The sequence below is a fragment of the Capsicum annuum genome, chromosome 2 (genome assembly GCF_002878395.1).
Source record: "Capsicum annuum cultivar UCD-10X-F1 chromosome 2, UCD10Xv1.1, whole genome shotgun sequence".
NCBI lineage: Eukaryota > Viridiplantae > Streptophyta > Magnoliopsida > Solanales > Solanaceae > Capsicum > Capsicum annuum.
In genome coordinates this window covers 21,864,858-21,936,946 of record NC_061112.1, presented here as the reverse complement: position 1 = coordinate 21,936,946, position 72,089 = coordinate 21,864,858, and the positions used below count along the sequence as shown (strand labels likewise).

Here is a 72,089-nt window from a genome sequence, read left to right as displayed (position 1 = left end):
TTATTAGTGATAAAGAAAGATGGGACATAGCGCATGTGCATTGTTTGTCGAGCCATCAATGAAATAACGATAAATTATCACCACCCAATTCCCCATTTAGATAATATGCTATATGATTTAAATGGTTGTGGTGTGTTTTCTAAGATAGATCTTAGGAGCGAGTACCACCAAATTTGAATGAAACTAGTTGATGAGTGGAAACCGCCTTCAAGGCTAAACTTGGTCTACATGAATGGATAGCCATGCCTTTCGGCCTCACCAATGCTCCTAGTACCTTTATGTGGATGATAAAATATTTAATGAAAATGTTCATTAGGAAATTTGTTGTGGTATATTTTGATGATGTTTTAGTTTATAGCAAATCCCTTAAAGAACATGTTTTACATTTGCAAAATGTGTTTGAAGTACTTAGGAAAGAAAAATTGTATGCTAATCTTGAAAAGTGCTCTGCTGGTGCGAATGAAGTAGTGTTTTTGGGATTTGTTGTAAGCTCAAGAGAAGTCAAGGTAGATGAATCTAAGATAGATTCCATCGAGAATTAGACAACTCCGAAATCCATTAGTTAAGCACAAAGCTTCCATAGGTTGGCTATTTTTATAGGCGGTTTGTCAAAGGATTTAGTACCATTGCCACTCCCTTGAATGAGGTAATACATAAGGACAAACCTTTAAAATAGGGTGATGAGCAAGCCAATGCATTTAAAGTTTTGAAAACTATGCTTAGCTCCGTTCTCTTATTACAATTACCCAACTTTGATAAATGTTTGAGATTGAATACAGTGCTAGTCAGGTAGGCATAGGTGTCATATTATTGCAAGAGCATAAACCTAGTGCCTATTTTAGCAAAAATCTCAAATTCATAAATTTAAAATATTGTACTTATGACCTTGATTTGTATGCCTTGATTAGAGCATTGGGTAATTGGCAACATTTTTTATGGCCCAAGGAGTTCGTGATCCGAATCGATCATTAATCATTGAAGCACCTCCAGGCCCAAGATAAATTGAATAAAGAGCATTCTAAATGGATTGTTTTTCTAGAGACTTTCCCTTATGTAATTCAATACAAAAAAGGAAAAATATGATAACCGATGCATTATGTAGAAAACATGTGTTAATCTCTACGTTGTCTTCTAAATTGATGGTTTTTAAGTGTCTAAACATGATGTATCTCGAGGACCCCACATTTTCTCAAATCTTCAAAGCTTATGAGGAATGGTGTAGAGAGATGGACTAGGTGATAGGATTTTAATTCCCTACTCCAAGTTTAATGGTTTCTTGTTTAAAGAAAAGAGTTTGTGTGTACCTTCTTTCTCATGAAGAGAGTTGTTTGTGAGAAAGACACATGATGGTGGTATAATGGGTTACTTTGAAATTAAAAAGACCCTTGGAATCCTATAGGAACAATTTTATTGTCCTAAGATGCGTAACGATATTTCTAGAATTTATGCCCAACGTATGGATTGTAGAAGTGCCAAATCGTGCCTTCTCTCTCAAGTATTGTATAACCCACTATCCACTCCCATATTCCTATGGCTTGACATTTTTATGGATTTTATTTTAGGATTGCCTAGGACGAGGAGGGTTAGAGATAGTATCTTTGTAGTGATTGATCGGTTCTCAAAAATGGCCCACTTCATTCTGTGTCATAATATAAGGATGCTCCTAATATTTCCTCATTACTTGTTGGGCATATTGTTAAATTGCATGAAATTCCTCAAACCATTGTTAGTGATAGGGATTCAGAGTTTCTTAGTCACCTTTAGAGGTCATTGTGGGGTAGGCTTGACACCAAAGTACTTTTCTCAACGTCTTTCGACCCACAAACCGATAGCCAAATAGAATTGGTAAATAGGACCTTAGGTTCTATGTGACACACCATGGTTAAAGGAAAAATAGCTTTTTTGGAGGATCACCTACCATTAGTCGAGTTTGGTTATAATCGTGTTATCCATTCAACTATTGGTATGACTCTCTTTGAATGTCTTTATGGTTTTAACCCTTTACCCTTTAGATATCACTCCTTTGTCTAGTGATGTTGTGATAAGCTTAGATGGCAACCAAAGGGCAGAAGCAATAAAGAGGACACCTGAAAAGGTGAGGCTTCACCTTGAAAAAAAGAATCAAGAAGTGGCAAGAAAGGTGAACAAAGGGCTAAGAAGGCATGTACTTGAATCAGATGATTGGGTATAGGTACATCTTTGAAAAGACCAATTTTTAACCCAAAGGAAGGTTAAATTAATGCCTAAAGGAAATGGCACATTTTAAGTGCTTAAGAGGATAAATGATAACACCTATAAGATTAATCTTCCACCGTACTACCAAGTGCACAACACCTTCAACGTATTTGATCTATCGCCCCTTGATGTACTAGAAGATAATAAATTCATGGATTTAGGGTCAGGTCCTTCTCAATATGGAGAGAATGATATGATTTCAAGTCCCTCAAAACCTTTTACTAGAAGTCAAGCTTGGGAGTTGCAAAGTTTACAAGCTATGTTCACAAAGAGAGAGATGTTGGAGCTTGTCTTGATGCCACCAAGGGATGCCATGTTCTAAAGGTTGAGTTGGGTTTCCAATATGAGGAAGGCCATCACCACCCATGGGTGACGATAGGGGTGATGGTCTACCACCATGGTGACCGACCATTCCTTGAGTCGTCAAGTAAAGCTCAAGGGAAGGGCATACTGGTTAAGAACGACGGGAGGAGGGATGGTCAGTTGTATCCTTTACTAACTGTCAAGTGATCCATCAACCCCAAGCAGAACACTAGTTGGTTAGGCTTCATTCTATTCTTTTGAAGGTCACTTTTGGGCCTTTGTATAGGCTATAAATAGTAACTCCTAGGGTTTTATTTTCATTAGCTTATCTTTGATACTGAATAAACTTAGAACTTGACGGTGTGATTAGTAAACTCGTGTTGAGTTCTTGTTTAGAAACAATTGAGAAGAGATTTGGTGGGGTCCTATTACCCCCTGGACTACTTAAAATCATATTTTTGGCAATCTTAAGGCCTACGTGGAACATAGATGGCACACTGCGTGAATCAACTTACTGAAGGTCCACGTAGGCACACATATGTGCCACGTAGGGACTTAAGATTGCCAAAAATATAATTTTAATTAGTCTAGGGGGTAATAGGACCCCTTTTAACCTAGGGTGTGTCTCAGCAATTTCATTTATAGTTTAGGGTGGAAACAGTGCGTTTACTCTTTTTAATATTCAGTTACGGATACATATTTCAGAAATTTAATAGAAAAGAATAGTCAAAATTAAATAAATTTACTTTTGATTTGCTCCATCAACCTTGTTTATTTTCTTTGAATGTAATTGCATGCTCTACTCTGTGTTTTGTTGTGTTTTTATGTTAACTTTTCTGAGTTACCAAAAAAAAATTATTTTCCTATTTATATTTCCAATTTTTAGAGAACCGTGTTAGGTCATGATTGTACAAATAAAAAAATGAAAAGAAGAGGAGTGAGCGGAAGAGGGGGTGGGGTACTGGGTGGGGGTCGTGACTAGTGAGTGGAACGTAAAGTATACAACTAGATCCACTTATCCAAGTGTCAAAAATTGAATGGATCCTCGCAAAATTATTGTTGATTGTGCCTCCACCGTTTTAAAATATTTCCTAATATCATGACAAACAATAGTCCACTACCTACTAACCTTCTAACTTAAACTGTGACCTCCACACCTCCTATTTAAGGTCATGTTCTCAATATAATTTGAAGTTGTATCATATCCTGTCTAATTATCTATCTTCAATACTTTTTTTTGACTTAACTCTACTTCTTTAATTGGATGATATATCAAAATAATCTTTAAATTTATTAATAAAGTAAGATGTGTAAATTATAAGAAAAAAAATCTAACAAAAATTGTCTCCATAATAGATGATTTTGAGTTTTGCCTGTGTTTAACAACTGTTTTGAAAATAGTCTTTGCTTCAGAAAATTCTAATTTTTTCTGTAAGGTAGGCGCTTAGGATATTTTAAGACCGTAAACTTGTTCAATTAACTAAAATTTCTAATTTATTAACAAAAGTTAGAACTTAAGTATGTATCAAACATAAGTTCTAACTTTATCCATAAGACATATGTTCGGGATATTTCAGAGTGAACCTATTCACTTCACCATAGGTTTTATCTTATTGATAAACGTTAGAACTTAGACATAACAAGCTATATAAATTCTTTCCAAATGAATTTTTCCAAATATAAGGTCATTTTATTAAAAAAATTATTAAGTGAGACAAAATTTCAAGACTAATAATTCAAGACATAATTTCTGTTAGTTCCGGGTACAAAATCTGTATATTTCAATACGAACTTTAACACTAAGTTCAAAAACTATTTCAAAGAATATAATGAAGTTCCAACAAGTTCAAATAAATAATCAAATGAACTATCAAAATGAAGTGTTTATCAACTTTAATAAATAAAGATGAAGCAGAAAAGTTTAGAATCAAGTCCACCGAATTCACGATGTGTTCGTAAGGAATTTATTCCCCTCAAGTACACAAGGTTAATAGAACCTTTCTTCTCAGGATAAAATAATTTACTTTCTGAAAATAGTGATACCTCAAATTTTCAAAAGCTTCGAACTCACTCAACGATTTGATGATCACACAAGAGTTAGAAAAAGAATATTATTTTTCAACTCAAAACCACCTCTTTACCTGAGAACAATTTAGGTATTTATAGCCATCAAGGTGTTGTTACATGAAGAGAAGAAATGGTTCAAAAAGGTGTATTCCTTCACAAAGATGCAACTCTTCGGTAAGTCACAACCCATTGAAAAAGGTCATAACCATCCAAATCAAAAAGGTATCTATTCAAATTATATCCTTTCTCTTGGCATCTTTTAAAAAAAAACACCTATTCATTTTTCATTCACACTTCTTAAAAGCCTAACAATCCCCCATGTGAATGAGGAATGGCTATTTTATCAAAAATTTATCGACAAGTGTGTGATCAACAAGCAAAGACGAATTGCACCTAGATAAGTAGGTTCCCCTTTGAACTTTTCATAGTGAACATGCATCGGATGTACTCGATCAATCAGTAGATGTAATATCTTTAAGCCATCGAGATTTAATGTACACCTAGATGACATTTGTCACACAACCAGCCTTTTACCATATATGGTTCTCACAATTTTATTTATTTTAGCCATGAACATGTCCTGATTTCATGAGAGCTTAGAGAATAAGCCTTTACTAACATTCTTCTTGAAGCGGCTTCCACTTTACCCTCACATAGGTGATTCCTAAATGTTTAATACTATAGATCAAACTATTTGGTCAAATCTGCCTAACTTGAAACCACAAAAAGCTTCAAACCATAAGCCTTATCCTTGTTTCCTGAATATTGTCTTCATCATGAGAATAGGTTGAGTATATTGACAATGTTGAACCGTTAATCACAACTTTGTTTGATCTCCTTGAATCTAGCTCCTGGGATCTCTAGTATGCTAGGTAGAGTTGTCGTCATGTTACTTGTCATAATCCGTAAACTCATTTCCTTTGATAAACTTTCAACTCACTCTCTAGATAGGCCTTTTGTAAGTAAATCTGACACATTATTCTTTGACTTTACATAGTCAACAGTGATAATTCCACTAGAGAGTAGTTCTTTAATGGTATTATGCCTCCATCTTATATGATGAGATTTATCGTTGTACATCATGCTCCCAGTCATGCCTATTGCCACTTAAATATCACAATGTACATACTAGTGCGAAAGGTGTGGGCCAATAAGGAATATCTTTCAAGAAATTTTAGATCCATACAGCTTCTTCAATGGCTTTATCTAACATGATAAACTCATATTTCATCATAGAGCAGGCAATACATGTCTGTTTGGATAATTTTTAAGAGACTGCTCCTCTACATAAAGTAAATACATATTCACTCAAGGATTTTACTTCATTTGATCCGGTGATTCATTTGCATCACTATATCCTTCAGTTACTATATGATATTTGTTATAATGCAAAGCATAGTCTTGAGTATGTTAGATACCCCAAAACTCTTTTTATTGTCATCCAATGAGTTTGATTGGGATTACTTATATACCAACTAAATTTACTAATAGCACATGTTATTTCTGGTCGCGTACAATTCATGATATATATCAAACTTTCCAACACTCTTATGTAGTCCAACTGTGAGTTACTTTCACCTCCATTCTTTTAAAGTGCAAAGCTCACATCTAATGGAGCCTTGGTAATACAGAAAACCAAATCGTTGAACTTATTAAGTACCTTTTCAATGTAATGAGACTGTGAAAATGGTAATCCTTATGGAGTTTTATGAATTATTATCCCTAAGATCGCATCCTCAAATTCAAGGTCTTTCATATCGAACTTGCTTTCAAGCATTTGTTTCATAGAATTTAGGTCAAAAATGTCTTTACTAATGATCAACATATCATCCACATACAAACAATTAATGACTTTGTGATTTGAAGTGTCTTTAATGTAAACACATTTATCACATTCATTTATCTTGAAGTCGTTTTCCAACATAGTTTGGCAAACTTTGCATAACACTATTTGGGTGCTTGTTTTAGTCCATAAAGTGACTTAACAAGTTTACACACTTTCTTTACTTTACCAGGAACCATAAAATCCTTAAGTTGTTCCCTGTAAATTTCTTCCTCAGTTATTCATGTAAGAATGTTGTTTTCATATCCATTTGATGGGTTTTAAGACCATATACCGTCGCTAAGGTAACCAACATCTGAATAGACGTTGTCCTTGTTACAGGAGAGTATGTATCAAAATAGTAAAGACCTTCTTTTTGTTTAAATCGTTTCACAACAAGTCTCGCCTAGTATTTGTCAATAGTATCATCAGTTTTTTTTTTCTTTTGAAGACCTATTTGAAACCTAAAGGTTTATTTCCTAGAAGAAGTGCAACCAACTCCCAAGTATGGTTGCTCAATATTAAATAAAACTAATTATTGACTGTCGTTTTTCAAAAGAAAGCGTACAAAGACAACATCACTTCTTTAAATATTTGAGGATCATTTTCAAGAAGAAATGATATAAAATCTGATCCAACGAAAGTTGATGTTCTTTGACATGTACTATGCCTTGGATTCTTATCATTAAGTACATTCTCATTTGATTTATCTCAAAGTTATTTAGACCCTCCACTAGTCTGTTCATGTCAAGTTTTATACAAATAAATGTGTTCAAAGAACGCAGCATTATCCGATTCAATTATTGTATTTTAATTGATATACGGATGTTCAAATTTATGAATCAAAAATCGACATACTTTACTACTTTTAGCATATCTAATGAACACACAGTCCACAGTCTTAGATCCTATTTTTATCCTTGTAAGCACAGGAACTTGGACTTTCGCTAGACATCCTCACACTTTGAAATATTTCAAGTTGGGTTTTCTTTCTTTTCATTTTTCATATGGAATTGAATGTGTCTTACTATGGGACACTCTATTGAGTATTTGGGTAGCTGTAATGATAGCTTCCCCCTATAAATTTACGGTAAATCCAAACTTATGAGTAAGACATTCATTATTTCCTTTAATGTTTGACTTTTTCTTTCTTCAATTCTATTTGATTGAGGTGAATACGAACCAGTAGTTTGATGGATAATTTCATTTCTACACATATCTCTCTAAAAGGGGATTTATATTTTTCACCCGTATCACTTCTTATCGTTCTGATCTTTTTATCCAACCAATTTTCAACTGTTGTTTTATATTACCTAAACGCATCTATTGTTTCATCCTTACCATTTGGACAATAAACATAATAGTATCTTGTGCTATCGTCGACAAAAGTTATAAAATACTTTTTTTCACCATAATATTGTTCACTCTTATCACTTCTTATCATTTTGATCTTTTTATTCAACTAATTTTCAACTTCTATTTTCTATTACCTAAATGTGTTTATTGCTTCATCCTTACCATTTAGCAAAAAAACACAACAGTATCTTGTGCAATCGTCAATAAAAGTTATAAAATAATTTTTCCACCACGAGACGGTGTTGACTTCATATCACAAATGTTTGAATGGATTAAGTCTAAGGGATTGAAATTCCTTTCAACAGACTTATGCGGATGCTTAGCATACTTCGATTTGATACACATTTGACACTTTGATTTATTACACTTAAAATTAGGCAAAACTTCTAAGTTAATCAGTTTCGCAAGGTTTTATAATTGATTTGTCCTAAAAGTTCATACCACAATTCATTTGACTCAAGCAAGTAAGAAGAAATAGAAATTTTATTGATCTTAATAGTCATTACATTGATCTTAAAAAGTCCCTCTGTGAGGTAATCTTTTCCTACATACACTTCTCCTTTGCTAACTACAACCTTATCAGAAACAAAAATATATTTGAATCCATCTTTGGTTAGAAGTGATATAGACACCAAGTTCTTTATCAACTTCAGTACATAAAGGACGCTTCTGAGTGTCAACACCTTGCCTGATGTCATCTTCATGTAAATTAATTTTTCTCATTCCTTCAACCTTTTTATTGCGTAGCTTGCCATATAAATTTTTTCCTCATCTTGAGCCTAAACATACAAAGCAAACAACTCTTTGTTGGCACATACATGGCGGGTGACACCCGAATCAATCCACCACTCACTAGGATTACCCATCAAGTTGCATTCCAAAAGCATTACTTATAGATCATTCACTTCATTTTTGAATTCAGACATGTTGGCTTAATCCTTATTCTTGTATTGCTTTGGTGACCGACAATCTGCGAACTTATGGTCAGCCTTGCCCTAATTAAAGCAATTTCCTTTGAACTTTTTCTTTGGAGGATTGCTTTGTTGTCAAGATGCTTTTTATTATTTTTTTTGAGTTATCAGGGTTATCCTCATAATATTTTCTCCACTAATTGTGGAATTTCCTTTTGACCTCCTTTTAGTTGCGGTCTTATCTTCTTCAATACATAACCTCACAATAAGGTCTTCAACTGACATCTTATTTTTTTATGCTTTAAGTAATTTTTGAAGTTCTTCCACAAAGGTGACAACTTCTCTATTATAGCTGCTACTCGAAAAGCCTCATTCATAATCAAACCTATAAAAAAGGTTATGTAATTATCAAGAACAACTTTAATATGTTCAAGCAAGATATTCACTATGTTTATATCTTTTGTCACTTGCAGTTCTTGTACTTAAGAGACCACAGTCCTACTGTCTATCACCTTAAATTCAAAAAATTTTACAATAATAAACTTTTTAGTTTCAGCATCCTCAGTTTGATATTTCCGTTCCAAAGCATCCCACAATTATTTTGAGGTTTTTATACCACTGTACACATTGTACAAGTCATCTTGGAGAACTCAGTATATAATTCTTACATAAGAAGTTCGAGTGTTTTCATGCCTCTATTACCATAAAACGCTCCTTGTCATGTGTCTCTTCTGACAGTTCCGAAATATTTTCAGAGATGAACCTTTGAAGACTTAAGAGTCACCAAATAAAAAAATATTTTTTGCTGCCAACGTTTAAAATCCACACTCAAAAATTTTTTGGATTTTTTCATTGGTGTCATAGCGGGTGCAACACTCATACGACTTATCATAGCAACAGTTGTTGCTGCTACACTTGTCATTCCATCATTTGCATCACTTTCAACAGACATTTTTGTTGTCACAAAAAGACAACCAATTTAGTATGTCAGAATACTAACTATAAAGTTTTAAAAACTCTAAACACCCACTTGTTTCTAGTTTAACGATGAAGTTTTTATGTTCTTCTAATCGTCAACCGAATTAACTTTCACTCGTGATGAAGTTTTTCAATCTTTGAATCACTATTAATTTCAAACAAAGTAGAAAGTCAAAAGCTTTAAACTCCAGAAACACAAAATCAATCTCAATACAGATTACAAATGTACTTTCTTTATAAATGGTGAAAAAAATTCCTTTCCACCAAACAAGCACAAAAATTAAAAAAAAAATCAATAAATTACGAACTTCAACTTTAAATTTAAGAATTGTTTCAAGAACTATAATGAATTTCCATCAACTTCAAACACAAGTTCAAATGAATAATCAAATGAACTAGCAAAATTAAGTCTTTATCAACTTTAAGAAATAAAGATGAAGCAGAAAAGTTTAGAATCAAGTCCACCGACTTCATGGTGTGTCCTTAAGGAATTTATTCCCCTCAAGTACCCGAGGTTAATGGAATCATTCCTCCCGGGATAAAATGATTCACTTTCTGAAAATAGCGGTACCTTAAATTTTCAGAAATTTTGAACTCATTCAAAAGAAGAAGAAGAAGAAGAAGAAAAAGAAGAAGAAGAAGAAGAAGAAGAAGAAGAAGAAGAGATTGTTTTTCAACTCAAAATCACGTCTTTACCTGAGAAAAAATTCAGGTATTTATAGTCATCAAGGTGTTGCTTCATGAAGAGAAGCAATGTTTCATAAAGGTGCACCCCTTCATAAAGGTGCAACTATTTGGAAAAGGTACAACTCTCCAGATAAGTGACAACCCATTGAAAAGGTCATAACCATTCAAATCGAAAAGGTTTCTACTCAAAGTGCATTCTTTCTCTTGTGTGTTTCCAAAAAAAAAAAACACTTATTCAATTCATTCACACCTCTTACAAACCTAACAATTTTCACATGGAAAAGAATCCTATTATTGTAGACTTTAATATTAGGATAAAGCATTTGCTTGGCAGTACCTTTTTCACCAAACAAAGAGGACCCAAGAGCACCCTCTATCCTTTCATCTCTCCTCGAGACTGTACTGTCCTTACTAACTCTCTCTAACTTGCATAAATTTCATCATTATAGGAGTTAGTTACTCTTTTTTCTCATTTGTCGCTATAGGATTTAATTACACTCTTTCTTATTTCTCATAACTTTATAATATTACATGAAATTCTTTAAAAAAAAAATCAAATACATTACCTTGTGTAATACATCTGAGAACAATGGAGAGAAAGATCTGAGAAGATAAAAATAAAAATGTGATGTATGATATAATGGAGAGAGAAATATTAAAATATAAAATGAGATGTAATTAAATAAAAGATATGAAATATTATGTCGGTGTGGAAAGATTATTAATGTTGTGATATAAGTTTTCCTTCTTTTTAATTTTTTTTAATCATTTCCATGCACTCGGGTAAATGAAATTAATTGAAGCTATAATTAAAAGTTTACCCGAGTGCATGGAAATTTTTTTTAATCATTTCCATGCACTTGGGTAAATGACTAATTGTATGTTAATATATCTTCATGATACATTACTAATTGTATCTGCTATCATTTTACAACGTTATGCGATGCCATTTAAAAGTATCAATAGCTTAATTAAGTAATGATACATAAGTTAATTTCACCCATCATGTGGCACGAACCAGATTTATTCATAATATATGTCAATCTCACACACAATATATCTGTGAACCAGGTACATTACATCAATAACAGAACATTGTAGTAATGATACACAATATCTATGATACATAAGTTAATCTCACCTCACAATGTATCACGAGCTAAATACATAAATATCTATATATTAGGACCTTAATCTTAGTCAGATACGTCACTATTGTACCTTGTTTATGGGGTGGCCATCTGTGTCGTCATTTTTTTGATAGACTCAACTTAAAACTATGAACACAAACTAACCTCTGTAAAAACTGAAATGGAGATTGTAAATTGTTGTAACTTTAGATACATAACTGTAGAGTCAAAAGAAACTGATAAGACCCTATCTTTCTTCTACAACACCACCACTCCGCCATTAATGGCAAATACCTCATAAACACTGTGACACTCTTCTTCATCTCCATTGTTTTTTTCTTAGTAACAATTTCATTTCGTGAAAAACCGTTGTCGTTTTCAATTTTGTTTAGAAAAATAAGGAATGTAATGTAAAGTAAAAAATTATCAATAAACCAAACTTTAGAGTTAAAACAACTCGAACAAAATTTCAAATTTTTGGAGTTTCAACTCGACAAAAATTCAATTAGACGACGAAAAAAACACAATTTCTCCTTTAATAGAACAAATTAAGATGAAGTGGAAAGGGAAGGGGGTAACCGACAAAGAATCAAATATATCTACTAACTAGCAGATATTTGGGCGAGAAATTAGGAGCAACCGAAAAAGGGGTAGGTATCCAATCCTTTTAGAGAAAGTAGGGTTTTAAACAATTATTTAAAAGATTTGAAATTTTAAGTAATTATGATAAATTAAGATATGGTATTAAAGGGCTGAAATTTGAAGTAATTATGATAAGTTAAGGTGTGGCATTGTGTAATTTATCCAAAAAGAAACTCCCTCTTTGACAACTAACTGCCCGAAACAAACATATTTACATCATGATGTTCTTTCTTCAATAGTCTATCGTAAATAGTTTCCAAATTTTATAGTGTTGGGAGTTGAATCCTAGATGTAGAAATAGACCCTTTCCATCAAAAGAAGATAGATTATCGGATACACACGTTAATTAACCAAATTAGTAGCTCTCTTCTCTCCTGCCCGACTTTTTGCGATGAAAAATAAGATAATTCACATACATAATACAGCGCATATCACATACAAGAACCGGTTTCTATGACGATAGGAAGTGTGATGCCTGCTTTCATAAGACAACAAAATTGGTAAGGATGAGCAGTAGAAATAAATATCTTACCATCGATCTCACTATGTTGAGCCATAATAACAAGCAATTCTAATGACTTGAGTTGCATCCAAAATATCTTCCAGGTGTTAATCTATTCCTCCTACATATGAACATTCTGCTAACTGGCCATAACATGCCAAATAGATATAAGAGCCCTGTATTAGAGATTAAACAGATATCTAAGATCTTCTACAGTTAGTCGACTAGCTGTCCCTCCACTTTGATCTTCACCAAAAGCAGATGCAACCATATTCCTCTTGTCCTCCTGAAATTATAAGTCTAAAAGATTTAAAACGATGAATACCACACAAGATAAGTGAGTGCATGTAAACTGCATAAGAGGGGCTTTAGAGACGATAGTCTTCCAAATAATCTAAATCATCAGTCACCATTCGGTCTTTCAACAGTGTCTGGAAGTGTTGGTTTCTAAAATGGGAAGAAAAATCAAATTACATAAGAAAACAAGAGACAATGGTTGGTGGTAAATACAAGGACAATAATAACACAGGAAAAAAAAGACGGGATTTGGGAAGGTAGAACAGAATCAGACAAACTTAATGCAATTCCTTTCTTTTTTTTTTTTTTTGAGAACAAGCTTTATGCAATTCTTGAATGACGCGGTTCAACTAAAACCAAAAAAAAAAATGTGGGCTTCAACATATACACCGACAGGGTATGAAGTGAGAGGTAAACCTGCAGAGCTATAATTCGATCTTCAACAGTGTCTTTGACAGTTAAACGAGACACGGTGACTGCACGAGTTTGTCCTATTCTGTGAGCTCGGTCAATAGCCTGATCTTCAGTGGTTGGATTCCACCAAAGGTCCAGAAGAATTACATGAGAAGCTGCCACCATATTTAGGCCAAGATTTCCAGCTTTTAGTGACATCAGCATGACAGTCACCTACAAAAGAACATATTCTTGAATTCCAAAACACAATAAGGTCCAAGAAAAAGAAACAGTTAGATGGGAAGATCCAGAGTATGCAATTAAAAACTTCACGCACTACCCTACGTCAGTGGTACCAATATAGTGCTAAAGGAATGATGAAATAAAGTTTTTAGTCCACCACACTCGGTTAGGTGTTTCATGAAGCCAGAGAGTAATACTAACCTAAATTTAGTGAGCATGGTGCTAGAAAAAGGTTCTCCTTGTCAGTATAAAGAGTGCTTATCGGAAAAGTTCATTTGAACTCTTAAGAGTGAATTTGCATTTTGAACTCTTAAGAATGAATTTGCATGCATAACAAGCTATTGCAGGGAAAAAAATATAAACGTAATTTCCTGAAGAAGGAACATATGTACGGACAATTTAGAGGTGGGCATATAACCAAAAAATTATTGAACCAAAAAAATTATTTTTGGTTTTTCAGTTTACTCAGTCCATTCACTATTTAACTTTTTTTCTAACTTTGGTTGTCAGTTTCAATGATTCGGTATTTGAGATTTTGGTAAACTGAAAACCGAAGTTCTAATATTCAGTTCTGAGCCCCTTTAGGTGGTTATGTTATTGCCCCAATATTTGAAGCCCAAACCTCTCCACCAAAAAAGGTACAACACCCAAGGCCAGTAGGACTTCTTCAGTTCACCAATTCCAGCTTTCCGCCATTGCTGACTTGCTCACAGTTGTGTTGCCTTGCATCACCGGTCACTGCTGCTGGCTGCCACATCCATCACCCTCGTCGTCACCGATTACCTTCATCCTCTGCTCGTTCAAGCCTCCACTTTTGTGCTGCTGTGGACTGTGATTCACTTGCAAGCTGCTGTCCTCCACTCTGAGCCTACTCTTTCACCTCAGTGAAGATGTATGCTAGTCTTACGCCTTGTATATTTGAAAAATGATGTATGCTAGTCTTACGCCTTGTAGATTTGAATTTGAAAAATGTACGAAGAAGGCAGCATCAGTATCCAGTGCGCTTGACGAGATCTCCTTCTTTAATAGCAGTATTACTACCAAAGAAAACTGAACTATTCTGATTCTCCACACTTTTGTCTGTTAATGTTTGTTAAACTGAATTTTTACATAAAAAAGTCAGAAATGGGAGTCAAACCAAAAACTGAACTAATAACTTGTAACAATCCAAATCCTACGATTCGTATATTTGAAAAATGTACGAAGAAGGCAGCATCAGTATTCAGTGCACTTGACAAGATCTCTTCTTTAATAGCAGTATCGCTACCAAAGACAACTGATCTTTTCTGATTCTCCACACTTTTTGTCTGTTAATGTTGTTGAACTGAATTTTTAGATATAGAAGTCAGAAATGGAGTCAAAACCGAAAAACTGAACCGATAACTCGTAACAATCCAATTCCTTTGTTAGAATAGGTGAAGGAACAAGAATAGCATATAGAATTCTACTTGGAAAAGAATTGTAATGTAGTATCCAACTAGAAAAAGGATTGGAATGTATTGTCTATAAATAAGGTCCCAGCGTAATGATGTAGATACACAATTAAATAACATTTTTCTCTTATGTTTCTCACATGGTATCAGAGCCCCGACGATCTTGGTAGAGAATACAAAAGAACATGCTTCCGCAGCCAGCGGGCGATTATAACTCATATAGCTACTAGCCGCCCGTGTCCACTGATTATTTTAGCAAAAGTTGGGTTAATAATAATATACGCATGAAAAACAATCATGCTGAGGACTAATTTGAGAAACATTCGGGACAAAGCAAGTAGTAATCCTGCTTCTTTCTGGTGGCTTCTCATATCTGATTTGCATAGCACCGTGCATCTTTCCTGTGACTACTTTCTCCTATCTAATTTGTGTAGTACCGTGCATCTTTCCGGTGACTACGTTTTCATATCTGATTTGCATAGCACCATGCTCTTTCCGTTGACTAATTTCTCATACTTGATTTTCGTAGCACCGTGCATCTTTTTGATGACTACTTTTTCATATCTGATTAATGTATCAACGTCCATCTTTCCAAACTACTCTCTCATATCTAAGTTGCATAGCATCAGACGTCTTTTCGGTGACTCCTCACATATGATTTGCATAGTGCTGTGCATCTCTTCGATGACTCCTCAAATCTGATTTACGTAGTGCCATGCGTCTCTCCGGTGACCCTTGAATATGATTTACAGAGTTTCACTTTTCGTCAGTGTGCGAAACCCACCACCACTAAGAGGTCTAGTGTCTACCTACGTCCAAACCCCAACCAACGACATTGTGAATCGACTTCCCATGCACCTCCACGAGTCGCCCGGTAGATCGTCACCTCCAGCGAGATCCGGTTACACACCGATGCGTGAGCCTATTTCGGTTAGTTTTTTGACAACTTTCTTGTTCAAGATTTACTCTAATGATTCCAAGGCAACCCATATATTTTGTACTAGTTTCCAGCAATTTTCCAGAAATAAATCAACTTTCCATGGAAGTTTACTAATTTTCCAACCACTTCTTCAGTTTGTTCCTTTTCAACTGAGGTCGCCCAGACGTCCCAAGCAGTCCTCACCAGTTTTGTTGCATATATCTTCACCAAGTTCCTTACTGGTCCTTGTATTAATTACATCTATAACTCGGTACATATGACTTGAAAGCACCAGCTTGAGGGGGAGTGTTAGAATAGTAGTAGGAAAAAGAACATCCTACTTGGAAAAGAATTGTAATACAGTGTCCTACTAGAAAAAGGATTGAAATATATTGTCTATAAATAGGTCTCAGTGTAACAATATAGATACACAATTCAATACTCCCTCCGTTTAAAAAAGAATTGACCTATTTTGACTTGGCACGGAGTTTAAAAAAATAAAAAAGATTTTTGAATCTTGTGGTCCTAAATTAAAGTTATGTCAAATGTACCAAAATGCCCTTTAATCTTGTGGTTTTAAATATATCACATGGAAAGTTGAAACTAAAGTGTTGCCAAAAAGGAAAGAGGTCAATTCTTTTTGAAACAGACTATAAAGGAAAGTAGGTCATTCTTTTTGAAACAGAGTAATATTTTTCTCCAATATTTCTCACTGCTTTTGCGTAATTGTGTGTCATTGCATGATTTAAAGCTTCACTTAGGCATATATCATGTGTTTGGACTTGTTGACATGCTCACGTTAGGACTAGAGAGACTCGAGGATGTTACGACACTATTGGAACCATGTTTGAAATAGTAGTTTTTCTGGTACCGTTACCTTCTCCACGATCGCAAGGGCAACCATCACGAACGTGAAGCACTGTTGGTACAAGGTCAATTTCCGTTTTGTTTGACACAGCACAAAAATCACATACAATGACTCAACCTTCTCTTTTACCTCACTTTTTGGCTACACTTGAAAAATTTCAGCGTATACGAAACACTCAAACAAGGAACTTTACAAGAATCTCTTCCCAACTTTTTACTAACACGTGCACAAAGAACTCAATAATTCAACCTACAAAAGAGAGGCCAAGTCGGTCGGATCTGCCTTGTGTAAAGCCTGTCAGCCTGACGGCGCCTATAAGTAGTGTTGTTGGCATTTGACCCAAGTCATTCACACATGCCACCTACCACTAATTGCAGCTGACATCCCCAATCGCTAAGAACATTTAAAATACAAGACAAAAAACACTGGCACATGGCTACAAACAGGTAGAGGCAAGAAAATTGCATAACTGATCCCATGTATGGCACATTGATAGGCTGTGTGTATGTTATTCACAGATGATATTATTCCCTTACCTGATCCATCATTTTGACATTCGATGGATTCACAGCACATAGTTTACTTGTATCAATAGAATTTGATTTAATTTTAGTAAGCAAATAAACAGCAGTAAATTCCCCTTTTTGACTTAAAGCATCCACCACTTGTTTTTATCTTTTTAGCTTATGTACCCACACAGTCATATTCGGCCAAGAACTTTTGCCACTGGCTTGTTTCGAACTCAACTTCTACTAAGTCTTGAAGTATGTATTGACCATGTTGTCTGTCCAGACTACAAACTTTGTTCCGGGTAGATAACGTCTCCAAACTTGAAGATAATGAATCACTGCAACCATTTCCTTTGCATGAGCAGAATAATGTTGCTCTGCACCATTCAATTTTCTGCTTTCAAAAGCAACTGAATTATCCTCCTGGACCAGCACACGACCAGCATCATAATTTGAATCATCTGGTACTTCAATTCGAAAGGCAAATCAGAGTTATGAAGCATTCGATACTTCAATTCAAAAGGCAAATCAGAGTTATGAAGCATTCAGAAGCAATGACATTCTTCAATGCATTGAACACCTTTTCACCTGAATCTCATCAAGTCCCCTTCACGCTCTTCCTCAACAAATCTATTGGAGAGGCTTGTTTTGAATATCAGACAATGAATTTCCGACCGTAATTTGCCAAACCAAAAAAATGATATTAATTCCTTTACCCTGCTTAGAGCCAACCATTCCATTATAGCATGCGCCTTTTTTGGGATCATGCGCACTTATTTTTCACTAACCAACTGCCTGAGGAACTTTTCATCTCAGCTCGCAAATTCACATTTATCCATCTTGACATCGAGTTGCAACTCTCTAAATTTGTCCAGCATCTTCCTCATCAAATGGAACAAATGTTCGTCAATAACTCCAATCATTTTCATTAACAGAAGCAGAATCAAAAAGCTCTGAGGCATGAAAACCGAGATACTTTCTCTCCTACTTCCTAGGAGAGTAGAGTTCCTTCCTTTTCACACAACTCCATCATCACCTTACGTGATAATTAATCCATAACCTTTTATTTCTTATTAACTTCCGAATCATGGAAAGCAACATAATTTTCTTTGCATTGGGCTTCAAATCTTTTGACATCTCGAGGAATGTTTCACGGGCAGGAACATGGTATGATTGGACGGAGCATGGGAGAAATGTGATGAGCAGATCGGCATTCAGTCAGGAAACCATGGAATGGATCTGTAATATTCTCAAGGAAGCCTCAAAAGACAAAGGAAACACTGTGTGTAGATGGAAACACCAAGAACTTTCTTCTCAGTTTTTTTGCGCAAAGAATTTCAACAGCAAGGGGAGATATATAAGTATCATAAATGCTAAAGGGAGGAATAGAGCTGTACTGATCATTCCTGAAGTAGCATTCGATGCTGGTTGGTGGGATGTGGCCATTAAGATTGAGAGATTCATTTTCTGTAAAGCTGCAAGGAGAATTAGTGAGTGTAGGCCCATGTCGGTAGATGAGGAGATCCCCTATGCTGCATCGGTAAGAAAAAGCAAATGGATATCTAGAGAAATAGACGCAGCAATCACAGAGGAAAAGGGAGACACCATTCTTATCAAAGGGGGAAATAATTTATCACAGTCGGAACCACATGGAGGAGCATCTTTGGCTTCTTCACTGATAATGGTACTGATATTCCGACCCTGTTGGAGATTCGCAGATGGGCAAGCTTGAATTGGAAGCAAGGCCATAGTGTAAACATCTATGAAATGGGTAACCGGAACTTCCTCTTTGAGTTCGCAACCATAGAGGCTGCTGAACACGTTCTCAAGGGCAGCTGGATCTGGAAGAATCAAAGTTTGCAATTACAATGGTGGACGCCAACAGCAGGGGCTGTTCAATCTAGAACAACCATCAAACAGAAGTGGATCAGGTTGGTCGGACTGCCACTACATTTATGGTCTCATAAGGTGTTTAAGGCAGTGGGGGACCATTGCGGAGGTTGGATAAGAATCGAAGAGGAGACAGAATTGCGGAACCACCTAAAGTGGGCGAGAATCCTCGTGAAAAGTGGGAGACATCTCATCCCGAAGGAAGTAAAAATTGAATTTGAAGGAGTCAGATTTATAATTCAAATTTGGGATGAAACTTCGACAAGATTTCACGTCAGAGAAGACATGGGAACTGTCGCTTCTGATGTGAGAGGGAACTCCTCGACCCAGAGGATAACAGAAAACCATGATGGGTATTATGAGCAACCTACAACTGTCAACTCAGAAGGGCACGTGGGTCGATCAGTGGATTTTGAATTTCCTGCCCTCACACGTGGCCAGACACGTGAGCTTTCATTCATTAAGAGAAAAGGGAAAGACAGAGATTTGGGCCTTGACCCATTAGCCCAAACATGCAGTCCCTTTAATAGAGATTTGGGTCTTGACCCATTAGCCCAAACATGCAGTCCCTTTAATGAACTATTATTTCCCTCTCTGATAAATCCCTTGGACCCCTTCATAGCTGAGATAGAGGCAATAAGCACTGCAAAGTTGAAAGGCGACTTTGACCATGCTTCATTGGAAGCTCATGCTCTGGTAGAAACTCTAGTTCTTGAAAAGAAAGGACATCAACATACAACACCGACACAGGAAGACGTAAGGGAGGAGAGGGTGATAAATCTGGCAATGGGAAAGAAGGAAAACAACAACAAATAGTTACTTTGGGGGATCCGACTCCCATCAATTGTGATGTTTCGGAATGCAATATAGAAGCAGTAGGGAAAGCAAATCAATGGGTGCAAGAGAATATTTTAAGACTTAGACAACAATTTGGTTTAGCTTTTGAAGGGTGTGAAGAGAAAGCTCTAGCTTTTCTATTAAAGATTGATCAAAAGAGGGAAATAGAGGGTTTTACATGCTCAGCAGTTACAGCAAGTGCAGACAAACAGCTAGTCCCAAAGGAGATCAGAAATTTGTTTTTTGATGTCAAGTTTAAGGATGGAGAGCCTAGGAGTGATTCTAGGAGCAAGGGGAGAAATTCAACCACTCAATTACAATGAATTTAAAAATTATCTCGTGGAATGTTAGGGGTTTAAACAGGGAGAATAAAAGAAAGCCAGTGAAAAGTAGAATCCCGCAAGAGGGGGCAGACATTATTGTTTTAGTGGAGACTAAGCTAGATGGGGCAATGGGGGAGTATGTACAACAACTGGAAGGAAATAGGTGGATGGGATGAATTTGGTTGGAAGCAATGGGTAATAAGGGGAGAATTCTAGTGATGTGAGACAAAAGATCTTGGAAGGGGAGTTAGTGGATTTATGGGAACCAAACAATCACTTGCAAACTGTGCGGAATCAACCAAGATGTAAATTGGTTTATCACAGCAGTTTATGCAGCAGGTGATAGACATGAAAGGAGGGAGCTGTGGGAAGAATTGGGAGCAATGAGAAGCTTATGTGAAGGGCCTTGGGTACATTGTGGAGATTTCAACACTACTAGGTTCCCTTCCGAGAAAACAAACTGTTTTAGACTGTCCGGGGCCATGATAGACTTTTCGAGTTGTATCAGTGACCTTGAACAGATTGACCCCCCATTATTTGGAGAAAATACACTTGGAGAGGAGGTGCTAATCTCAGGAATGCCTCCAGAATCGATAGATTTTTGTACTCTTTCCCATGGGATGAAATGTTCAATCAAATTAGGCAATGCACCCTGCCTAGTTTAGGTTCTGATCACAATCCCATTATATTGACATGTGGGGATGAGGCCTTCAGGAGATCTTATTTCAATTTTGGAAAGTGGTGGCTCAATGTGGAAGGTTTTACAGACAAAGTGCAGGATTGGTGCCTGATTATAAATTAGCTACTAAGCTAAGTTTGTTAAAACTAAAACTTGAGGAGTGGAGCAAAGAAAATAGGGTTAATTGGAAGGAAAGAAAGGAGCAAATTATGAATCAGATAGGGAACATGGAAGCTGCTCAAGAAACCAGGCCACTTACTGATGATGAACAACTGTTCAAGGCACACCTGGCCAAGGAGTATGAGGATGTGACAAGGAATGAAGAAATCTTTTGGAGGCAAAGGTCCAGAATACAGTGGATCCAGAATGTTGACAAAAATACGAAGTACTTTCATAGAATGGCAACTGCTCACAAGAGAATAAATACCATACTCTAGAAATATCTTCCGAGACGGTGGAAATCAGGAACACCTTTGTGGGTTTTTACTAGCAGCTTTACAAAGAGTCAGAAAAATGGAGACCCTCTCTAACTTTACTTTGACTTTACTTGATGTACAGGGCATCAATGAGGAAGAGAAAACTTGGTTATCTAGAGAATTCAGTGAAGAAGAGGTATTGGAGGGGATAAGAAGGTGTGCCAACGATAAAGCACCCGAGCCTGATGGATACACAATGGTTTTCTTCCAAGCCTTTTGGGAAACTACAAACAAAGATGTGATGCAGATCTTGCACCACTTTCACTCCCATCAGAAGTTTGAAAAGAGTTTCAATGCCACTTTTGTGGCATTAATACCAAAGAAAGTGGGGGAAAATGACCTCAGGGATTTTAGATCACTCAGCCTCATCACATGAGTTTATAAAATCATTGCCAAAGTGCTAGCAGAAAGATTGAAGAGAGTGATAGATAGACTAATCAACAAACACCAAATGGCCTTCATCAAAGGGAGATAGATAATGGATGCGGCATTAATTGCTAGTGAATGCATTGATACTAGAATTAAAGGAGATGTGCCAGGGGTAATATGCAAGCTAGATATTAAAAAAGCCTATGACCACCTAAATTGGAATGGAATTTTCTGATCAACACTTAAAGACAAATGGGCTTTGACACTAGGTGGCTTAAGTGGATTGAATTTTGCATTAAAACCACCAGGTTCTCCATTCTTGTAAATGGAGAACCTGCAGGTTTTTTTCCTGTGGAGAGAGGACTGAGGCAAAGGGATCCTTTGTCCCCTTTCGTGTTTATCATTGCTATGGAAGGTTCGGATAGCTTAATGAGGAGAGCTTCTCTGAATAGATGGATCAGGGGTTTTAGCATCTGAAATAAGGCCAATGAGGTACTGGAGATGACTCATATATTGTATGCAGATGACACGATAATTTTTTGTGAAGTAGAGCAAAAATAAATATCCTATATCAGAGTAAATCTGGTAAGTTTTGAAGCATGCTCAGGGCTAAAAGTGAACGGGAGAAAGAGCAACATTTTCCCTATCAAAGAAGTTCAACAAATTCAGAAATGTAAGATTGAGAAACTGCTTACAATTTATCTAGCAATGCCATTGGGTGCCAAACACAAAGCAGTTAACATTTGGGATGGTATTCTAGAAAAAACGAAGAAAAAAATGGCAATCTGGAAATCTCAATATCTTTCTTTGGGTGGAAGGGTAACACTAATAAATGTTGTCCTAGATTCACTGCCAACTTATGTGATGTCACTTTTCCCTATTCCCAGCAAAGTAGTCAAAGCTCTAGATACTTTGAGGAGGAATTTCCTTTGGCAAGGCAACAAGATTGAGAAGAGCTTTAACTTAGTCGAATGGGTGGCGGGCAGAGTAAAAAATATGGGGGGTTGGGAGTAAGAAACCTAAAGCTTCACAACAATATCTTACTAACCAAGTGGTTATGGAGATACAACCAAGAAGAGCAGACACTGTGGAAGGAGGTTATTCAACACAAGTATGGTCAAGCTGGACAATGGTGCTCAGAAGAAGCACCAGGTACTAAAGGTGTTGGTGTATGGAGGACCATAAGAAATTTGTGGTTGGCTTTCAAAGACAATGTAAGGATAAAAGTTGGCAGGGGAGATAAGACTTTGTTTTGGAAAGAATATTGGTGTGGTCAAGGGTCACTGAACAATTTGTTCCCTGGACTATTTTCCATCTGAATCCTAACAGCAAAATTCAAGATGTTTGGAATCCTCAGGGATGGAATTTGCTCTTTAGGAGGCTACTTAATGATTGGGAGACAGAGTGGGTGGCAAAGATGCTAGCCTTGATTGTAGACTTCCCTGGCACCAACCAGGAAACAGATGCTCTACTGTGGAGACACCATTCTGATGGCCAGTGTTTAGTAAATAGATTATATAGAAAGGAGCTAATCACAGTTGCAGGCAGAAAATCAGGGCCATGGAATGCAATCTGGAAAAGTGTTGCCCCCACCAAGGTGAAGTGTTTCACTTGGTTGCCAAAACATACAGCAGATCTGTTAAGTTGTTGGATAAGAAGAGGAGGTAGCAAGAGTCAGAAAAGATGGTGGAGGACAGTACCAGTTTGCATATGGTGGGTTATCTGGAAGGAAAGAAATCAAAGAATCTATGAAGGAAAGGAATGCTCAATAGGGAAGATTAAGTGGAAAGTAATAACTACTCTAGGTTTTTAGTGTAAAGAAAAAAACATAGATGAGGAGATCCAATTAGTGGACTTCATAGGAGCTCTGTAATTGTCGTTGCTTTCAATTTTCTGTAAATAAAACTTTTGGAGGTGGCCAGCATAGCCCTTAATGCTAAGGAATACAAAGTTACTAGTTTCAAAAAAATGTGCGTCAAGTGACCGGCTATAGATAACTATATCGTTTAAATAAACAATAAAGTCAACCAGGTACTCATAAAGAACATTATTTATTAAGTCGTAGAAAGCAGTGAGGGCATTATTAGCCCAAACGGCATGAAGGGCTATGAGGAGGGGAAAAGGACGTGGGACATTTGCTTTGATTTCTACTATTGCTTAGGGCTTGAAGAGGGTTGAGGAAAATAACCTAGCTGCACTCATGGAAGTCAAGCATGTGTGGTTGATGTCCCAGATTGTGTTGCAATATTGCTAAAGGATGTAATGCTGCAAGGCAATGTCAGTATGTTGCGCACATGAAAGCGATAATGCGGTTTCCTTGTCTTCTAGTTGTTTGTATCCATGTGGCATCTTGTACTTTTAATAGGCATAACACATAAACATACACTAGAACTTATCCTTAGCTAGCAAGTAAGCATTCCCACTTTGAGACTGCACGTCTATACATCTCAACTTGGTCTCCATTGGCAACTTAACATTCTAACTCATCCCTGTTGTGTTTCATCGACACACTGATGTGACACAAAAATCTTAGAGGTGTCTAGATGATCATTTTGTAAGTTGGGAGTATAATCACCCACAGGTTGAGGTCTGTAGATGTGGACTCTCAAAGTTGGAGTTCATACTTGCTGCCTGAGGCTAAGTATGAGTGTGTTTACGTATTATGCCTTTTTAATACATTTGAATATTCCCAACGATTGGGGATGCCAACTACAATGAGGGATAGGTGGCACATGTGGCTGACTTAGGTCAAGGGTCAATGACACTATTTATATAAGCATTAACATGTTTTTCACAAGGCAGATTTAGTAGACCTGGCTTATATTTTTGTATGTTGAATTGTTGTGTTCTTTGTGCACGAGTAAATACAAATGGTAAGAGATTCCATTGAAGTGTTGTGTGTGTTTCCTACGCTTAAATATGCAAAGTTTGAGCTAAAACCTGAGGTAAAAGAAAAGGTTGAGTCAAATGAAAGAATACAATATGACTGTTGTGTAGTGTCAAATGAAACGAAAATTGACCCTATAGGTGCATAGCTTAACGCGAGGCAAGCCTGGTCAAGTAAAACCTTATTCGTGATCGCGATTGACACTGGCACAATCACATAAGGTAACATTAGCTTCACAAATGCTATAGGGGCCTCAAACGCAACGAAGGCGTTATATCCTATAAAAGAAGAATTCAAAATCTCAACATTTTAACTCTTGAACTTGGGATTTTGGGAGATAAGCTCTCGGATTTAGATCAAGAAAAGGAGTTTCAACCCCCGACTCTAATGATTCATTATACCAACCTACTGTTTGTGTTGATTTTATTAAATTTCAACCATGGAATCATGATAATCAAGAGGCTAAAATTATGGATTTTAGACGTAACCTAGAAATAGAAAACCATTGATTTAACCTAGAAATTTTGATTATTAAAATGGCTAATAGCTTATGGGTAGTAAGCAATGCTTTGGATGGCGAAAGGCGACAAGGCTCTGCCTTGCCGCACGGTCACCTTTTGGAAGTGCGGCGACAATTATAGTAGAAACTAAGATGAAGAAGAGAATGAATTGAAGATTTACTGGTTAAATAAAGTGCAAGGATCTTAAACACTGCATTAACCAATAAGTATGTACGTATGGAGCGGACAAATCTTCAGATACAAATTAATAATATTGCTTCTCTGTTAATGAATTCTGCAGATACATATATTTATACTAAACATAAAGATAACACCAGGACAGATGGTTACTGCTGTAGTTAACTGCTAATAACTTCTATAGATAACTACTTATATATTTTATCCGATCCAAAACTAACTAAGATTATCTCCACTTGCTTGTCTGGATTTTCTTCTAGAGTAGGTCCCGTAAAGGAGCAGTCGTATCAAATTACTTCCAAAAAATTAAAATATTTTGGAATCACTCACAAGCACCTCTCAATAGTAGCAGTCAAAGCAAAATGGAAATAAAAGCCCTAAAATTACTTGTTATCCTTAAAATCCTATTTTTTTCCTATTTTTTTTTTTTAAAAAGGCGTTGCCTTTAACGCGTTGCCTCATCACCATTATCGCCTTGGCATCGCCTTTCGCAGGTCGCATCGCCATGGAGGCATATGGCGACACTACCTCACCTCGCCTCATTATTCGCCATTGGCAACATGGTGCTCGCCATTGATAACACTGGTAGTACATCAATCAATTTGGAAAGTTGACCCGAGGTGTAGGTTTGAGTTGACCAGGAGTTGATTTTGACCCTGAGGCATCCTAAATTTGTGAGATCGATTTCTCTACACAAACTCGGTCCCCTTATTGATGATTTTGAATATATTGAGGAAGTCAAAGTTCGTTTTAGGGGATTTCAGCATTTCAAGTAAGGTTTGGCTACTGGATTCCAAACAAGTGAAGCTTTAACTTCTAGTTTTCTTGCTTTTCCTCAAAAACATGTGTGTGTCGCATGTGTGCATTTAAATCATCTAGGTTGTGTGAGTGAGCAACCATGAGCTGAGACGACTAGTTTCAAGTATCTATAATCGGTTGAGGGGTCCCATGGCATGTTATCACATGATTTCATACTTTTTTTACTAAGTGCGCGTGATTTGATACTTCCGACAGATTCAATGAGTTATGGTGACATTGCTTAGTTGTTTAGCGTGTGTTGTTACTCCAATAGAGTAATGTGATAATTGAGCCTCAACCTCTTGAGATACCTATTAGCTATTAGCTATTTAGCATACGCCATACGTTGTCACTATGACAAGGGGTTGAGCTTGAGTGAGTAATCATTGCACCGTAGGGGATTGAGCTTGAGTGAGCACATTCATGGCAACGTAGTCGGGCTGAGCTGGGTTAGTATACCCTTGTCCCCGTAGATGGGCCTGGGTATTGATGAATTTCACACCATCATAGCCAAGTAGATTTTTTCAAAGTTTACTTTCTTTATATATACTCAGCATATAAGTTCAGTTGCTATACTCGCATGTTATTTCAATACCTCTATTGCATTTATTACGTTGTATGCTACTGTCCTCTACTATCAATTTTTAAAGGCTTACCCTAGGGGTAGACTGGAAAGGCAAGTCAATGATCTTGTTGGGTCTTTTAGACTCACAATTGTTGAGTGTGTGTAGGTCAACACGAGGGTGATACGATTGAAGAGTAGTGGCTCCAGTTATACTCCAGTTTTCAGTCGGTAGAGATGAGCCACCATAAGTCCATGGAGACAACTTTTATTATAACAAACTTTAGTACATTTCTATTTCGAGTTGTCTCATATTCTGGATTCAAATTTAGTAGCTCCATGACTTAAGTTTATTTTGGGTTGTATGGGCAGATTCTGTTGTCATGTATTTATGCTTCTGCACTTATTATTTATAGTTCTATAATTCTATTAGTAGTTATTTCTTCTTTATTCTTCAATATCCGCATGTCTTAGCTTAGAGGGTTCACTGCCGGCTCGTCAGGTGTTCTCTCATTTCCTAGGTGCTCGTGACATAACCGACCGAGTCAAACATTGAAAACCAAGGAAAACTAGAACCTGAACTAAATTTTAGGAAAACCAAACCAATGCTCACCCCTAAGTGAAAACCTGAATGGTATATGGTAGTATTATTATCTAGTGATGAACATATTCAAGGTTAAATTATATCTTATCATCAAATAGTAATCCTATAGCCCTATACCAATTTTGGTAAACTATCTTTGTTGAGCTATGAAGAAGGTACTCCTTGGTAAGTATAAAGAGAATTTATGACTGAACTAAATTAAAAGTTTACAAGATATGCAAGCATGACAATGGCATACCTATGCACAATTTTGGTGAAACAACTACAGGTAATATCCTGCTTAATGAGGTATATCGTAATACAATTACCAAGTAGTATCGCAAAGATTCATAACATGAACTATAGCTGTATCCGTATTTGGAAACACCACCTCTTGTGCTTCCACTTAACCCCCAAAGGACAACCAAATATGGAATGGCAAAAAGTGGAGCAGAAACTTTCAACATACAACAGTGGAGGAGAGCTTCAGCACTGAGCAAAATGTAACGGTAAGTTCTCCATACCAAACACACTAAAGTTGTAAAACAGCCCATGCTTAATGAATTTATGGTTTTGAATGCAAGTACGAAAAATCTCAATACCTTATAGTTCGCTAAAACAATATATGTAGTGTAATTCCACAAGTGAGGTTTGGGGACGGTAGGGTGTACGCAGACCTTGCTGTGAGGTAGAGAAGCTGTTTCCATAGTTAACTAGGAAAAAAGACATTTGCATTGGTGGCTGATCATTTTGGGAAGGTGTGAACGGGGGATCACAAGGGATATTAGTTATAGGAGGGTTTGGGAAATAAGAACCATGTAGGATATTACTTTCAGGACAGCCACAAATTAATATAAATGGGAAGAGGTCGAGGATCAACTTTTTGGACAAACAGATGAGATTCCTCATAGAAAAACATATCAACACGTAGGAGGGAGAGATGAAGATAATGATATAGAGGAATAAAGGGTGAAATCTTTCAAGGTTAGCTCCCTTTTGATGGCGTTACTAGTAGGGGAGTTGAGAGAAGCATATTTGAAATACCAAGGCATCAGAGAAAGTGCCTTTAAGAAAATATGAAAAAAATAAGAAAAGAAGAACCTAATGTGAAGTGTAGATGTAATCTGATAGGCAGATGATCTCAGAAAGCGAAAATATTTTGTGAGTTAATGTTGGTTCTGCGTGTGCTAGGAGTTTGGAAATAGATCACCTTCTATTGCTTTGCTGCTTTCAAAGCTAAGTATGGACCATGAACACAGAACAAAGTTTGTCCGAGTTAGAGGGTTCAGATAATTGACAGGCGAAGTAAAGCAACTTGGACTCTTGGAGGACCAGACCACTTTGACTTTTAACATGTTTGGATGGAAATAAAGAGGAGCGTGTTTAATAATAGTTACACGATGTTAGGAGTATTACACATTCTCACTTCATCTATTTTTTCATGCTGCAAAGAAGATGACTCCCTTTTGTATTGAGGACTGGGACAATTTGATAGGAGATAGGTTGCAAACTAAATCCATAATGTACATTTTTTCCATACACCGCCTTGGACTGATATTAATGAAATTATTGATTTATCAAAAGAGAAAATAGCTCTACCTCCCCAAGGTAGTGGTAAGGTCTGCGTACACTTAACCCTCCACGACCTCACTTGTGGGATTTCACTGGGTATGTTGTTGATGTTGTATCAGCATAGAAAACAGTGGGCATTTTGAAATATCTAAGAGATTACTGCACAATAAGCATAAGAATTTGCCAACCTCAGGATTTGTGTTGAACTCTTTGACAGCTCTGTCTCTAGCAGCAAGCGACATCGTACCATCAAGCCTCTCATACCGAAAACCCGACTGGTTCAAAGCACGCTCAACCAAGTTTAACATGCCTGTCCACTGAGAGAAGACAATGGCCTTTATCGGCCCCTTGGATTGCAATTCTGAATCTCCACGGGAATTTGATGAATCGCCATTGCATTGCACCAAGATATCTGCTTCTAAACAGGGATCCTTTGTCTTACAACATGACTCAAGAATTTCAATAGCAGTTCTTATTTTAGAAGAACTGTACTCATTTTCCATGATGGATTTCTCATCAAATTCAGACAAGCCAGAAGGATCACCATTTACATCATCTGATACACATTTTTTAAGGGTAGCTTTAGAATAAACAGACTCAGGACCAAGTTGTTCTCTGCATCCAGGTGTAGGACATGTATTATGTTCCCCAGTTAAATAATCTGATACACATTGATTGCAGAATACGTGTCCGCACATGGTAACAACAGCATCTTCAGGCACATCCTGTTGGAGTAATACAGTAGACATCAAACCAGTATGTAGTATGTACAATATGACAGTTGTACCACGACAAAGACCATCATAACTATACAACTAAATAATAAAAATAACTGGCACACAAGAAATATGCTACTAGAGAGTGCACTTAAGAGTGACTTTCAACTGAACCAAATCAATCTAGATGCACATAAGGTATTATTCTTAACCTTTAGATTTGCTCAGATTTTTCTTTTACAAGGGAGAACAGCAATTTTGACTTCACATGTTCGGATGGATAGCAATTTATAGCTTATTCAGGGAAATGACAGCTCACTGCATTTTACCTGCCTGTGAACTTCTATATACACCATTGCTTTGCAATCATTAGTTGTATCTTCGAAGTTTTAAGGTACTTAGTTACAGTATTTAGTTGTATCTTTGAACTTCCATAGACTCTTGAACGAAGAGGGGGAAAAGAGCACTGTGCTGCGGGACTTGGAGCATTCTGCGAGGCATGTTATTGTAGGCGTATAAAGGTTGATGAGGTTAAGGCTGCTATTCGTAAGATGCATAGGAGTAGAGCAGCTGATGCATAGGGGTAGAGCGGCTGGGCAGATGAGATTCCAGTAGATTTTTGGAAGAGAACATGCAGGGCAGGTGCTATTGTTGTACAAGAACAAGAGTGACACTCGGAATAGCAACCAACTATAGGGGCATCAAGTTGTTAAACCAAACTACAAAAGATTTGGAGAAGGTGGTGGAGTTGAGGTTGTGGAGAATCATGACTATTTTCGAGAATCAATTCGAATTCATGCCAGAAGGCTCAACTACAGAAGCCATTCATCTCATAAAGAGACTGATGGAGCAGGGAGAGGAAGGACTTACATATGGTGTTCGACATTCTAGAAAAGGTATGACAAAGTCCTCAAGGGAGGTTTTTTTGGAGGTGCTTGGAGGTTAAAGGTGTACCTATGGTGTACATTAGGTAGATTAAGGGTATTTACGATGGAGCCAAAACTCAAGTAAGAAATGTGGAGGAGACACAGAGCACTTTCCCGTATTGATGGAGTTGTATCAAGGATCGATCCTTAGCCCGTGTTTATTTGCTATGTTGCTAGGACTCTTAAAAAATGACAGTGGGTGCCTGTCGGATTCACTAAAAGTAGTGTACTTTAGGAGAATCCGACACGAGCACGGCATCAAATGTGACGAGTCCGTGCAACTTAGTTTATTTGCCTTGGAGACGTATGTATTAAAAGGGTTACACCCACTATGCGTAGGGTCCAGGGAAGGGCTTAACCACAAGGATCTATTGTACGCAACCTCACCTTATATTGAAACGGTGATGGTGATGGATGTATTGACACGGAAGGTGAGGTGTCATGGAGTATGTTATTTGTGAATGGCATTGTATTGATCGATGAGACTCGCGAAGGAGTTAATACTAAGTTGGAGGTGTGGAGACAAACCATGGAGGCTAAAGATTTAGGTTGAGCAGGACCAAGACGAAATTACGCAAATTCAGTAAGTTGACACATGAGTCTAATGTGGTAGCGAGTGTTGATACTCAGGTCATCAGGTCACTCACCATATTAGTGTCACTTACCATATTAGTGAATGAAATGGAGGCATAAGGTTCACAGAGTGACAATTAGACCAACTATTTTATACAAGTGTTAGCCAGTCAAGAACTAAAGCACATTGTTAGCCAGTCAAGAACTCTCATATCCAGAAGATAAAAGGTGACGAAGATAAGAATGTTGCAATGGATATGCGGGTTTACTAGCTGATACAAGCACACCTAGTACAATCGCATCAAAACCATTCACGCGAAGTCAAGCCAAGGATCTCCAAGAACTCCGACCTATGTTCATGAAGAAAGAAGCTTTGGAGATGCTTGGGATGCACCAAACAAAGACATAGCGTATAGAAGGCCAAGGGAAACGGAGAGGAAGGAGATTGCGCTAAGTTGAAAAAGAACAGTGGATATGCGCCAACATAACCATTCCAGTAGCATTGTGTGGCCTGATCCTTTAATTGTGCGCCCAACACAATCAGTTATGTGACAACACGACTCCTCCACACAATCTAAAGCAGTGGGCCGCCCCATATCTTTTCAAGGTCACTTTTGGGCCTTTGTACAAGGCAAACTATAAAAAGATGTCTTAGTTATTTTTCATCCTTAGTTTTAATAAATGGAGATACTTTCTTGAAGACTAAAGTTGATAATCTAGTTGTAGTTTAATCTTGTAGCTTTGGGGGGATTCCCAAGTAGTTAATCCAGTAGTTGATAGTAGTTGATCTTTAGGTGAGTGATTAGGGGTGGATTCTCTTAATTACTTGTTAACTTTTTTTGCTTGATTAACTTAAGAGTTACCCATTTGTGAATTCATTTTTTTTTTTTTTTGAAAATGGTAACATTGTATTCCTCAGCATTAAGGGATATGCTAGCCACCAACAAAAGTATTACAAAGAAAGTAAGAGTAAAAATACTTATAGAGCTCTTATAAAGTCCACTAATTGGATCCCATCATCTATATCTTGTTTTTTACACCAAAAACCTAAAGAAGTGATAACTTTCCATTTACTATTTTCTATAGTACATTCTTTCCCTTCAAAGATTCTCCGATTTCTTTCTTTCCAAATGGTCCACCAAATGCAAGCTGGGACTGATCTCCACCATTTTTTCTGACTTTCTGCCTCCCCTCCTAATCCAGCAGCTTAGTAGATCTGTTGTGTGTTCTAGCATGATCTTTACTTACACCAAAAACCTAAGGATGTGATAACTTTCCATTTAATATTTTCTATAGTACACTCTTTCCCTTCAAAGATTCTCCGGTTTCTTTCTTTCCAAATGGTCCACCAAATGCAAGTTGGGACTGATCTCCACCATTTCTTCTGACTCTTACTGCCTTCCCTCCTAATCCAGCCGCTTAGTAGATCTGTTGTGTGTTCTGGCATGATCCAATTAATGTTGGCAATGCTAGTAAAAAGGGACCAGACCTGGGTTGTCACTTTACAGTGAAGGAAAAGGTGTTTGTTGGTCTCTAGGGCCTCTCTGCACAAAAAACATTTTGAGGCTATGTTAATGCCCCTTTTCTGCGTTGTTTCATGTGTCAAACAAGCTCTTCTAGCAACCAACCAAGTAACCAAGTGAAGCATTTCACTTTGGTTGGAGCCACACTCTTCCAGATTGCCTTCCATGGGCTAACAGATCTGTTTGCCCTTCCAAACAGCCCCTATTTATACTATCTATTTACGGAGAAACTTTCATCTTCATGATGCACCCATTTCAGTCTGTCTGATTCTAGAATTGCACCAGGTCCTCCATCTATCACCTTTAAAAGTTCTGCCACATCAACCATTTCCCAATCATTGAGAAGTAGTCTAAAAACTAGGTTCCACCCTTGGGGAGACCACATCTCCTCTGCTCTAAAATTTGGATTTGAACTTATAGAATAAAGTCTAGGGAACAAGTTCTTTAAAGTTCCTTGATCACACCACTTATCCGTCCAAAACTTTGCCTTATCTCCCCTCCCCACAAGGATCTTAGTGTTGTCTTTTAGGTCTGTCCAGAGATTTCTAATGGTCTTCCATACTCCTACTCCATAAGTGTTTGTCACCTCTCTAGTGCACCAATTATCTTCTTGCCCATAATTGTGTTTTATGATCTCTTTCCAGAAAGCTTAGTCCTCATGAACATACCTCCATAACCATTTGGTTAACAAACTCTTGTTCTATAACTTCAAGTTTCCAACTCCCAGACCCCCACTTTCCTTGCTTTGTTGAGCTACCACCCATTTTACCATATTAAAACCCTTCTCAATTTTGTTTCCTTGCCACAAGAAGTTCCTTCTCAGAGCATTCAAAGCCTTGACCACCTCACCTGGAATTGGGAATAAAGACATCACATATGTTGGCATAGAGTCTAGCACTGAATTGATCAAAGTTACTCTCCCTCCAAGGGAGGACAAATACTGGGATTTCCATATTGCTGATTTTTTCTCAAATCTTTCTATAATCCCATCCCAAATCTCTAGTGCTTTGTGCTTTGGTCCCAATGGCATTCCAAGGTAAACAGTTGGCAAATTTTCTATCTTTCACTTCAAGATGTTTGCTAGAGTTTCAATCTGCAAGACCTTCTTTATCGGAAAAATGCACTTTTTCTCCAATTTACTTTGAGACCTGAGCATGCTTCAAAAATGACCAATATTACCCTGAGATAACAAATTTGCTCCTGTTCTGCTTCACAAAAGACTACTGTATCATCAGCATACAGTAGATGAGTCACTCATCTGCCCTGTTCTTGATGCCAAACCCCCCTTATCCAATTATTTAGGGAAGCAACTCTCATTAAGCTGTCCAAACCTTCCATGGCTATTATGAATAGGAAAGGGGACAAAGGGTCCCCTTGCCTTAGCCCTCTTTCCGCCGGAAAAAAACCAGCTGGTTCTCCATTTACAAGAATGGAAAACCTAGTGGTTTTGATGCAAAAGGATATCCATTTGAGCCATCTCCATCCAAATCTCCATCCAAATCCCATCTGCCTAAAGGTGTTGATTAGAAAATCCCAGTTTAGGTGATCATAAGCCTTCTCAATATCTAATTTGCACATTACCCCAGGTATTGTTCCTCTCATTCTGGTATCAACACATTCGTTTGCTATTAGAGCAGCATCCATGATCCGCCGTCCCTTGATGAAAGCCATTTGATGTTTGTTCACTACTTTACTGGTTCCCTTGATGAAAGCCATTTGATGTTTGTTCACTACTTTACTGGTTACCTTCTTTAGTCTCTCTGCTAAAACTTTTGCAATTATTTTGTATACTCCAATAATTAAACTTATAGGTCTAAAATCCCTCAACTCATCAGCCCCTGCTTTCTTAGGAATTAATGCTACAAAGGTAGCATTGAAACTCTTCTCAAATACCTGCTGGGAGTGAAAAAGTTGTTGAACGTTTGCATCAGATCCTCTTTTATCAATTCCAAAAAAGCTTGAAAAAATGCCATAGTATAACCATCCGGACCAGGTGCCTTGTCAACTGCACATAGCCTGATCCCTTCCCTTATTTCCTCCTCTTCAAAACCCCTTGATATCCAGTCTTGTTCCTCCCTTGAGATAGATTGAGCATCCATCATGTTCAGGGAAGGTATTGAGCATCCATCATGTTCAGGGAAGGTCTCCATCTTTCAGTTTCTCTATACAAGTTTTGATAGAACTCCACAATTGAACTTTTGATTGCCACAGGATCTGAGGTCACTGCATCATTGATCTTCAACGTGTCAATAGTATTGATCCTTTTATGAGTTGTAGCTATTCTGTGAAAGAATTTGGTGTTCTTAACCCCACTCTTAATCCACTGGATCCTAGATCTTTGTCTCCGGTGAATCTCCTCATTTTTTGCAACCTCTTTATATTCCATTGCCAGATTAGCTCTCACCAGTTGTTCATCATCAGTTACAGGTATGAGCTCCTGAGTAGCCTCTAAACTGCCAATCTGCTCCATAATCTGACTTTTTCCGACTCTCCTCCAGTTACCTTTACTATTTTTGCTCCATTCTTTGAGATTTTTCTTAAGAAGATTGAGCTTAGTAGCAAGCTTAAAGTCAGGTCTGCCAACCACATTAAAAGAATCCCACCACTCCTGAACTTTGTCTTTGAACCCTTCAACATTCAACCACCAATTCTCAAATTTTAAATATGATTTTTTGAATGTATCATCCCCACAAGTCAGCACTATAAGGTTGTGATCAGACCCCAAGTTTGGTAATTTGTTTTGTCCAACTTGAGTGAACAATTCATTCCAAGGAAAAGAATAAAGGAATATCTAATCTTGAAGCATTCCTTTGATTTGCTCCTCCTCTCCCTATGTAGGACCCCCAAAATAAAGGGGGATCTATAAGTTCCAACTCATTTATGCATCTGGGAAAATCTAACATAGCTCCTAATATTCTGCTGCAATTTGTCTTCTCTGTAGGGAATCTAGTGGTATTGAAGTCCCCACAGATAACCCATGGTCCTTCACAGAAACTTCTCATGGCACCTAATTCTTCCCATAGCCCCCTTCTTTCATTTCTATCACAGGATGCATAGACTGCGGTAAGAAACCAAGTAAAATCCTGATTTATGCTAATCAGCTTACAGGTGATACATTGATTTCCATATTCCACAACCTCCCTTCCAAAATCTCTTATCCCACATCACCATTATACCTCCCTTACTTCCAATGGACTCAAGCCATACACCCCTCATCCACCCATTACCCCCTAACTGTTGTACATTATCTCTTGCTACCCTACTCAACTTCATCTCTATCAACACAATGATGTCAACCCTCTCTTGTTAAATTCTACTTCTCACTAGATCTCTTTTATTCTCCCTGTTGAGCCCCCTTACATTCCATGAAAGTATTTTCATCTTCATGGTGAATGAACAGATGAATTCCTCTTTCTACTTCTTGATTCACTCCTTGGTTCCTTTTCTTTAAATTTGACATCAAAGATCAGGTTTCTAATTTCTTTGGAGACAATTTGTTTATCAAATTTTTCAACAGTAACTTCTGTTAAGTTCACCTCCCTTTCCCTTTTCTGGTCAATTTTGAGCAGTAGAGTTTGAGCCTTTTTGTGCACCCCTCAAATGTTGCTCCAAACTCCCTGCTGAGACTTAAAATATTGTCCTGCACCCACGCATTGGCTCTCCCCTCGACTACTTCAGAACAATCTGAAGCAACAGACTGAATGGGAGTTGGGTCTCCCAACAGAGTAATTTGTTTTGAAACTTACTGCTCCCCCAATTCAATTTTTTCTTCCATAACTGGGATACGACCTCCGCATGCATCGAATTATCATCTTCCTCAATAATTAGATGTGGCTCTGTATTCATTCTCTCAGCTTTCTCCATTAAAATACAGTCTGTTAAGGAAAATAATTGCTCTTGGGCCTTATCCCAAGAGTTTAGTTCATTTAAAAAAGGTTCAGGTCCTTTCTTTACATTATTAGATATTTGGGCCAGCTGTTGGCCCAAAATAAGAGGCCCATCTTTTGAAATAAGTGGAATATGAATCTCTGAAATGTGGGGTCCCTGAACATGTGCTCCCCCATGTGACTACTTTCACCCTTTTGACCCTTGACTTCTCTGCATAAATCCTCTAGCTGCACTTCAGTTCCTTTCCTATCTTTGAACCTCAGAACCTCTGACCAGTCAGCTTCTCGAAGACCACCCTTTTCTCTTCAACCTCTGACCTCCTCTGATATGTCGCCACAGTTTCCACCCAGATGGGTAAAGGAAAAATAGTGTTCTCATCTGCAACCTCAATAGATGCCGGAATTTTGTTCGCCGGTCCTCTTACTCGAATTCTGGCCCATCGGGGATGATTCTTCAATTTCATCTATTCTTCAGTCTCAATCCAACCCCCATACCTCTCTCCTATCTTCTTCAAAATAAATTGAGACCAAAGATAGAGCAGTAACCCTAGAATTCGAATCCATAACCATTGGAAATTATGGGACTTTGGAAAAGCTCCTGCTTTTGGTGTCCACCACTGTAGATTTAGTTTGCTTCCTTGTCTCCACCATTCTCCAATCGGTACGTGTTCAGCTGCTTTCCTTGACTAGAATTCAAACAAGAATAGAGATTCGTTCATGTCATACACTTGGATTCCTTGCGATCCTTTCCAAGTCTGGTGAGCCCAACTTCTGACTTCATTTCTGGTGGGAGCATCTTTTTTGCCAGAAAGTTCCCGACCATGCATCTCCCCCGAGAGATCTTTCTCCTCCAACTGAGTTTCTGCTTTCAGAACTCCATTGTCCTCCGTTTCTTCAACAACCTCTGTCTCTCTTCGTGTCCACTTATTTTGGTGCAATATTTGTAGATAATTCCCTTTCCCCGTGTTTGCAGCTAGATCTGCCTCCCTTTTGCATTTAATTTCCATAAAGGTGGTTGTATTCCTATTAATGAATGTGTCTATTTTCGTAGCTAGTCTATCCCAACCTTCACTTAAATGTGTTCTCTGGAATGATAATAACTGCTATGTCGTTGCCTTTAACTGAAATCAATGATAAAAACCTCCCATATTGTATTTTAAGGACAGGAAAATGCTTGTGGAGAAATCTCTGACTCTCCATGACTTAAATGTCCTTTCTTTGATCCTTGATGCTTCGGAGAGTCTCCTGCAAATCCACGTCAATGCTCCCTTGCTCAGCACCATTCTCCTCATGAAATTTCTAGTACTTTCCACCCAATCGTACCATATTTCTGCTTTAGAACTTGACTCTGTGATATCGTAAGACTTCCCCCGATCGGAGATATATGCTGTTGTCCAACATAGTAGATAGGCCAAGAAAAAAGGTAATAGTGAAAAGAAAATTATTGATTGAGGATGGGGTCCGGTGGAAGAAGTCCACCGAAAAGGGATCTCTAATGTCCGGAAGGGACTTCAGAGAGATGCCTAGTGTTATAGCTGAATTCATTTGGTTTTCTATCTTGTTTGATTAAGTTGGTTTATTATTTGTTAATTAGATTCAATTGGGAGGTGAGGGTATAAAGTCCTTGGTTGCACATAAATTCAATTGATTAGAGATAATCCATATATGTTTTCCTTATTTTGATTTCTTGTTGACATCGATTTTAGTTGTCCAATTTGAAAATTCAAAAAAATGGATCGACATGAGTTTTGGTCGAGTTTCTAGCACTAGATTTGGATTCTCTAGTGTTTTTAGAGTCTAGATTTGAGATTTCATTCAAGTTGAAGAAGGTTTTAACGGTTTCACTATTGGTAGGTGAAAAAGCTTGGAGAAAAAGCAAGTGGGCTTTAAAATCATGAAATTATTGGTTGAGAATTGAGGCCTTAAAGTTATTGGGGTTTGTGCTCTATTGCAAAGGGGACTTAAATCTCAAATTTCATGAAATTTGAAGCTAAATCGAGATAGCTGTGATTTTCGAGTGTTCAGCTTGTTCATAGCGTTCTTCGAAGAAACCCAAAAGGAAAGAAAAGAGAGAGAGTACTTGTATTAGTACTAAAGGGAATTTACCAAAAAAGGCAAGTACTACGAGAAAAAAAGCACAAAAGTAAAAAAAAAAAGGAAAAAGGTGCGAAAAATATCTATACTTTGGTGAAATTTGCAGTTACACATCCTGAAATTTGCTGCAGTCCTATGAACCCCCTAGACTATTTTTTCACCGTATTTAACTAGCATATATTTGGCACTTGAACCACTGTGTGTATTTCACGCACATTGAGCGCGCAATGGAAAAAATGTTTGATAAGGGGCAAATATATGTCAATTAAATATGATAAAAAATAGTCTAAGGGGATCATAGGACTCCCGCAAAATTCAAGGTGCGTAACTGCAAACTTCGCCTAAATACGGGTATTTTTCGCACCATTTTTCCAAAAAAAAAATGCAAAAGTCGGGGTTTCAAGTGTTTTGTCCAAAGGCTTGTGCGGCAGCACACTCGGGGCACAATAAAACAGCAAGATTTTGCCTTGATTGTGCAGAGCTTGTGCCTCAGCACAATCCATTATGCGGCCAGCACAATGATTCTTAAAACTGATTCGACCATTATACGGCCAGCACAATGATTCTTAAAACTGATTCTCAACTAGTAATGACCTACTTAGTGGTTAGTTAGTTCTTGACTCTTGTATTTTCTTCGTGCTATTTCTTTCAAGATTTTCTAGTTCTACACACTCATTTTTCATGGTTCTTTCCGCTTGCATTTTGAGTCGTCCGTCTTTCGAATAACAAGAATTCATTCTTTCACAAAAAATAGGTGACCTTGTGAATTGATTGAGCTAAGTTAGCGCACTATCAATTTTGAAAAGACACCATAGAAGGTAAGGTGAGAGTTCACATACGAGTGACGTAAAACTTTTACTACTAACCTTATTTGTTGAGTTTTGCATGAATCATGTCTAATTCCATTGCATGTAATCTAGTCGAGGAAGGTTTGAAGAATCTAATGGAGGCTTCGAACAACCTATCAAGGCAAATGGAAGAAATGAACGGAAAGATGGGGGTATGGAGGAAAGGTTGGTACAAGTGGAAAGTGAGAGTAAAGGAAAATCACTTCAAATGCGTGGGAATAAGGAGACAAGGAGGTCGTCGGAGTATTCAACCATTATTACCCGGGGAAGCCCACAATCTAGGTCACCCTCAATTAAATCGGAACCAAGGCTACCAACAACCTACTTTCCAAACAAACAAACCCACCGAACCGCCTAAGACGAGCTACCTACATCTAATTCCATAACCCTATCACCAACCACAAGAGAACCATTCTTTTGTGGCAAACTAAGTTCAAAACCAAGCTCCTCCAGAAATACATTGCATGGATTCTATGTCACCTCCCGAAACTTGCCACAGATACCTTACTAAGACAACTATTTTCAAAACCCTCTTTATGACGAAATGAACGAAGAGGTCAACCACAATGAGTCTCGTTGGGAGCATGGAGGGGTAGGGATGGGTATGGAGCACCAAGGGATGGGGTTCGACCCGTAGTCTTTGGTCAAAACCAATGCATAGGAGGCATAGGTATAGAGATAGAGGAGGTAGGTGTGGCAATAAAGGAGATAAATATGGAGATCGAGGAGATCGAGACCAGAGATTGAATACCATCAAGGTGACACTTCCAAAGTTCAAGGGTTGTTGCGATCTAGAAGAGTTCCGTGAGTGGAAACTGCAAAGTGAAAGGATCTTCCTCACAAATAACATCTCAAATGCCTTGAAAGCCAAATATGTCATTACCCAATTGCAGATCTATGTATCTACATGGTGGGGAAAACGAAGGGAAAGATGAAGGAATCACATTTATAACTTCCTATCTCGGCAAGAGTTGATAGAGCTCATGGAGTTGAGGTATATGACACCTACTTATCATGAAGAAGTTCTCAAGAAGGTGTACATGCTTTGACAAGGTGACAAGTATTTAGAAGTATTATGATGAGTTTGAAAACTTGAGGATGAAATCCAAGATTGAAGAAAAAATGCAATCAAAGGTGATAAGGTTTGTTCCAACATAATGGGAGACTCTTAACACTATGGAAGTTTAGAGAAGGCCGTAGATCTGGTCTTTCCCAGGAAAGAAAGAAACCAGGTCTTTTTTCGACCCTTAAGAGCAAGGTCCGTCCCACTCTCTCATCTACACAATTGTCCGATCTCAGATGCTTTGTCGGAGATTCCAGATTTGATTGCTAACCATGAAATCAGTCTTTCCTCCGTCAGGAGGTCATGAAGGTGAGGTCCTGAGAGAGATAGATGCTTCACACATGGCATCCGATTGAAAGAAAGCGATAGGTTGGCAATAAAACAGCCATTTCATTATTTTCGCAATTTAAAGATTAAGGAATCGATCACTTCTTCACTTCAGACTGGTGAATTTGGTAAAGGGAGGTTGAAGCAAAATTGAAAGAAGAGAAAGCTTACAAGACCAAGAGTACTTCAACTTCATTATGGAAGAAGAATGAAGACAAATGGAGCACGACAAGAGTAGTGGTCAAGCTACTCAAGCCAAGGTTGATTATAAGGCAAAAGGGGAAGACAAATCCAGGAGGTACTTATGTTAAACAAAACTTCCCTCGTCCTTCCACTATGCAACACTATAGATGTCAAGATAAAGGACACGTTGCAAGTGAGTGTCCCAATAGAACAATTGTGGCTTTTCATGATAGGTATCGAACCGAAGATGACGAGGAGTATGAGAAGAGTGAAGAGGATGGGCCTATTGAGAGACCTAAAAAGGAACCATTGGATAGAGATGAAGAAGAGAAGTTGGAGGAAAATGTGAATCTTGCTTGTCTCTTGAGAAAAGGAGAATTGCTAGGCCGTGATGTTAAGCAATTGGAGGTGAATGATAACTTATCTTAGTCGTAAAGCGAATTATGGACGCTATCCACAGAAAACTTGAACAAAGGGAGAATTTATTCCATGCTAGGTACAAGATCCTGGATAAGGTTTGTTCCTTAATCATCAATAGTGGGAGTTGTACAAATGTTGTGAGTGGAACCTTGGTTGAGAAAATGGTGTTTCTTACACAAAAGCACCCTAAGTCTTATAAACTTATGGCATAATGAGAATGGTGAAATAGTGATATAAAGGCAACCACACAAGTAGCTATAAGTTTTAGCATTGGCATCGCGATGAAGTTCTATGTGATATTGTGTCTATGTTAGCATGTCATATATTGCTTGGTAGGCGTAGGCAATTTGATATGGATGTCCAACATCATGGGAGGTCCAAACAAGTACTATTTGCATTTGGAGGATAAAAGGAAACTCTTGCTCCTTTAACGCCCTATCAAGTGAGTGAGGATTACATAATCACAAAGGAACTCTAGGAAGTACTTAAGAGGAAAGAAATTGAGGAGGGAAAGAAAGAAATGTTACTTGTGCAAAGGAAGACTTGACTCAAGGTAAGGAATTGTGTATAGATGAGCCAAAGAATTATTTAAAAGTAGGCAAGGAAGACTAATTAGAACCAACACGAATCTCTTGTTGTATACTAATAATGATACTAGCATTTTGCATAGTATCAGCTCTTCTCTTTTGCGGGTTCATGAAGAATTACTTTCCGAGGAGGTTCCTAAGGACTTACCTGACAAGAAGGAATTTGGGAGTTTGATAGGGATCCAACTCTAAGTCTTCCAACTTGAGGAAGAAAAGGATGGCCAAGCTTGTTGGTCTGAGATGATGCATGGGGTGGAGGAGTTTTATGAACCATGTGAAAAAGGCAAGGAAGCAAACTTAAGACCTCGTCCTCAAGGTATATACTTCCTTTCTTCTACTCAGCAACCCTTGGAAACATGATGGCATTTGTGATAGGCCCTCAAGACAGCATGATCCTATACTACGCCATAAACATGATAATGCCTATTAACTTACATATTTGCTTGATATTATTGATCCTACATTCTGTGAGCTCCATGCTTTGGATGCAAAATATAATTAAAGTCTTTGGAAGAGTCCATGGGTTACACTTGGTACCTGAATCATTGGCCAACTTTTTCTCACCCTCCTATGGAGGAGCAACTTGAAGGGATGGATTGGACTCATTAGAGAATGCCTAAATTCTTGATTAGGGGCACCAAACCTCTTGGGAGAACCACATATCTTTGATTGAACTTGTCCCTCATTGGTTCCTCAACCCCTCTCATGTCATTTTGGATGATCCACTTATTTTGGGAGAATGTATGAAAATGAAAGGTGATATTCGCCCACAAGGCTTCATCTCTTTTTCATATGTCCAAACTTTTGATAATAGACTTAGTAGGATTCTTCTACCTCATGATGAAGTTGCATATGAGGAACCGATGAATGACTCATGATTTTGTTACTTATCTTTACCACTTTTTTGCCTATCATGATATCTTAGTATTGAGTATGCACCTTATGTGGGCATGGGTTATTTGAAAAGAGAAGGTGATGTGTTCCTAAGTATCATCACTTCATCCTTCGATGTCCCAACTTGTTCTCTGACTTGGCGCATTTCTTAGGCCTCATGACATTCTTGCATGTAGTGACATCATGGGTAAGACTAGCCTGCTAAACACCTTTTTTTAGTATCTCCTTGCATTTGATATTGTTCTTACTTATGAAGAAAATGCTTTCAATGGAGGAAGGAGCGCCATTAGGGGCATAATTGTTTGTGTGATCAGACCATGTGGATCGTTTATCATGTGTTCGATAGCCAAGTCCTTTATAACTTGCATAATGAGTTGTTCTTCATGATGGTAGAGGATACTTGGTTGTATTTCATATTTGTGCCTCCTTTGTGAGGTGATATTTGTGTTAATCTTTGTGCTATCCCTGTCTATCAAAAACAACCTCTCTATCTCACCATTGAGGTAGTATAGACTGCATACACTTACCCTCCTCAGACCCCATTTTGTGGGAATATACTAGGTGTTTTATTGTTTCTTGTGCTAACCCTCATACTGTAAGGATTTCTTAGTTGTCTTTCCCATGTTTTTGCAAGGTTCGGATTCGAGATTGAATCCGAGCACAATCGCATCAAGACCGTTCACACGAAGTCAAGCCAAGGATCTCCAAGAACTCCAAGCCATGTTCATGCTGAAAGAAGCTTTGGAGATGCTTGGGATACACCAAACAAAGACATAGCGTGTCAAAGGTCAAGGGAAACGAAGAAGAAAGAGATTTCAAAAAGTCGAAAAAGAACCGTGGACGTGTGCCCAACACAATCGGTTGCACGGCAACACAAGCCACATAACCATTCCAGAAGCATTGTGTGGCCTAAACCTGCAATTGTGCCCCAACACAATCAATTGCACGACAGCATAACTCCTCACAATCTAAAGCAGTAGGCCATCCTATATCTTTTCAAGGTCACTTTTGGGCTTAGTTGTACTAGGTAAACTATAAATAGATGCCTTAGTCATTTTTAATCCTTAGTTTTGATGAATTGAGATATTGTCTTGAAGACTTTAGTTGATAATCTAGAGGTAATCTAGTGGTGGCTTAATCTTCTAGCTTTGGGTGTTCCCAAGTAGTTAATCTAGTATTTAATCTTTAGATGATGGATTCTCTTAATTGTTTGTTAACTTCTTTTGTTTGATTAATCAAAGAGATATCAATTTGCGGATTCATTTGGTTTTCTCTCTTGTTTGATTAAGTTGGTTTATTATTTGTTGATTGGATTCAATTGGGAGTGAGAGTATAGAGTCCCATATTGCCCATAAATTCAATTGATTAGTGATAATTTGTATATTTTTTCCTTATTTTAATTTCTTGTCAGAAGCGATATTAGTTATCCAATCAAGGATTGTGTCACTAAGAAAGACACGATTAGAAATGAGGTTATTCGAGACAAGGTGGGAATGACTTAGATAGAAGACAAAATGCGGGAAGCAAGGTTGAGATGGTTCGAACATGTGATGAAGAGATGCACAAATACTCTAGTGCGGAGGCATGAGAAGTTGGCTATGGATGGATTCAAGAGAGGCAGAGGTAGATTGAAGAAATATTTGAGTGAGGTGATTAGACAGTACATAGAGTAGTTACAGATTACTAAGGACATGATCTTAGATAGAAAGGAGTGGAGGATGCGAATAAAGGTAGAAGGCTAGTATAAAGGTGTGCTTTGTTTTGTTGTCTACACTAGTAGTCATAGTGCTACACTAGTAGTTTATTGTTCTTGATAGTTCGAGGATGTTTGTTGTTTTGGGTAGATCGATGATACTCCCTCTATTTCAAAAAGAATGACCTACTTTGATTTGGCACGGAGTTTAAGAAAATAAAAGACTTTTGAATCTTGTGGCTTTAAATTAAAGTTGTGTTAAATGTACCAAAATACCCTTTAATTTTTGTGGTCTTAAACATGCCATGTGAACAGTTGAAATTAAAGTATTGCTAAAATGGGAAAGAACCATTCTTTTTTAAACGGCCTAAAAAGGAAAGTAGGCCATTCTTTTTAAAACTGGGGGAGTAGTATTATTTTGTGGTATTCTTATTTTGGTTATTATTTGTTGTTGTGATACAGCTTATTGCTTCTTATTCTTATATTATGTCTTTTTCTAGACTTCTTGAGCTGGGGGTTTATCGAAAACAAACGCTCTACCCTCCCCAAACCCTACTTTGTGGGAACAAACTGGGAATGTTGTTTTTAGTTAGGGAGGCCCAGTTAGTTAGGGAGATTTGGAGAAAATGAGAGGTTTTACCTCAGAACATGCTTCAAGAGTCATGTCGACAGTTGAGTTCAACTTGTCGATAAGGGTAGTCATGATTGTTGGGAGAAAACTAAGCGTGAAGCATTTCTTACTTAAGCCTTGGTAGATCAGCATTTTCTCTCACTCATTACCCTATTCTCTTTGATCTTTTCAAGGTCCGTAGTATCTTAACTGACTGCCTCATAGGAACTTACTCAAATGGACATAAAGAATTTCAGTACTAGCTAATTGGATTCACAAGGAAGAAGACTCATAACCAAATCGTAATTAGAGAAGCTTTCAATTAGAAAGGAAGAGCTAAAGACTAAAGAAGTTGATTTGGCTAATTGGTATAGTTCTTTCACGACTCCAAGTCCAAGAGGAAATAGATTAGGCCCAAATTGCAGCCATTGAGAAAGAAATAGGAGCCTCACCCCACTTGCCTTAATTTTAAGTGTGATTGTTGGCCATCTTTCCTTGAATTTAGGAGCCTTAATTTTAGGTGTGATTTTTGGCTATCTTTCCTTGAATTTAGGAGCTCATGAAGCGCCATTTACAACCACAACAACAACAACAACAAACCCAGTATATTCCCACTTAGTGGGGCCTGGGGAGGGTAGAGTGTACGCAATCCATACCACTACTCCTAACGAGGTAGAGAGACTGTTTTCGATAAACCCCCGACTCAAGATACAAGGTAGCATGACAGGCGGTAAACAAAACATCAAAAACATAGAACATGATACAATAACATAGATATGACATCCACAAAAGTACATTGCCAAAACACAGGACACCACAAATCCCCTACCTGACTACAACTCAACCACACCCTTAACCCTCTATCCTAATGATTTTGCTCCAAATCTTCCTTAATTATAGGGTCGTAATCAAACTCCCCTTAATCTTTCCCGTTAGTTAAGGATGTAATGTGAACACATGTTGTTAACAGAGATTACAACGTAAACACAATTTAAATGCTTCCTAGTCCAACATTCCTTGTTTCTTATAGGGGTTTATTATTGCTTATTCATTTTCCTAAGGTAGTTAGACATATTATCCAGAGTAGTGTAGGATTTATTTTCATGCCTATTTAAGACTAGTTTGATGGCTCCATGTCCCCATAAATAGGGGTATTCTCTATACTTTTTTCGACAAAATTTTATGATGACTAATATTGGAGAGTTTTCTCTTTTGCTTATTTGAATATGGTTACTTTGAATTTATTCAAGTATTCACTTTTAGGAGATAAGATTAAATTCTTCTTAAAGAGATTACTTTTAGGCATTCAAGAAGGTGGTAAATTCTATTTTACTCTTGTTCTTTGCTACTCTAAGAGGGGGCGAGATTCCATTTTCTTCTTCTTGGGATAGTCCTACCAAAGAGATTAGTTTGTGTTGGTTGTTGTTGTTAGGAGTCAATTTCAAGAATTAGACTTTTCTTGAACTTGTTAATATGTTCTTTAAATCAAGAATCACTTTCTTGAAATCATTCTATCTTTATTTTTATTTTTTTCATTTTATGTTAATTCTTTTTAGCTTCCACACATTTTGTGTTCAATTTCTTGATTTATTTTTACTAAGTTCTTGGATCCCTAAGATGATTCTTATCATTAGCATTGCCTTGGAATATCTGAATTCAGCTTAAGAGCGACAAAAGTACATTACCTGCCTCATTATCTCCTCCTTCCTTTCTTCGGCACCTAAAATTCCTTAATCATCAGTTTCAAAAAAAAAAACTGAAATCCTACTCTTTGTCCAATCACCTTATTCTTATATTCTCCTACTTGTTTTAGGTGTTCTCACATTTAACATTTAATAGACTAAACGAAATAATAGTGAACTAAGGTAGCCTGCTCTAGGTAAAAAGCTATGCTGCTTTAGGTAACTTTACCTTTCTCAAAAAAGAAAAAAGCTATGTTGCTCGAACCCTTTACAAATGGCGACGGGAGCAAGTTGGATCATCCAAAAGTAAAGCATTTTTGGAGGATCTGACGCAAATACAGCAGCAACTTAGAAGAGTCCGAGCAACATTGATAAAAGCCACAAAACTCAAGCACCAATATTCAACCATTGGAAAGATAGTTGACAATAGAGAAATCTTTGAGGGCCAATGGTGCTTAAAACTCGATAGATAATGAGACTTTCGCTCTATGCTTCTCCACTTAAATACCAAGCTTTTCCTGTGACCGAGTTTGCATCCATGATATACACCTAACCCACACATCACGTGCTATATCTTATCACGAGATCAAATCCCTGGGGCAAGACGATGGGGATTTTTAAGAGATTAAATGATCAAATCCCTGGGGCAAGGCAGGAAGACGAGGTGGTAGTAAGATTGGATTCCAAGGCGCTGTGTAAGAGGGATAGTTTTAAGTATCTTGGGTCCATGATTTAGGGGAATGGTGAGATTGACGAGGATGTCTCCTACCGTATTGGGGCGGGATGGATGAAGTGAAAGCTCGCCTCGGGGGTGTTGTGTGATAGGAAGGTGCCGCCCAAGCTGAAAGGCAAATTCTACGGGGTGGCAGTCTGTTCGGCCATGTAATATGGAGCGGAATATTGGTCAGTCAAGAACTCTCACATTCAAAAATTGAAGGTAGCGGAAATGCGGATGTTGCGTTGGATGTGTGGGCTTAATAGGGGTGATAGAGTTCGAAATGAGACTATTCGGGAAAAGGTTGGAGTGGCTTTGGTGGAGGACAAGATGCGGGAAGTTTGATTGAGATGGTTCGAGCATGTGATGAGGAGGGGCATCCGATTCGTAGGTGTGAGAAGCTTGCTTTGGATGGTTTCAGGCGGGGTAGGGATAGGCTGAAGAAATACTGGAGAGAGGTGATCAGGCGAGACATGGAGCAGTTACAGCTCACTGAGGACATGACCCTAGATAGGAAGATCTGGAGAACACGGATTAGGATAAAAGGCTAGTGTCAGTTTGAGTCGTTGGGGTAGAGCATTACTTGGTAGATGTATTATTCTTGCTAGGACACTTTGTTGCATGCTTTATTACGAATTTGTTTACTATTCTTCGTTTATTATTCCTTGTGAGTGGTGTATTTATGTCTCGACATCTTGTTCCATGCTTTATTAAGTATTTGTTTATTATTCCTTGTCTTGAGCCGGGGGTCTATCGGAAACAGCCTTTCTACTTCTCCTGAAGTAGTGGTATAGACTGCGTACATCTTACCCCCCAAGACCCCACTATGTGGGAATACACTGGGTTTGTTATTGTTATTGTTGTAAATGGTCAGCTTACTCTAAATTAACCATTTTCAAGTACAAATTGGGTGGTAGAGGGGATTGTAGAGATGAAGAAAAGGCACGAAGAGGCAAATGACTAGCTAACCTTGATGTCTCAACTCAATACACCTTTGAAGCAATGACAAAGAGTGTAACGGTACGTACCTTCTTCAGTAATAAAAGAGAGTTCAAGGTTGAACATGATTGCGAATGTTTCAAACTCAAAAAGACATATAAGGACCCATATTACATGAACTCTTCACAAAGTGTCAGGTATTATTTTCATGAGGTGGCAGATCTGTTCAAGCACCAAAACTTGGCACTCACTGAGGAAATGAAATATCATCAGATGGGTACATCTGAATTTGAAGAAATACATGGAAGCATTACACCTCAGGGCATCCCAAAAAACGTCTCAATTTACAGTTAAGTGGCGTTATTTTACATAAATCTACTCAGTCAATAGTTTCAAAGTAGCAGCATAACACAGTAGCAGACAAGCTTGGTGTTTCCTTCTCAAACTATTAAGTGGACAAGCTTGTTGTCCAGAAAAGGAGAAAAATGAAAAAAGTGACCCTGACTTAACTCATTTCTTGTAGGGCCCCCTACTAAATCCATGACCATACACTCCATTTATAGTCAAAGAAGAAGACATCTGCTATGAATCCCATACTGTTACTGTAGTCATTTGATGTCAACACCAACTCGATTAGAGGGGAAGGGAAATGGAGAATGCATGTAACATAGATAAGGGGTATTTTCTAATTTGCGGTAAACCATACTACCTCCGTCCCAAATTATGTGTCATCATTTCCTTTTTTGTCCGTCCCAAAATAAATGTCGTCTTTCCTTATTTGGCAACTTTTTAAAGGCACAATTAACCTTTTACCCTTATTGGTCCCACTTAATTAAAAAAAAGTTAGTGGCACATTTTTTGATAAAGGACAATTTGGTAAACTTTACCAAGTCTTCCCTTATTTCTTAAACTCCGTGCCCGGCCAAATGGCGACACATAAAATGGGACGGAGGGAGTAATATGGTTTTGACTGCCTAAGACTTTCACCTCAACTTGCACTTATACTAGTCAGATAGATCAAGAATTCAACAAATGAGAAGACCACAAAAACCTATCCATAAGAAGCAGACAAGGATAATAACCATGGGGAACTTACATCGCATACTGAACACGTTACTAAAGAAGTTTCCAATTGTTTCAAGAGATTCTCCACCATTTCCTTCGGGAGCTTCTTCGCCATCTCTGATGAAGCTCTTTCAACAGAATTGTAACTCTCCCTTTTGACAAGTTTTGGGTGGTCACAAGCCTGCCGAAGTCGCAGAAGCATCAATAAGATATTTGCATAGTTTTGCTTCACAGTTCCAGCTGCAGCATATGCCTGCAAGATGAGAACATTTTAATTGAAGATACACTAGAGGTAGTGATACCAGCTAAACAACAAAACATCGGAAGCCTACTAGAAATCTCAACCTGCTCTGGAGGTCAAAATTTACCAAATTGCTTCACAACTCAGGAAAGACTAAAAGTTTAGCCTTGAAAATGAAGTCTTATCTACGTAATAGGATTCCGAAATATAAAGCAATGGTGGTGTACTAAACTTATCATGAGGGTGAGAAAAGGATTCTTTCTTGTCACATTTTCATAACCAGATATCACGTCATATTTCCACCTTCTATTTGATGTCTTCTTTGTATCTTTTACTGAGCCCTCAGATATGTAGCCTTACTGAGCCCCCAGATATGTAGCCTAACATTTTGGCAAAGATTGAACCAAATAAACGGACCCGAAATTCCCCACTATTGTAGGACAGAAACATAATAAAGATTACAGTTATGCTAATGTACATCTTTTGCTATTTAATCATCAAAGAATATTATACACTAGATAAAGAATGTATTCATCACATGTCTAATATCCAAATGCAATAAAATAAGGTAGTCCATTATCATTCCATGTTTTCTCCCGGGAATGAATTAAGGGGAAATGGTGACAACCCCATATAAAATAGGTATAACGAAAATAGGGCCAAAAGTTCCCCTAAAATGGAAAATGGCTCACAAATACCCTTCATCCACTCTGGTCTAAGAATACCCCCAACCTAATTTTTTGGGTCAAGAATGACCCTAAAACTTATCACCCTAAACCTAATGGCTTCGTGCAATTTAAAATAGCCACTTTGCTTATTATGATTGGCCACATATATTACTTAATTTACAAATTAAACCCATCTCACTGAAAGTGGAAGCACTCTCGCCTAGAAGTTGAGACCTTAAATCAGGCGTCATCAGCAAGGTCAAAGTGAAAATGAGAACGAACAGGATTGAAGTTTTAAGAATGGTCAGGGACGTATGGGTTTAAAAAGTGGGTGGGTTTAATTTTTAAATTAATAATATATGTGGCCAATCATAATAAGCCGCATGGCTATTATAAATTGCAAAAAAACCAATCAGGTTTAAGGTGTTAGTTTGAGGTGTAAGACACTTAGTATGCTTCTAATTTTCATAGTAGAGTATTCTTATATATAGTTGGTTTTTACATCTCAAGGAAAAGAACATACCATGAGAGGTGTAAGACATGCTAAAGACAAACAAATGGAATCGGTTTCAACTGGTTAAAATCACCTTATAGGAGCCGTTTGATCAATCAAAAACTCACATTTACAAACCACAAAATGAGAACTCAGTTCACATAGACAACATGTACTGCAAAGATTTCCTCGAAGTTCTGTTTAACAGAAACTCAATTGACTTACTAGAACATAAATAGAAAAGATTTTCCCAGTTATTCAGACTTCCACTGAACAGAAAACTCAGGAACTATGACTAGAACATCAAACTGTAAGAAACTTGTCTCTGTTTAGTAAACACTACCCTTAAGTTAGTTGAGAGAAATATCATAGAAAAGGATGATGTGATGCAGTGAATATTATTTCATTAACAATTGTCAAGTTTTGACACATCTATAGGGCTAGGGGAGGCAGACAGTGAGGCACCTTAAATTGTGATCGCGATTCCGCTTCTAATTTGTTATAGAAAGCTCGCTCCTCGGTAGAGAAAGCCACCTTCTTCAACTGTATAGTTTTTGGCGGTAAGTTTATAATTGGCTCGCCATCAATCACGGTACCTAAATCAGTAATGTTCAGATAATGAGCTACACATAAAAATATCTGTTGAAGATCTAACTAGGAAGTAATTTAACAGACTTATAGTGAACACATGAGAGTAAATTAGGTTACAGCAAATAAAGATTATATATTGAACAAAAGAATATGAAGTCCATTCAGACACACATGCCGGCACCACATAGATGCATGGATAGTAAAATAAAATGAATACAGAAAGCTGCTACCGCATCAAGCTCCCCCTGTGATCCACAGGGGGAAACTTCAATACGGAGATTATTTTGTAAAAACAATTTGTTGTTTCAACCAGTCAAAAGGAAAATGCATAAGGGGGGGTAAATTACTTACGGAAATCCAGGGCAGTAACAAGACCAAAAGGCTTAAACCCCACGATATTCTCATTCAGCAATCCTTTTACAATAATACAATATATAAAGATAACAAAAAAGAGAAGTCGACGGTTACCTTTTGTTCGTCGCAACATTATGGCCCTCAAAATTGCTTGAAGCTTCTTATACCCATTAATTGAGTTAATAGCAATCGGAAATTTAATTTGGCTGCAAAATGATTTATATTCAGCATAGGGATCATATCTCAGAAATCTGAAGTAGCTGAATAGTTCATCAATGGCATTCTGTATCGGTGTTCCAGATAAGCACCACCTTCGTTTTGCTCTAAGGCTGCAGCATGCTCTAGCTACTTGTGTTCTATGATTCTTTATTGTCTGGGCTTCATCTAAAATCACCCTAAACCAACTGACTTTGGCAAGAGTACCACAGTTAGGATCAAAGTCATCTGCATCGAACCCTTTTCTGCCCTTTTTTCCCCTCTTATTAAGAGAGGGCTTCTTCCGCTTCTTACTTGAAGAGAAATCAGAAGATATTCCAAATCTCTCGCCATTTTTTTGGTCATCGTCATCCTCTTCAACTAAAGCTTGTTTAGGAACTTCATTTGTCACAATGGCATACGTAGTCAGGACCACATCATATTTTGCCAGTTCCGCCGGTTTCTTAGTCCTATTACCTCCGTGATAGATTAAAATAGATAGATGTGCGTCATCTGTTACTTTCTCATCCAATTCTCGAGCCCATTGTCGTAGAACACTTGCTGGACACACTACCAATGTACCAGCTGCTGGCCTCCTACGACGAAACCCCTTTATAGAAGTTCTTGCATCTGGAATCACCTCAACACCATCTATTTCTCCACACTGGTTTGTTTTCTGAGAAGCAGAAGCAACATTTTCATCATCATCATCCAAATTCAAGGCTTCAGCTTTAATAGCATCCACATCTTTTGCTTTAGACTTATCCTGAGCTGATCTCTGCATCTGTATCAGGGCAATCATGGAAATAGTCTTACCAAGACCCTGTAACATAACAGAATAAACAATAAACATGATGAATACCAGCACTTGCAAGAAGAAACTAAGCAGAATAAGGCAAATGGCATAACAGTTGACCTGATCATCAGCCAGAATACCACCCGAACAATGTACACTACCAGTTTCTTTTTGAAGCATCCACGCCAAAGCAATTCTCTTAAGGAGGAAAAAAGTTGTTAGAACATATACAATAACAAAGAAAAAATGATATTTGAAGTGTAGCACAAGTAGACCTGGTGTCTTAGGAGAGAAACTGACAAAAGACCTTCTGGCAGACGAGCTTCTACCTTGGGCTGGTTCAAATCCTGATTAAAAAGAGCATCAGTATGTTTAACTATAAGCTGAATGAAAATACAAGAGATGCAGCCTCTGGACACTCATAGTGCAACAGTAACGACTATGCCTTAGTACCAAACAGCCATTGTAGGCGCGATATAAGCTCAACACATGTCATCATCGTACCAAATAAACGATAGAAATGAAAAATAAGATATATTATATACATACATACATACATATGTGTGTGTGTGCGCGCACGTGTGTATTTATTACAAGAACAATAATAATACTAAAAGTTCTTTATATTTTTAATGGAGGCTCAGAGTGCATCTGAATAATTTTTCCTTTACAGGGGAACAAACCCCACATCAGAACTAATCATACCTCCAGTAGATCCATAACCATTTGTGTTCTAGACTAGCTTGGACTTGTTCAACTGTATAGTTTCAAGCATATTTATTCAAAAATAGACAAGGGATATCAACTGACAGCAGTGAAATCAATTTTGCTATATATTATGGGGATGAGGGAATAGTGAAGACCTCCTGATTTGGTCGAGATAAAAAGTAGGTCCAATGCATGAAGTTCCTGAATTGTGCAATCCGATACAGCATTTACAGATCACAAGAAAGGGCACAAACAAGTACCTGCAGAGCAGCTTGAAAGATAAGTCTCTCATCAGCTGCTGCAGCTCTCTCTTCAGCTGTCCCAGGGTAATGTAAGGGATCATTTACACTGGTATGTTGAACACCTGAAGTGGGCTTCCTATGCATCAAAGACGGAGGTAATACTCTGCTTCCTTTGTTTTCATAGAGAACTAACTCATTATGGTTGCCCCGGCTTGAACTTGCCCACCCTGATTGGTATGATCTTTCATGAAATTGACGAGTCTGACTGCCAGGTACATCCAAAAGCTGAAGGGATGTTGGAAGCATCCGCTTTAGAGCTTGTTGCGGAAAATGATTCCTATTATCTGCATCAGAAAAGAAGGTTTTCTTTTCAATAAAGAGTACTATGTGAGGTATTCCGCCTATAATACTTGTCACAGACCATTATTACCATTTCCAGAAGAGTACTCAAAATTCACATCTCTAACTGCTCGCGAACTTGATGGTCCATTGTCGTCAGTAATAGTTGGAGGATTCATATATCTATTGCTATGATAGTTAGAGGAACCTCCATTGAGATAACTTGGTCTTGTTGGTGACGGAAACTTTTGGGATGGAAGGCTATCTGACATTGTTCGATGGTCTAAGTTATAGACAAACAGACAAACTCACCATAATAACTTTGAGCCAGGAAGAGAAAAAAAATTAATATTTTAACCTGTTGCCCATGATGGAAGGATTCGAGAAGTAGCAGAATCCCTGAGAGGTGACTCTGTGTAGTTGTCTATTTCACGCAAGTCCGAATCATCTGAAGAGATATCAATTGCATCCATTGGAGAGAAAATTGAACGAACCTGTACTCAAGAAACACTATATGGCAATGTCATAAAACAGGCATCTTAAATAATTCAGAAACGGTAAACTATTCTCTTACCAGATGGGAGCAATGTCTTAAAACCAAGTTAACAAGAAGTTTGTGGAAGAAGCTACAGGCAAACTCTAGAAAATCGCCAACAGGATCCACATGGTCACGCATCAAACAATCCTACTGTCACTGTCAAAAAAAGGAATTGAATAACATAAACTGAAACACAATGAGAGAAAAAGCGGTTCCAATAGAAAACAGAAGCCATGCATGGAGAGAGTAGACATAAACGAAAAAAATATATAATAATAATAATAATATGATCACTAAATCAAGATAGTAGCGCTAGGCTAGCCGGGTTTCTCACATTCAACAAATTCAAGAAACGAGAAAAAGAAAAATTCTTACAAAAGATTAAATAGAAAGAGAGAAATAACTCAAATTCACAGCAAAAAACATAGAACATTCCACTCAATTGGTACTAATCTGAACCACAATTAGTTTATCAACTAAACTTACATCGGAAGATAACATTTTGAAATACCCATTAGGGAAAAAAGCAATTTTTAAGCCCGTACACAGAGAGAGATTCAAAAACAAACCTAACCGATGACACAGAAGAGTAGCTAATTTTCGGTTCTGAAAAGCCAAGTGATAAGAAGCCCTAATGGAGTGAGTCAGTCAGTCAGTCGATCAGAGGCGGAGAAAAACAATCCACGCTTTTGTTTGGGTTAGTAACACTCCCTAGTATTTTGGCTTCCCTGAACATGTACGCCGTTGCCCCACTCACTCCTCCTTTTTTAAGATTGTGTTTGTACCTTGCTTTTTAAATTTTTTTAAAATAATTCAGTTAAATTCTTTCTACTATATTCTTGTTCATATTAACAAGATTATTGGGGAGTGTTTGAATGAAATTATTTTAAGTGGCTTAAAAGTCATAAGTTAAAAGTAGGTAATAATTTACTTTTGATTTTGACTTTTTTTGGTATTTTTCAAGCTAAAGTAGAGTGTTTTTAAGTACTTTTTATTTTTATCAAACACTTTTAAAATAAAAAAATATTTAAAAGTCAAAGCACTCAAAAATAAGTTAATTCAAATACCCTCTTAATTAAAAAGAGACCAGGGTTATACCCAATCTAAACTTAATTAGAGGTATAGTAGTAAAAGTATTTTAAATTTCATAAGAATAAAGAATTTATTACGGGGTGTGTCCAACTTAAATCGAGCACCTAAAAAGAAATGTGAGAGTATAAAATTATACACCAATTAATACAAATATTTTAGCAAAATAGCATTAGTTATTGTTTCTAGAATCCGATCGTATTTCGAACTCCTACGGCTGAGGGATTTTTCAATGATCCAAAGTTTCTTGTCAATGATGTCAGTCCCCGACTACATAGGCTAGTGAAAACACTCCTAATGCCTTTGGTCTATAGGAAGACTGCATACAACATGGCTGACAATCCGACTCCTGGTTCGAAATCGAACCCCTGCTCCCGACCATAATATATTACTCAGAGTCTGACACTCTCAATCGAGGCTCGACCCCGACTCATGATTCTGACACCCAACCCCGGTAGATTTATGTAAATAAATTTTATTAGGTAAAATTAAAGGCAAATAATCAATTACGATCCTATAATAAATATTGTAATATTTAACATTTTTTTAGTAAGAATTTCTCTAGAACTTCTACATATTAATCACACCAAATTTCAATTCATGTATATTATATTTGCAAATTCTTACCACAATATTTATCTCCTCATATTTTCGATTAAGTTATTTGTTTATAAAATATTTTTGTAACTTAAATTCTATATTACTTTCATGATTTTTAGTCTCAAACACAATTGCCTTTTCCTATATCCCTAAAATATCTAATTATAAAATAACACTAAGGGATAAAAAAATTTATTTGATTTTACTTAATATTTCTAAATCAATTAGAAGATCACCTTATATAAAAAGAAGCCTTATGATTATATTTAAGTAAAATTTTGATTAAACTTCTTCTAGCACTCGCTACTTCTTCGGAGGTAGCCGTATGGCCTGCGTACATTTCACCCTCCCCAGACCTCACTGTGTGGGAATATACTGGGTTATTGTTGTTGTTGTTGTTTATCACCAAAATATGTTCCTTCTGTTTCTTTTCTTTTCTTTTTTTTTCTTCTTTTCTTTTCTTTTCTTTTGTGTGTCTTCTTGCATTCATTATCGCCATCCTTATGGATATACATAATCAATAAGTGATAATGAATTCTCCCTTTTAACTATTTCTCGTGTTTCTCTTTTAGTTAAAATTTTCTAACAAAAAATTTGGACGAAACAAAAGCACAAACAAAAAAGCTAAGGTTTTATCTCACCTGAAAAATCAAAGGTTTATATTACAGGAATGGTGGTTCGCTTTTTGGTTGCAACAAGTTTTACTCCTTTCAAAGGTGTTCGATAGTTTTTATGCAATATTTTAAGACAACACTATATAATGTGTGATTCTTGTTGATTTGATTTTTTGCTTCTTTTTTTTTTCTCCTATGAAAGATTATTTTGAGACTATCTTTATTAGTTATGTAAACCTGTGATTCCTGTTATTTAGTCTATAGCATTATTATCATAGTGATTCCTATTGATTTAATCATTTGATATAACATACAACAACAACATATCAAGTAAATTCCCACAAGGTACTCCATACTACTAGCTCAGACCAAGTAGAAAAGTTATTTCCGATAGACCCCAGCTCATTTGATATAACATATTATATCTATATTTAATTTAACATATTTGAAGTAGAACTCTAAGTCTCTAAGTATTAACTTTATTTTCGTATGCATTTTTGTAAATCTGTTCAATTTTTGAAGGTAAGAAGTTTGTGATTACTTAGTTATGAATTTATGAAATTTGATTTAAGGTATAGAATTCTGAGTACTAACTTTATTCTCATGTATTTTTTGTTATTTGTCAATCCGTTTGATGTTTGAAGGAAATAAGTATTCGAAATAGAATTTTAAGTTTAAATTTATTTTCATATATTTTTGGTCAATATGTTAGAATAATCTAAAATACATTTTAAGGACGTAAAATTTTATACTTCGTACTAAAAGCTCGAAAATGGCATATTACAATTTTAAGTTTCTGAAAATTTTAATTTGATCTTTAGTTTGAAAATTGGTGAATCGACTTTTAGTTTTGACTCTAAAGTGAGATTTGTAAGGTTATTTCCATTGTGTAGACATGATGCATTTCAAAGTACAAGTAAAGTAGTAAGATTTTATTTTCTTTTGAGTTCCTATCATGCCTCTTAATGCAATGAACTTCTATGTTTAAACTATGATCAAATTTTGGGGGTTTCATTAATATGAAGAACAATTGTGTTTTAGGCATTTCTGATACGTTTATAAATCGCCTATTGGGTTATTGTATGTTTTGATGATTGACAAATCAGTAGAACATATACGTTAACTTGTTGTTATTAACTGGTCCATCACACAGAGTTCAACTTGCATTAAAATTTTTTGAATTAAAGGAGTCTCAAGTAGAAAAGATCTCAACGTCTGCACAAAACACGAATAAGATAAGAGTCTACATATGATAAGGAGTGTACATGTGGATAGACCAGAGAGTCCAAGAAAGAAAAGAGTTCTTGTGAAGTTAAAAGTCTACTTGTGTGAGAACTCAAAGTCTGCGCAAAGCACGAACTATAGTTAATGATTGACTACAACACTCAAGAAGAGAGTCCAAGAAGCATGGGAGTCCTTGTAGAGTTAAAAATCTACTTAGTTATGCAGATCACTTATAGTTATAAATATTTAAGGACTTCCAAAACGAGATTTGTGCACTTATACTGAGAAAAAAAGGTAGAACACGAGCAAATAAGCAAGATCAATATTTGAGAGAGTTTTACTTATCTATCTAAGTGTTTCCAACACAAAGAATCAGATTGAGGAACCTGTTTCATCGGATTTAACTTTACGGTTCTTGAGTCTAGTTTTGAATATTGAGTAATCAAGTTGTAATTTCACGTTTTCTCTTACCTTATTGTAAACATATTCTTTTTGTCACCTCTGAGTTGCTACCAACTTTGCTTGAATGAACCTTACCTTCTTCATCAAATTCTTGAGCATATTAATGCCCAAGGCTTCACCTCAAATGCATAAACATCCGATCAGTGACCTACATCTTCTACCATACAAGCCTTCAAAATAAGCCATGCCAATGTTGGAATTGTAGCTATTGTTATATGAAAACTCACCCAAGGGTAAGTATTGGTCCCATTGACCCCCAAAGTCTATTATACAAGCCCGACGAATATCTTTAAGAACTTGGATTATTCGCTCTAACTGCATGTATGGTCTGTGGATGGAAATATGTACTTAGGTCCAATCTAGAACCCAACTTGAACTAAAATATCTCCCAAAAGTTGGAGGTAAATTGAGTACCTTTGTTGAACACAATATAAATAGGTACCTCATAGAGCCTTACAATCTTCTTCACATAAATCTTGCCTGACTTAGCTGCATTATAATCCACCCTTACTGGAATAAAGTGAGTCAGCTTGATTAATCAGTCGACGATCACCCATATAATGTCATAATTCCTTAAAGTTTAGGGAGACCCATAACAAAATCCATAGTTATCCTTTCTCACTTCTATTTTGGAATGGACATTCTTTGAAAGGTGCCACCAGGTTTTTAATGTTCATACTTGACTTGTTGAAAATTTTGACACTTGGTCACAAAATCCATAATGTCACGTTACATTCTTCTCTACCAATAATATTGTCTCAAGTCTATATCATCTTGGTTGCCCCCGAATGTATAGAGTACTAGGAATTGTGAGCCTTTGTAAGAATAATAGGGATTAAGTTGTCCACATGAGGTATACAGAGGTGCCCTCAAATCCTCAACATTATTTCTTCATCAAGAATGGCCTCTTTGGCTTTACCTTGCAACACTTTTTCTTAAAGGTTGCTCAACTTTTTATCCTCAAACTATCTGCTCTTGATCTTTTTAAAGAAATTAGACTTAGCCTTTCCATGGGCTCACACTCATCCCTTGTTAGTCACATACAACCTCATGTAATTGTTAGCCTGTATTTTTTTAGCCAATGAGCATCTCAACATCTCCAAATATGCCAAGCTTTCTATGCTTACCGGCTTTCATGTCAATGTATCTGCCACTACATTGGCCGTACACAGAGATTTAGGATTGAGATGTCATAGTCTTGATCAATTTCATCTACCTTCATTGTCTCAAATTTAGATCTTTTTGGGTAAACACATCCCGCAAACTTCGATGGTCTGTCAACACTTCACACTTCACCCCATAGATGTATTGTCTCCAAATTTTCAAACCAAAGACCACAACTGCCAACTCCAAGTTATGGGTGGGATAGTTCTTCTTATAAGGCTTTAACTATCTCAAATCATAAGCAATCACATTCTGACCCTATATCAAAATAACACCTAAACCCAATTATGAAGCATCACGATACAATGAAACCATTACCTTCAATAGGCAAGGTGAGAACTGGGTAAAAGTTAACAAAGTTTTGAGCATGTGGAAGCCCTTCTCATGCTTGTCATCCCACATAAATGAAACCTCTTTTTGAGCCAAATAGGTCATATATGAAGCAATAATAACAAACCCCTTGACATTTGTCGGTCTAGGCCAACTCTTAATAGCTTCAACTTTCTACGGGTTTACCATAACCCCCTTTTTAGATACCATGTGTCCCAATAATGACACTGAAGACAATCAGAATTCACACTTTAAGTATTTAACATACAGTTGTTTGTCCTTAAGAAACCCCAACATTGTACGCAAGTTAGTTTTATGTTCTTATTTACTCTTGTAGTAAAGAAGAATATCACCAATGAAAATGATGCAAAATAATCCAGTGATGGTGTGAAAACCTCATTCACTAGACTCATAAAAGTATGTGATGACCCTCCAGGTTATTTCCTCAATTCTCATGCATTATTGGTATTTTAAGCCTTCCAACAGCTGCTACTGGTCATTTATGACTTGCTAAAATTATCGGTTTGATTATCAGATAGTTTGTTTTTATTTTAGACTCATTTTTCTCTTTTGGAGCTATCGTTGTTAAGGAATTAGTATCAAAGCAAAACACCTAGTAAACAACCTCAGATGAGAATTTCGACACTGCCACCAAATAAAAAATATTGATTTTAGGCTAGGGGGACCCTTGGTTAAGGTCTGAAGGCTTTTAGACTCATTTTGCGCTATTAGGTGGATTCTATGAAAATAAAACTATAGATGTGGGCTCCACATTTAGTTGAATTAGTCTCGGATGAAAGTTTCTGTGGTTTCATTGAGTGAATGTCAAATTTGGTATGGTAGCATAGTTCATTTGAGTGCATAGGGTTCTGAATGAATCCATAGTACCCAATCAAAATTTATTTAGGACTTAGAAAATCTTATACCTCAGGTTGTTGGTGCAGCCGCTTAATCGATAGTCGCTTTAACGATGTTTGATCGAGGACCACTTAAGTGATCCCTATCCGCTTTAGCTGACGATGTTTTTATGGACAGGAGGTTGCTTTAGCGATGCCCCCAGTCCCTTGCCAGACCGCTTCAGCGGATTTGTGTTGCTTAAGTAATAATTGCTTAAGCGGCCAAGTGACCACGTTTAGCGGCACATGGGGGTTGTTAAATCCCTCTTTTTTACCAAATTTTCCTCTTATTTTCTCAACCTTCTCCTACTATTTGGATAGCTTGAAGAGAGTAAAACTATGGAAAATCATCCATTGAAGCTAAGGTAAGTTAGCCTAACACTCCTTGGTCATTTCCCATTATTTTTTCTATCAAATTCCATCCCATTTCATTGTAAATCCTTAGAAAGTAGGTCCTTAAATCCTTGGAATTTAGAGGTCGATTTGGACCCCGTTTTTTTTTTGTGCTCAACTATTGAGCACACATTCCTCGTCCTTCGAGGAACCTCGTAACAAATTTAATTTTGGATTCCATTTATAGGCCTGCAGACCTATTCTTGACCCGAATTCTGACTCAACCTTTTATATAGAAATATAAATCTCATTTTACTCTTATTGATGTGTAAAGCATTATTTTGATAGCATGTCAGCATTTTGAGATGTGGAGCAAAGACAAGCAATTTGTGGATGATTCAAGAATTACGGTTCGCCATCGAGGTAACCTTCAATCTACTTTTCTTCATGAGATGATCTGTAGCATGGATTATATTCTAGGTGGATATGATAGGACATATTTTTTACTAGAATATCGTGAATTAGCCTAATTTAGGAGTTTGAGGTTAGAAGGATGTATCGACCCTTAAGATGAAATACTTGTTGTGTCTATATGATCCTATTTGCCTAGAATATAAGAATATAAGCATGTTGACCATAGTTGATGCTAAGTATCTTTTAGTATAAGGTTTATTATTTAACTTAATGGCTAGAATCATAGTTTCTCGATTATAGTATTACTTGTATATTAGTTATATACTGTTGGGCTTGAGGCTGTGGTTATGATACCAGTTGGACCCCGTGTAAGTCTTCTACCCTTAAAAGGGTGTGATTCTAGTATATGAACTCTTAGGCACTTATTACAGTATTATTTGGATACTGGTGATGGCATGCATATTTTTGGGCATTCATACTCATTTAGTGGTACGATTTTAATCAAAATCATGATTTTACAACTGTTTTATAAGAAAAGGATTTATTCCCACTTTTCACCTTTAAATGGATTCTTTTATAATGGGTATCATACCACCTTATCTACTAATTTATGAGCTTTTGAAACTAAAGATGATATTTTGAAAATTAGATCGATATTGATTCTAGTCCATGGTTTATCCACTTTTTTACCACTACTATTTACTTTAGCCGAGAGGGATTTTGACTCTTTTTGCATTTTATGCTGAATTAGACCCAAATATGATCTCGACAATGGATTTACAAACACACTCTTGTAGCCATAATTGAGTCTGTGAACTTATTGTACATACATCTCTCCGATAATGGATGGTGTATAATGATGATGATTATTGGAAATCCTAAATCAAGATTAGGTGGTGTATATGGATATTCACAAATTCCCTAAGGGTTTCTTTATCCTTGAGTTGTCGTGTTGGAGAAGAGAGGTAGCCATAGGTTTTGCTCTTTGCCAACTGTTGAGCTGGAGGAGATGTATATACTTGGTTATGTTATGACACTTTGATCAGATATGGTACTATGGATTTACTTTGTATCCATTCATTCATATGCATTGCCTATCACTAGTATATAATTTGATATTTGTATCTTTCAACCATATGGGGGTTTACATAGGTATGGGCTATGATTGTTGTCTGCTGAGTGTTGATTGAACCTTTGGGCTTATGGGGGCCTAGTTAGGTATTGGTTGTCTGGCCTAGTCGATGACTTTGTTATTGTTATTATGGTTAATTCATGGCAGGTTGATTATGTATTGGTACCCGAGGATGTCGGTATGTCTCTAAGGTCTTCACTTCATTATAGTAAATTACATTATGGACAATGTATTTGTGGTTAGACAGTTTGGCTAGAGGTCCTGATCATGCTAGCATCAGCTTTCCTACTTGGTTAGGATTCCCTGGTAAGGTTAGATTGACTACCTTAGGTTGTTCCCTTTAGTTAGTCTTATATACATATATCTATATCTATATATATCTATATATTTGTATTTATTTGTGGTGTTATGGTACATCCCTCTCTTTCCTTATTCATTCATATTATATATGTATGCTTTGGCTTGTATACTACTATATATCATTTTTTTACTCCTCATTAGTATATTGTCTAGTGATATACAATATTGCACTTAGACCTTGATTACTATTATGATATGATAGTTTATCCTTATTGCCTCACTAGCATTATCATGTTTAGTGCCTAAATAGTTGCCTATAGTTTATATTCCTGCTTCACATATTATTTATGCTTGCATTATCTTTGGAGCTCAGTCAACCGATGTCTATTGAGTACCACGTATTTGGTACTCATGCTACACTTTTGCAGCTTCTAGATCATAGTATGGGTTCTTTCTGTTGTTGTGTATATCGTGCAGAGCAACTATGGATCAGAGATTTGGGGTGAGCTCCTGGCGTTCAGAGTCTTAATACTCTCCCTCTCATGGTTTAGACTGATCTTTACATTATATTCAGAGATGACTTGTACTTATACTTACTTTGTATTTCATTTTATACTCCTATTATATTAGAAGCTCTTATACTAACTTCACTAGGTTTTGGGGGTGTATTTATACATATATGCCTCCATATCATGTTTATTCCGTTATTTCCTTCCATTTCTTATGATGATCTATTACTAATTGTTTCGAACTATGGGTTGGCTTACCTATTCGTGGGTTATAGTAGGTGTCATCTTGACCTGAGAAATTAGGACGTGACAAATTAGTTTGGGCATTAGTCAATCCAAAAGACATCGCCAAAACTCATAATGCCCATAACAAGTTTGAAAAGCAATCTTTGGGATGTTCTCTACCCTAATCTTAATTTAATGGTAACCTAAATTGAAATCAATTTTGGAGAACACTATCGCTCCTTGCAACTGGTCTAACAAATTATCTTTCCTAGTGAAATGATACTTGTTGCAATAGTCACCTCATTCATCTGAGGATAGTCTATGCACACACTCATACTACTATCTTTCTTTTTCAGAAACAAACAGGAGCATCCCCAAGGAGAAACACTTGGACGAATAAAGACCTTTCCTAACAGCTCTTGTAGCTGGGACTTCAATTCCCTTAACTCTGCTAGTGTTATATAGTAAGGAGGGTTAGAGATTACGCAGGTTCCTGGCTCTAAGTCTTACCAAAAGTAAAACTCATGGTCCGAAGGCATACAAGAAAGATCATCGGGAAATACTTCTAAGAATTCATACACTATTAGAACCGAAGCTATAGCAGAAACTACTAAACTTTCTTCCCAAAGATAAACAAAAAATGCCCTACACCCCACTTAGCTATTTTTTTAGCAGGAATAGCTATCATAATTCTCATAGGAGTAGGCTTAAAAGTACTATCCCGCTCTAGCCCTCCCATCCCGGTCATAACTATAGTAACTGTCTTAGCATAACAATCAAGAATAGTACAATAAGGATATACCCAACTCATCCCGAAAATAATATCAAATTCCTCGATATCTATAATCACCTAGTCTGCCAATGTTTTATACCCCATAAACATTTTAGGACACACCTGATAGACTAGATTACTGCATACAAAAACCTCAGCTAGTGTAGACACATGCATAGGAATATTAAGCTATTCACAGTCTAAATCCCTGCCCAAAGCAAATTTCACAGACACATAAGAGAAGGTAGACTCGAGATTAAACAATATACAATCCATATGATCACAAAAAAGAATAGTACCAGTGATCATAGCATCAAAAGATTCCACTTTAGGTTGGGACAAAATAACATAAACATGAGCCCTGTCACAACCCTGACCGCAACCTCTACTAGTCTGAGCATCATATCTACCAACCTACCCTCTACCTGATTGGCTTGGTAACCACTCCTTTCTATATCTTGGCTACCACACCCACCATGTAGATGGAACTACCATGTACTCCACCACCATGACCTAATAGAGCTAGCACACTAGAAAAAACTATTGAGTCAATGAACTTACAGAGAAAAATTAGGTCAAAACCTATTGATGTGGCCTAAATTCCCATACTCATGGAATTTAATGCCCAGAGTAGGTCTCTAAACTGAAGATGACGAAGATATATAGTTTCTTAATCCAAGAAGGCTGATAATTGACCCCAGACGATCCCTATATGAATATAGGAGTGACCAAATAGTAAGGCCGTAAGAATGACCCTATGAACCACGACCTCTGGAATAAGTACCACTGAATTATCCTTAGGTTTGGGCCTTTTTTTCCTCTGACTTCACATCTCATTGTCTCCCAATCGCTTCAGCCTTCTTAGCAAACTCTATCATATCTTGGAAAGACTTACCTGAAGTCGTCGCTGACAAGGTAACCATCTGGATACCTGAATTCATACCCTTTACAAAGTACCTGATCTGCTCTTCATCTAAGGTAATCAACTGAAGTGTATAATAGGACAAGGAATGAAACATTGTCTCATAGGCCGCCATGGTTATATGGACCCATTCTAACTTTAAAAACCCATTCTTGTTGTTATCATGATAAGTGCGAGAAACATACTTTTAATGAAACACATTCTAGAATTGAGTCCAACTAACCAGAGGTAAGGCAACCTTGCACTCAAGAAAGGACCTCTACCATTGCTTGGCCTTAGCGTGTAACTGAAATGACATAAATTCTACACAATATCTCTCAACCACACCCATCTTATGTATATGATCATTTTAATAAAATATTCAAAAGCATCCTTAGACCCATTACCCTAAAACACTAGAGGTTTTATCTTTATGAACTTACAAAAAAATCCATGCTCATCATCAGTCATCACCGATCGTAATACTTGTCGGGGAATCACTTTTGTCTCAAAGCCCTTATTCAACCTAAGTTTCCACATTAGTTACATATTGTAAGGCTTGGAAATGCAAGAACAACTAGAGTAGTACTGGTGCCAGCCAAACTGCCCCGAATTTCCAACACCTGTTAAATCAACTCTATGGATAAGGAACTTGGGTTGCACCATTCTGTACAAGCACTACATTTTTAGGGACCACCATCTCTTCTTCCTCAACTACTCTATCTTCAACCTGGGCTAATTTTATAGCGTCCTACTGAGAGAGAGGGGACAAGTTTTCTATCTAGTCGATCCTTCAACTTCTTAGGATCTATCCCTAATAGGTGATGCCTCTCTTTTTCATCTTTTTGCTACCCCTCACTCGAGGCATGCTCGAAACTGTAGCCTTAATGATTAGTGTGGGTGTTATTGCTGGTCTAGCTACTGATGAGTTGGTAATCTTTGACTCATTTTATTTTAAATCGGTAAGACATTATGTTCTCAATGCCAATTTAAGTTTGTTTTAATATTAGTTAGGTTTATTTTCAAGGTTGAAACCAAGAAGTGGTTGATAGAGCACAATGAAACAAAAAAATAGAGAATCGAAGCTAAAATACAAAAGGGCATCACCTATGGTGATGGATCATCAAACTAGATAGCGTATCATCTAAATAGAGGCTCCATCGCCTACATGAGCCAAGTTCCAAATAAAGCAATTTGATGATGAAGAGTAAAAGTTTGGCATATTACCGAAGAGTTTGGGAAAACATAATTCCATCGTCAAAGTCACCAAATGCAAATAACTACAGTATAATAAAGTCAACAGAAGTTTGGAGATTTAAAGGTACTTTGATATATCATTGTGGGCTTTGGCAATGTCGAGGTCTAATCATCGAAGTAAGCATGGTGGCTATTTCATAAATTCCTGGCCTATTTTTTCTTTAGCTATGAAAGTCTTTTTGGCAGGTTTAAACCCTATCTTTTTTTTCAACTTTGAGATCTAGAATGTCACGACCTAAACTAGGGCCTTGTCTTGACCGGTATCTCAAGCCCACCATGGACTGGAGATCACCCCCTTAGCCTCACTTCTAGAGCATAATAAACGTAAACAATGGAAGATAACCAAAATATATAATAAAGATAGATGAATCAAATGAAATCTAAGAGTGTTAACAAGACAACCAATCAACCCAACACTGTCCACAAAATCCTCTAAAACCAAAAATACCTAACCAAGTTGGGACATGCCCTCGACCATGACAAAAGAGAACTCACAATTCCCAAAATCTAAAAAGAAAGCTAATAAAATGGCATGGCTTTTTGAAAGATGGAGGCTCACCACTTCACAGCAACTCGCCCAATGTATCACACCACCTGATGCTGCATAGGAGTAATAGAAAAGACCTCGAACCCTATGTCATGAAATAATGCATCATCCAGGGACGGTCAGTGGGGGAAGCACTGGCATGTAACTCAGGAAAAAGTTATAAAATAATGCCAATGCCAAAAACAATCAAAACCATATGCACAACATTTATGTATACATATAGATAGGATGCTAGTATAGGGACAAGGGTCATAAACATAAGAGTTTAAACCATTAGTCTGAATTGTGTAGCTCACTCCATCCTAAAGGCACCCATGGGCTATATAGGTTTAGCTCCCCTTATTGAAAGAGCCCCAGTGTACATTAGCAACACGAACTGAGAAAATCGAGGAATGGCTAAAGACACCAAGACGATAGCCATCCAAAATATAATATGTGCACTGAGCACACAGTCATGTAGACCCCACGCCAACAAACATGCTTTCTAGAGTTGGTCCCCCAGAATCTACTCCTTCATGGTAAGCTCCACAATTTCTTTTAAGTCCAAATTAAAATAGTTGACACATATACCCAACCATTAAACAAGGACTCTTTTTAAGGCATTTACCGACTCTATATCGTCATACTAATATGCTTGCAAGCTTATATAATTAAACCAATCCACGTAACCATTAGACTCCCAAGTTTCATTTAAATCCAAACCATTGTCATCAAGAGCATTCTAAAATCATTTTCACTATCCATTTATCCTTTAATGCAATGCAATGTTTCAAAAGTAAGTTAAACTATGTGAATTTTTATATTTTAAACCAAGTTCACAAAGTGAGATTAGGTTAATGCGAATACCAAGCCAAAAAAATCCATCTATTTGGAGAAACCCATGTTCTCCATTTAAATCATTATAATCATGCACTCATACAACCCCAAAAACCATCAATTAAAGTATAAACAACAAATTTAAATCATGGGAAATACAATTTAAATAATAACCTTCAAAAGCCCTCAACCTTAAGTCTTTCTCTAATCACTTTCACCTTTTCTATGGCTTGGTGAACAAAGTCAAGACCAAACAACCTAATCTCACCAACCTCAAACCACCCAATAGGAAACCTATACCTTCTTCCATAAAGAGCCTCAAAAGGAGCCGACTGAATGCTAGAAAGATAATTGTTATTGTAAGAAAACTCAATGAGAGGAAAATGATCAACCCAACTGCCTCCCAACTGCCTCTAAAATTAATCACACAGGACTTTAGCGTATCTTCTAAAGTCTTAATAGTAAGCTCCGTTGACCATCCATTTGAGGGTGAAAAACGGGACTAAGGTTCACCTTAGTCCCCAAACCTTTCTGAAATGAACATCAGAATTGAGAAGAAAACGATGTACCCCGGTTTGAAATTATGGACATGGGCGTTTCATGCAACTTTACTATCTCCAAAATGAGAAACTTAGCATAATCCTCTCCTGAATAATTAGTCCTCACCGATAAGAAGTAAGAAGACTTAGTTATCCCATCCACAATGACCCAAATAGAATCATACTAGTTTTGTGACTACGGATGACCCGTAATGAAATCCATATTGATCATCTCCCACTTCCACATGGGTTACTCTATCTCTTAAGGTACGCCACCAAGCCTCAAATGCTCAACCTTGACTTGTTGACAAACCATACACTTAGCAACAAACTTTGCCATATCCCTATACATATTATTCCACCAATAAATTTCCTCCAAGTTGTGATACATTTTGGTCAAACTTGAATAAACTGTATACCTAGACTCATGAGCTTTGGCCAAAATCCTTTCTTGCAACCTGTCAACATTAAGAACCCACAATCTTCCTTGGTACCTCAAGATGCCATCTTCCCTAATATCAAAAGCTATAACCTTTTGCTGACCCACATCATCTTTGATTTGCATAAGTATAGGATCTTAAGCCTTCTTCTCCTTCACCTCAGCACCAAAAAATACTTTGACCAGTTTATATACAACCACCCTCCTCATCATTAGAGTCCTAGAGACGAACTCCCAAGCTAGCCAATTTGTTGATGTCCTTTACCAACCTTATTTTCTCTTCATCAATGTGGGATAAGCTCTCCATAGACAACCTGCTAAGAGCATCGACAAGAATATTAGCTTTTCATTGGTGGTAGTGAAGGCTCATATCATAATTCTTAAGTAGTTTGAGCCACTGCTTCTGCATGTGGTTCAATTCCCTCTGCATAAGAACATATTACAAGCTCTTATGGTTTAAATAAATATCTATGTGCACCCTAATGACACCAGATCTTCAAAGCAAAAGCCACAACCGCTAACTTTAGATCGTGATTTGGATAATTCCTCTCATGAACCTTAAGCTACCTTGAAGTATAGGCCATAACCTTACCATGCCGCATCAAAACATAATCCAGTCCCATACGGGATGCATCATAATACATAACAAATCCATCAATACCCTCGACCAGGGTCAAAACTAGCACAAAAGTCAATTTATCTTTTAACTTCTCAAAACTATCCTCTCAAGCATCGAACCATAAAAGCTTGTCAGCAGAGAAACAATAGATAATAAACTCTACACAAACCTCCTAAAGTATCCTGCCAAACCCAAGAAGCTCCTAATGTCAGTTGGAGTCATGGATGTAGACCGTTTCTTAATCACCTCAACTTTTTATTGATCCACCTTAATACCCTAACTAGAAATAATATGCCCAAGAAAAGTCACAATAATTCGCCAAAATTCACACTTAGAAAATTTTACGTATAACTTCTTGTCCTTATGAGTTTGCAACGCAATTCGGAGGTGATTGGCATGATCTTCCTCTCCTTTGAAGTACACCAAGATGTCATCAATGAAAACTATAACAAAAAAATTGAGAAACTCCCTAAGCACCCAATTCATAAGATCCATGAAAGCGGCTGAAACATTAGTGATAGCTAAAACAAAGCTATAACCGAAACTAAGGACTCAATGAACAAAAATATCAGCGACTACACTTGAAGGAAAACAACACATAGAATGGAGATGAAGAAGAAGATTGCATAAATGTAAAGATAGATAATGAAATATACACCACCTTTAATGATTAGCACCTAATTGTGTATCAAACAACTAGACACACTTCACCATGGATAGATAACTCTTTATTCTTAAGTGAACCAAGAGAATTCACACTCTTCGAAACCCACCTTTCTTGCCAAATGGTCAACACAAGTGAAGAACCACCTCACATGCATAAAACCTTTAAGTTTCAATTGTTCTCTCTTAAGGAGAAGGAGAAGACTACGAGCTAAGACACAATTACAATCTAAAAAGTCACTCAATTCATTATGTCAAAACTAAGGAAAATAAAAGCCTATTTGTCTATTTATACTTATTACAAACAAAGACTAAAATATCCTTAATAAAGGGTGCTCTTTTGGATTGTAAAAAGGGAGTCTTAAAAGACAACAATAGCCCTAAAATGGGGCGCCTCTTGAGTGTCAATTATAGTGTGTAAAGTCCATCTTGTCCTTCAAGTGAGGCACCTATTGAGTGTAATGTTTCCCTTCTCCTCCTTCAACTTGACAAGGCTTTAAAAAGGCTCTAAACACTTGCCAGTTCCAAAGCTTGAACCTTTGATAATGTCTTGTACTCTTTTGTGATCTTCATGCTTGTATCATCTTCTCCATCTTGAAATGAATTTTTCCTCAAATTCTCACCTTGTAAAATCAAAGAGAGGGAAAACAAGGACATATTCCTCATGGTATGAGGGTTAGCATTAGCACCATAAGTTATATATCATACCAAGGGGGTACACTCCTGGAATACACCCAACCATCCTTTGTTATGAGTAAGAAACATCGACCACAAGCATCACAAAGGACACAACCAAGGCAAACATAAAGGAGTGAAAATATAATCTGAAACAAACACATATGTCACTTATTTTCAAGGAAAGACAAACATTCAAAATTGGACATCTACGGGTTAAAAAGGCTCCCTTAACAACACATATTCCATCACTCACCATATTTCTATGAACATGATCACTATGAACCATACTACTATCAAGGTCTTCATCTGACAAAATCAAAGGACTATATTCATCATCAAGACCTACATTATAAGTATCTACACTAACTTAAAAATTTTCAATCACACTATTCTCATGATCAAGTAGTGAGCTATCCTTATGAGCATATGGTTCACTATACACATCAAGAGAGCAACAATGGGAGAAACATGCACATCTATATCAAGAAAAATCGAGATCACTTCACCAGAATCACCATTAGTGTCATAATCATATCATCAACCTTGGTTGTTCACACTTGACATACACCCACACATCCATACACCCACACGTTCATGGTATTCGACATAATAGACTTAGAATAAAGGGTACGAAGAAGGTGGATAGCATCGACATTAAAAGATAACAAGCGTGAACCAAAACTACAC

General features: G+C 37.1%; 1 protein-coding gene across 3 annotated transcripts; it reads right to left on the bottom strand.

Moving 5' to 3' along the window:
- Positions 1–12,628: 12,628 nt before the first annotated feature.
- On the bottom strand, positions 12,629–55,647 carry LOC107857618 (helicase-like transcription factor CHR28). Of its 3 annotated transcripts, XM_016702461.2 has the most exons (13): positions 55,449–55,647; positions 54,916–55,035; positions 54,700–54,835; positions 54,433–54,606; positions 54,021–54,346; positions 53,328–53,399; positions 53,173–53,250; positions 52,176–53,079; positions 51,582–51,712; positions 49,746–49,967; positions 29,158–29,694; positions 13,348–13,557; positions 12,629–12,919 (listed from the first exon to the last, which is right to left on the bottom strand). In XM_016702461.2, exons 2-13 carry the CDS (start codon positions 55,015–55,017, stop codon positions 12,815–12,817), a joined length of 2,997 nt encoding a protein of 998 aa, XP_016557947.2. In that variant the 5' UTR covers positions 55,018–55,035; positions 55,449–55,647; the 3' UTR covers positions 12,629–12,814. The 3 variants fall into 3 exon arrangements, with proteins under 3 accessions (XP_016557947.2, XP_016557948.2, XP_016557949.1); XM_016702462.2 differs by lacking the exon at positions 55,449–55,647 and having other exon boundaries at positions 54,700–54,851; XM_016702463.2 differs by lacking the exons at positions 54,916–55,035; positions 55,449–55,647 and having other exon boundaries at positions 54,433–54,602; positions 54,700–54,849.
- Positions 55,648–72,089: the final 16,442 nt, after the last annotated feature.

Bases quoted from the DNA above. Each gene is read 5' to 3' on its own strand.
- LOC107857618 (XM_016702461.2), bottom strand. From the start codon at position 55,017: ATGCGTGACCATGTGGATCCTGTTGGCGATTTTCTAGAGTTTGCCTGT. The intron at 53,080-53,172 runs GTCAACTGTTAT...GTTATGTTACAG, and splicing joins GTATTCTGGCTGATGATCAG to GGTCTTGGTAAGACTATTTC. The intron at 13,558-29,157 runs GTTGGCAAATTC...GTTCTTTTGTAG, and splicing joins AGTTCAACACAAATCCTGAG to GTGACTGTCATGCTGATGTC.